The sequence below is a fragment of the Rutidosis leptorrhynchoides genome, chromosome 1 (assembly GCF_046630445.1).
Source record: "Rutidosis leptorrhynchoides isolate AG116_Rl617_1_P2 chromosome 1, CSIRO_AGI_Rlap_v1, whole genome shotgun sequence".
Lineage (NCBI taxonomy): Eukaryota > Viridiplantae > Streptophyta > Magnoliopsida > Asterales > Asteraceae > Rutidosis > Rutidosis leptorrhynchoides.
Genome location: NC_092333.1, coordinates 183,847,409 through 183,919,497, shown reverse-complemented (window position 1 = coordinate 183,919,497; position 72,089 = coordinate 183,847,409). Strand labels below are relative to the sequence as shown.

At 33.6% G+C, this 72,089-nt stretch overlaps 2 long non-coding RNA genes across 2 annotated transcripts; both read left to right on the top strand.

Moving 5' to 3' along the window:
• The first annotated feature begins 24,644 nt into the window (after window positions 1–24,644).
• LOC139867469 (uncharacterized) lies at window positions 24,645–27,121 on the top strand. The gene is made up of 3 exons (XR_011765848.1): window positions 24,645–24,889; window positions 26,357–26,413; window positions 26,945–27,121. It is a non-coding gene; the product is annotated as an uncharacterized lncRNA (long non-coding RNA).
• A 3,444-nt stretch (window positions 27,122–30,565) lies between these two features.
• LOC139867461 (uncharacterized) lies at window positions 30,566–33,014 on the top strand. The gene is made up of 3 exons (XR_011765843.1): window positions 30,566–30,810; window positions 32,250–32,306; window positions 32,838–33,014. It is a non-coding gene; the product is annotated as an uncharacterized lncRNA (long non-coding RNA).
• Window positions 33,015–72,089: the final 39,075 nt, after the last annotated feature.

The window sequence follows — 72,089 nt, the reverse complement described above, 5'->3', positions numbered from 1 at the left end:
AATATTTTGACAACACAACGAGACTTTGATTTATAGAAGGAAATGACCACAACACTCAATTATATAAGATACATTTGTCATAAAGTAATTTTTCAATAACTAAAACTAAATTTTTATAATGGTACGAGTCATTAAACGTAAAAGGCTAGTTTTCTAAACGTACGAAAATGCGCTCGAAAAACCGAAAGTGGTACATGAGTCGTGAGATCACGACCGTGTCATTTTTGTAAAAATTATATTTTTACCATGAACGTAAATATAATATAATATTTAATTAATTCTAAAGTTTAAATATTATATATATTAAATAATATATATAAAAAAAACTACGTACCATTTGCAATATAAGGAAAAAGATGTGTCGGCAGTCTCTAATTTATGGATATGAGCTGGAATCATTTGAGGTGTGGACCCAAAAAAAAAAAGTCGGTAAAGAAATAAGTGGAAATCAGCTGGCATAGTAGGTGGAGACAAGTGTTTAAATTGAACGAATTATGTCTTGTGGATTACTTCTTTCATTATGCATTTCGTAACACATACACACACATATCACTTAGCTTTCATAATTATATTTATATTATTATTATTATTATTAGTATTAGTATTATTATTATTAGTATTATTCACATAAAATACTACGACAGAGTCATGAGCGGGATATTTCAAAAATAATTTTTTTTTCGAGTAGGATAGGACTAAGGAAAATATGGGTTATAGCTATGGAGGTGTTGGGTATTGTTCGGGGGTTATGCTCGTGAGGTCAAAGTAGTGTTTATCATCTCCGTTGCGTTTACGTGCCTTTCCTGCAATATTGAATCTCAATATTGATACGTGAGTACTTGTAAATTATTTTTTACTTATTGATAGTGTATCCCTGACTAGTGCTCGAGAAAATAGGATTATGCATGCTTGTATTTTTGATATTGTCTTTAGATAGGATAGACTGAATCTTGAAGTTAGTTACACCTGTGGTTAAGATAAGGTATAAGATATGCATGTCCTTGGAAAGCTAACGAAAAATTAAGAACTTTTCCTTTAGATACCGAATGGTTTCGATGAACGGATTAAAAGTTATAATCAATTGAATTTTTATATTGTTATTAAAAATGATTATTATTATCGTCGTTAATATCATTGTTCTAATTTTTATATAATTGCTATTATTATTATTATTATTATTATTATTATTATTATTATTATTATTATTATTATTATTATTATTATTATTATTATTATTATTATTATTATTATTATTATTATTATTATTATTATTATTATTATTATTATTATTATTATTATTATTATTATTATTATTATCATTAAAATGAACGCGGTATAAAAGACGATTTAAGAACTATTAACAAATTGATTAGGAGATAATGAGTATGAGTATGATGATGAAATTTAAAGTTATTGATTTAAATAAAATTATCGTTTTTCATTCATTATTATTATTAAAAGTATTATTATATTAAAATATTATCTTTACAAAAATTATTATTTTTAATAGGAATATTAACGTTAATATAAAATTTAATTATTAATAAGAATTATCATATTGTTATAATACCATTTTCGTAAATATAAATATTGTTATTAGTAGAATAATAATTATTATTTATACAAAATAATACAACTTCTACTTATTATTATTACCAATGCTATTTTATCAAATAAATACGTGATACAAATTATATAATTACCTCAGTAGAATCTATCGCAATATTTTTATTATATTAAATGAACTTTATAAATTTTATTACTTAAGACATATAAAAGTATATTTTAATATAAAATTTTATTTATTAACAAATGAATTATATTATTTACTCTATTAAATCTTTTAAAAATATTTTAAAAAATATAAAACGACGATATTTAAATTATATAATAATCATTTATAAATTTTTGAAATCATTTTGAGTCAAACTAATTTTTGTCGACCTTTGCATATTAGACTCGAGCATTAGGATTGTGGTACACTATGACTTAACTTAATTTATTAGACAAATATTGACCAACATATAAATATATATAATTAATTTAGGTTCGTGAATCTAAGGCCAACCTTACACTGTTCAATGATGTTATATGTATTTTTACTACAAAATACTGTATGGTGAGTTTCATTATTCCCTTTTAAAATGCTTTTGCAATATATATTTTTGGGACTGAGAATACATGCGCTGTCTTTATAACTGTTTTACGAAATAGACACAAGTAATTGAAACTACATTATATGGTTGAATTATCGAAATCGAATATGCCCTTTTTATTAAGTCTGGTAATCTAAGAATTAGGGAACAGACACCCTAATTGACGCGAATCCTAAAGATAGATCTATCGGGCCCAACAAGCCCCATCCAAAGTACCGGATGCTTTAGTACTTCGAAATTTATATCATGTCCGAAGGAGGATCCCAGAATGATAGGGAAATTCTTATATACAAATTGTGAATGTCGGTTACCAGGTGTTCAATCCATATGAATGATTTTTGCCTCTATGTATGGGACGTATATTTATGAGAAATGAAAATAAAATCTTGTGGTCTATTAAAACTATGGAAATGATTGTTATGATAAACTAATGAACTCACCAACCTTTTGGTTGACACTTGAAAGCATGTTTATTCTCAGGTTTGAAAGAAATCTTTCGCTGTGCTTTAGCTCATTTTAAGGACATTACTTGGAGTCATTCATGACATATTTCAAAAGATGTTGCATTCGAGTCGTTGAAGTTCTTTAGAGATTGATATTAAGTAAATGACAGATTAAGTCAATTATAGTTTGAATATTAGGAGATGGTATGCATCCCTGTCAACTTTTGATGAAATGAAAGTTTGTCTTTTAAAAATGAATGCAAAGTTTGTAAAATGTATCATTTAGAGGTCAAGTACCTCGCGATGTAATCAACTATTATGAATCGTTTATAATCGATATGGACTTTGTCCGGATGGATTAGGACGGGTCTTTACAGTACGTGTTGCTTGCTCGAACATCGAAGGAAACTGGACATTGTCTAAAGTGACAAGGTGTGTACGTATCTTTTCAACCCTAAATAAAGTTTGTGTTGATGTTTCAAAGCCTTACCATTGGAAAGAAAATCTTATTACATTTCCAACGATATTTGATTCATCGAAAATGGAGCTACGGTAAAAAAGTTATGGCCAAAACAAGTTACTGAAAACTGACCTGAAGGTTAGAGCGGTGCTCCACCTTATGGAGCGGCGCTCCGATCGCGTCTGATGCAATTTTCAGCATTTTTAAAGTGTTAAATGAGGGGTACTTTGGTCCTTTCACTTGTGGCACTTAGAGCAGTTTTAGATCTACTTTTGGATCATTTTGACATCCACACATCTCTCTCATCTTATCTTAGAGAGAGAGGGAGATTCTAGAGAGAGATTTGGAGCTTTGATGAAGATGAAGCTTGAATCGATAAAAGGTGCGAGTGATAAAGTTGTTCCTTTCGTTCTCGGCTACGTTTTAATTGTTATGGTAAATTCTAAATCCGAATTTCATTGTTTGATTTGAGATTCAATGTTAGGGTTTGAGTTTGATTTGTTGTAAAACCCATTTAGTTGATGAAGAGGGTTTATGGAAACTTGCTATTTTGATATTTGGCTGGTTTTGGGTTGGTTAATGATTTAACCATGTTTAAGACTTGTAAATGGTGTATAATCACTAGTATTAGTGATTATTGATGTTTGGAGACCATTAGGGTTCTTGTAATTGACTAATTTTGACTAGAGTCAAAATTAGGATTTGTTGATGATTATGACTCAATTGTTGATTTAATAAGGTTTATAAACTTAAAATGGATTAAGTTGAAGCATAGAACTGAGTTAAATATGTTTTGGTGTCAAAACTTGCTAATGGCGTGATATTGACTTCTTATGGGTCAAATTAGGGTTTAATTGTCATTTTGGGCAAGATAGGTGTTTAACACCTATGGTTGGGTTTGATTGGCATATTAGGACCATTCTCACTTGTGTTAGTGATTATTGGTTAGTTTGGGCACGGTTTGTGCTTGGAAGTGCATTTGGGTCGAAATTGCAATAGTTGTTAATTTGGGTTGATTTGTATATCCACCCTAATTGTGTTACTTGTTATGTGATAAATGGAATAGGTACATTCCATTGGCAATTGAGGATTATTCGGTGGCATTCGTCAAGGCAACAAGGTGAGTGTTAATATCCTATATGCATATGTATGTGTAGGATGGGTGCGGGTCGGGTGAAGTGGTTCTCGGTTATAGAGCTCACTTCACATATAGGTGGATTTGATGGACTTGGGTACATGTCCAATTGGCACGGTTGTACGTTTTGGTTGACCACCTTTGGCGAGGTGCACACTTCGTGTGTACATTATCACATGGGCTTGTGAGTGGAATAATTATATACGTATGTATATGAGTTATTTATTTGTGGGGTATGGGTTAAAGTTCGATGTTTACGATACCATACCCTAGAGTATATTGTGGTGTTGATGAGGGCTTAAAGTTCGATGTTGACGATACCTCATGTATGGAATTTAAGTTCGATGTTGACGATGCCATACGACTATTGTAGTGACGTTGATGAGGGTTTAAAGTTCGTTGTTAACGATACCTCATATGTGGGTTTTAAGTTCGATGTTGACGATACCACATTAATTCATTCGATGAGGGTTTTAAGTTCGATGTTGACGATACCTCATACGTGGGTTTTAAGTTCGATGTTGACGATACCACGTTAATTGGGACGAATGGGATTTAAGTTCGATGTTGACGATACCATTCGTAGAGCTATCCTTGAGATCTTGAATACTTTTGGATGTTGTGAACTTCGATGTTTGTCGTATTATTGTGATATATATATATATATATATATATATATATATATATATATATATATATATATATATATATATATATTGTTGTATTGTTGTGATGTAGCTAACCCTCTGGGTGTAGCTTAATGGCGTTGTCCACATCGTCGTTGGTGAACTTACCTTATTGTTGACATTGTTAGCTTATTGTTTAGTGATCGTACGGTATGCTTAGACTAGCTTGCCTTTATGCTTGGATGCTCCGGTATGCCGTATTTGATTATTTGTGTGGCATATCCATTTTATGCATATATATATGTATGTAGTATATTTTCACTCACTAAGCGTTAGCTTACCCTCTCGTATTTCGTATGCTCCGGTATGTTACTACAACGGCGTATATTCAGTTTTACGGTGTTTTTCGTGTTTTCCGGTTTTAAATCATTAAGTTAGCATATCATATAGATATAGAACATGTGTTTAGTTGATTTTAAAAGTCAAATTAGAAGGATTAACTTTTGTTTGCGAACAAGTTTAGAATTAACTAAACTATGTTCTAGTGATTTCAAGTTTAAACCTTCGAATAAGGTAGTTTTATATATATGAATTGAATGATGTTATGAACATCATTACTACCTCAGGTTTTGTGGATAAACCTACTGGAAATGAGAAAAATAGATCTAGCTTCAAAGGATCCTTGGATGGCTTGAAAGTTCTTGAAGCAGAATCATGACACGAAAACAAGTTCAAGTAAGATTTCCACTCGAAATAAGATTGTTACAGTTATAGAAATTGAATCAAAGTTTGAATATGAGTATTACCTTGTATTAGAAAGATATCTTACTATAAATAAGAAAGATTTCTTGAAGTTGGATGATCACTTTACAAGATTGGAAGTAAGCTTGCAAACTTGGAAGTATTCTTGATTTTATGAAACTAGAACTTATAGAATTTATGAAGAACACTTAGAACTTGAAGATAGAAATTGAGAGAGATCACTTAGATGAAGAAATTGAAGAATGAAAGTGTTTGTAGGTATTTTTGGTCGTTGGTATATGGATTAGATATAGAGGATGTGTAATTTTGTTTTCATGTAAATAAGTCATGAATGATTACTCATATTTTTGTAATTTTATGAGATATTTCATGCTAGTTGCCAAATGATGGTTCCTACATATGTTAAGTGACTCACATAGGCTGCTAAGAGCTGATCATTGGAGTGTATATACCAATAGTACATACATCTAAAAATTGTGTATTGTACGAGTACGAATACGGGTGCATACGAGTAGAATTGTTGATGAAACTGAATGAGGATGTAATTGTAAGAATTTTTGTTAAGTAGAAGTATTTTGATAAGTGTCTTGAAGTCTTTCAAAAGTGTATGAATACATATTAAAACACTACATGTATATACATTTTAACTGAGTCGTTAAGTCATCGTTAGTCGTTACATGTAAATGTTGATTTGAAACCTTTAAGTTAACGATCTTGTTAAATGTTGTTAACCCAATGTTTATTATATATAATGAGATGTTAAATTATTATATTATCATGATATTATGATATATTAATATATCTTAATATGATATATATACATTTAAATGTCGTTACAACGATAATCGTTACATATATGTCTCGTTTCGAAATCCTTAAGTTAGTAGTCTTGTTTTTACATATGTAGTTCAGTGTTAATATACATAATGACTTGTTTACTTATCATTTATCATGATTAAACATAGTGTAACAATATCTTAATATGATTCATATGTAATTAGTAAGACGTTGTTATAACTATAATCGTTATATATATCGTTTCGAGTTTCTTAATTCAATAAACAAAATTTTATGTATATAAATCATTGTTAAAATACCTAATAAGATAATTACTTATCATAATATCATTTTAACTATATATATAATCATATATATGTCATCATATAGTTTTTACAAGTTTTAACGTTCGTGAATCACCGGTCAACTTGGGTGGTCAATTGTCTATATGAAACCTATTTCAATTAATCAAGTCTTAACAAGTTTGATTGCTTAACATGTTGGAAACACTTAATCATGTAAATATCAATTTCATTTAATATATATAAACATGGAAAAGTTCGGGTCACTACAGTACCTACCCGTTAAATAAATTTCGTCCCGAAATTTTAAGCAGTTGGAGGTGTTGACGTATCTTCTGGAAATAAGTGCGGGTATTTCTTCTTCATCTAATCTTCTCGTTCCCAGGTGAACTCGGGTCCTCTACGAGCATTCCATCAAACCTTAACAATTGGTATCTTGTTTTGTTTAAGTCTTTTAACCTCACGATCCATTATTTCAACGGGTTCTTCGATGAAATGAAGTTTTTTGTTGATTTGGATTTCGTCTAATGAAATAGTGAGATCTTCTTTAGCAAAACATTTCTTCAAATTCGAGACGTGGAAAGTGTTATGTACAGCCGCGGGTTGTTGAGGTAACTCAAGTCGGTAAGCTACTGGTCCGACACGATCAATAATCTTGAATGGTCCAATATACCTTGGATTTAATTTCCCTCGTTTACCAAATCGAACAATGCCTTTCCAAGGTGCAACCTTAAGCATGACCATTTCTCCGATTTCAAATTCTATATCTTTTCTTTTAATGTCGGCGTAGCTCTTTTGTCGACTTTGGGCGGTTTTCAACCGTTGTTGAATTTGGATGATCTTCTCGGTAGTTTCTTGTATTATTTCCGAACCCGTAATCTGTCTATCCCCCACATCACTCCAACAAATCAGAGACCTGCATTTTCTACCATAAAGTGCTTCAAACGGCGCCATCTCAATGCTTGAATGGTAGCTGTTGTTGTAGAAAAATTCTGCTAACGGTAGATGTCGATCTCAACTGTTTCTGAAATCAATAACACATGCTCGTAGCATGTCTTTAAGCGTTTGTATCGTCTTTTCACTCTGCCCATCAGTTTGTGGATGATAGGCAGTACTCATGTCTAGACGAGTTCCTAATGCTTGCTGTAATGTCTGCCAGAATCTTGAAATAAATCTGCCATCCCTATCAGAGATAATAGAGATTGGTATTCCATGTCTGGAGACGATTTCCTTCAAATACAGTCGTGCTAACTTCTCCATCTTGTCATCTTCTCTTATTGGCAGGAAGTGTGCTGATTTGGTGAGACGATCAACTATTACCCAAATAGTATCAAAACCACTTGCAGTCCTTGGCAATTTAGTGATGAAATCCATGGTAATGTTTTCCCATTTCTATTCCGGGATTTCGGGTTGTTGAAGTAGACCTGATGGTTTCTGATGCTCCGCTTTGAACTTAGAACACGTCAAAAATTCCCCTACGTATTTAGCAACATCAACTTTCATACCTGGCCACCAAAAATGTTTTTTGAGATCCTTGTACATCTTCCCCGTTCCAGGATGTATTGAGTATCTGGTTTTATGAGATTCTCTAAGTACCATTTCTCTCATATCTCCAAATTTTGGTACCCAAATTCTTTCAGCCCTATACCGGGTTCCATCTTCCCGAATATTAAGATGCTTCTCCGATCCTTTGGGTATTTCATCCTTTAAATTTCTCTCTTTTAAAACTCCTTGTTGCGCCTCCTTTATTTGAGTAGTAAGGTTAGTGTGAATCATTATATTCATAGCTTTTACTCGAATGGGTTCTCTGTCCTTTCTGCTCAAGGCGTCGGCTACCACATTTGCCTTCTCCGGGTGGTAACGAATCTCAAAGTCGTAATCATTCAACAATTCAATCCACCTACGCTACCTCATATTCAGTTGTTTCTGCTTAAATATGTGTTGAATACTTTTGTGGTCGGTATATATAATACTTTTGACCCCATATAAGTAGTGCCTCCAAGTCTTTAATGCAAAAACAACCGCGCCTAATTCCAAATCATGCGTCGTATAATTCTGTTCGTGAATCTTCAATTGTCTAGACGCATAAGCAATTACTTTCGTTCGTTGTGTTAATACACAACCGAGACCTTGCTTTGAGGCGTCACAATATATCACAAAATCATCATTCCCTTCAGGTAATGACAATATAGGTGCCGTAGTTAACTTTTTCTTTAACAATTGAAACGCTTTCCCTTGTTCATCTTTCCATTCAAATTTCTTCCCTTTATGCGTTAATACAGTCAAGGGTTTTGCTTTCTGGAAAAGTCTTGGATGAACCTTCTGTAGTAACCAGCTAGTCCTAAAAACTGGCGTATGCGTTTCGGAGTTTTCGGGGTTTCCCACTTTTCAACGGTTTCAATCTTTGCTGGATCCACCTGAATACCTTCTTTGTTCACTATGTGACCGAGGAATTGAACTTCTTCCAACCAAAATAGACACTTTGAAAACTTAGCGTACAGTTTTTCTTTTCTCAGCAACTCTAGCACTTTTCTCAAATGTTCTTCGTGCTCTTGATCATTCTTCGAGTAAATAAGTATGTCATCGATGAAAACAATGACAAACTTGTCAAGATATGGCCCACACACTCGGTTCATGAGGTCCATGAACACAGCTGGTGCATTAGTCAATCCAAACGGCATAACCATAAACTTGTAATGACCGTAACGCGTCCTAAAAGCAGTCTTTGGAATATCATCCTCCTTCACCCGCATTTGATGATATCCAGAACGTAAATCGATCTTCGAATAAATAGACGAGCCTTGTAGTTGATCAAATAAGTCGTCGATTCTCGGTAGTGGGTAGCGGTTCTTGATGGTAAGTTTATTCAACTCTCGGTAGTCGATACAAAACCTGAATGTACCATCTTTCTTCGTGACAAACAAAACAGGAGCTCCCCATGGTGATGTGCTTGGTCGAATGAAACCATGTTGTAGAAGTTCCTGTAACTGACTTTGTAATTCTTTCATTTCGCTGGGTGCGAGTCTGTATGGAGCACGAGCTATTGGTGCAACTCCTGGTACAAGGTCTATTTGAAATTCAACGGATCGATGTGGGGGTAATCCCGGTAATTCTTTCGAAAATACATCGGGAAATTCTTTTGCGACGGGAACATCACTGATGTTCTTTTCTTCTGGTTTAACTTCCTCGATGTGTGCTAGAATGACGTAACAACCTTTTCTTATTAGTTTTTGCACCTTCAAACTACTAATAAGATTTAATTTTGCGTTGTTCTTTTCTCCGTACACCATTAAAGTTTTCCTTTTTCACGCATAATGCGAATCGCATTTTTGTAACAAACGACCTCTGCTCTCACCTTTTTTAACCAGTCCATGTCAATTATTACATCAAAACTCCCTAACTCAACTGGTATTAAATCAATTTTAAACGTTTCATCCCCCAGTTTAATTTCTCTCTCCCGACATATATTATCTGCTGAAATTAATTTACCGTTTGCTAATTCGAGTAAAAATTTACTATCCAAAGGCGTCAATGGGCAACTTAATTTAGCACAAAATTCTCTACTCATATAGATTCTATCCGCACCCGAATCAAATAAAACATAAGCAGATTTATCGTCAATAAGAAACGTACCAGTAACAAGCTCCGGGTCTTCCCGTGCTTCTGCCATATTAATATTGAAAACTCTTCCATGGCCCTGCCCATTAGTATTCCCTTGATTCGGGTAATTTCTAATAATGTGGCCCGGTTTTCCACATTTATAACAAACAGCGTTGGTATTACTTGCTCCGACACTATTCGTTTCGGCATTACTTGTTCCGACATTATTTATTCCTTTAGTTCTGTTAAACTTTGGTCCGTAGACCTCACACTTTATCGCGCTATGACCATTTCTTTTACACCTGTTGCAAAATGTCGTGCAAAACCCCTGATGATTTTCTTCACACCTATGACATGGCTGTTTTTGGTTTTTGTTGCAGTTGTTGTTATTGAGGTTGTTGTTGGGATTGTTATTGTTGTTGAAATGGTTGTTGTAGTTGTTGTTGTTGTTGTTGGGATGTTTGTTGTAGTTATTGTTAGGATTGCGGTTAATGTTGCTATTATTGTTGCGGTTGTTGGGATAGTTGTTGCGATTGTGGTTGTAATTTTTGTTGTTGTTGTACTGGTGACTCTTGTCACCGTTTTCCTCCCACTTCCTCTTGAGTTGTTTCATTTTGGCTTCTTCGGCTGCCTGCTCTTTAATTCTTCCCTCAATCTGACTTATGAGTTTATGAGCCATTCGACTTGCCTTCTGTATAGAAGCGGACTCGTGTGAACTCACATCTTCTTGAATCCTTACTGGTAACCCTTTTACAAACGCGTCGATCTTCTCTTCTTCATCTTCGAATGCTCCCGGACACAATAGGCACAACTCTGTGAATTTTCGTTCATATGAGGTAACGTCGAACCCTTGTGTTCGTAACTCTCTAAGTCCTGCCTTGAGTTTATTGACTTCGTTTCTAGGACGGTACTGCTCGTTCATCAATTGCTTGAATGCCGACCACGGTAGTGCGTAAGCAGCATTTTGCCCTACCTGTTCAAGATAGGTGTTCCACCACGTTAACGCAGTACCTGTGAAGGTTTGCGTAGCGTACTTAACTTTGTCCTCTTCAGTACACTTACTTATGGCAAACACCGATTCGACTTTCTCGGTCTACTGTTTCAATACAATTGGTCCTTCGGTTCCATCAAATTCCAAAGGTTTGCAGGTAGTGAATTCTTTGTAGGAGCATCCTACACGATTTCTTGCGCCGTTAGCTGCATTGCTAGATTCAGAGTTATTGTTGGTATGTAGCGCAGCCTGTACTGCGGCTATGTTTGCAGCAAGAAAGGTACGAAATTCCTCTTCGCTCATATTCATGGTGTGTCGAGTAGTCGGTGCCATTTCCTTCAAAATAGCCAACTGAATCGAGTTAATCATACAGAATATTAAGAGTAGTCAATAGTATTTCGTAGCATAATATGAACTCATTTATAAAAGCTTTTTCTTCATATTAGCGTTTTATAAGTTTAAATTCGGGTACTACCTATCCGTTAAGTTCATACTTAGTAGCTAATATACAATTCAACTACTACAATTCCATATGAAAATCTGATTATAGTAATATATCACATATAAATATTCTTCAAACTTACAACATCGCTATATTACATATAACATGAAATATAGTACACTTTGATACATGACAGTTTTGAAGATAAATCAAGTTAATACGCAAGTTGTTCAGCAAAGGAAATAAAGACATGTAATTCATAAGTCCAGAAATAAGTCATGCATTCTGGTTTTACTAAGACGAGTTCCCATCCTTGGTCTTGTGGAAAATAACCGTTATGACCATTGGCTAGGAAGCATGTTGTAATGTCGTCAAAAGGACGAGGGTTTCGTAATGTCCAACAGCCCCGTAATAATCTAAAAACCTTGTTTCTCACCCCAACTACTGAATCCGTCACTTGTGGGAAGGTTTTATTTAAAAGTTGCAATCCAATGTTCTTTTTCTCACTTTGGTAAGAAGCGAACATCCCTAACCCGTAAGCATAACATGCTTCTTTATGTTGCATGTTAGAAGCTCTTTCTAATTCACGAAATTCTATGTTGGGATATGTTGATTCAAAATAGGTTCTTAACCCGTAGCGTAAAATTTCATTTGAGTTCCCCGCATTTAACGCTTTAAAGAAAACACGGCGTAACTTACGGTCTCCCCAATGTGATATACCCCACCTATCAAAGGAAAGCCTTTTATAAACTAAGGCATTTCTGGAAAGTCTTTCAAATGTTTGACAAGTTAATTTCACCATAACTAAATGTGCTGATGAATTCTGACCGACTCTAGACAAGATTTCCTCAATCATATCCTCTGGTAAGTCTTCTAAAATATTCGGTTGTCTACCCTTAACGTCCATTTTATTTTTATACTGTAAAATAGACAAGGATTAGATTCGTAAAAGATAATTAACAAACAATACAAGCAATTTTTACATAGAACATAAAAGTACAAGCACACTACAATACATATAATACACAACATGATTACAACCTTCTAATCTGAATCACTGCTTTCTTCTTCTTTGGACTTGGTTCGTTTTCCTAATTTTCTAGGAATATATGGTGTTCCTCTAATACGAGCCATCGTTTTCCATAATGGTTTAGAAAAACCTGGTGGTTTAGAGGTTCCCGGGTCATTGTTACATTTTAGGAAATACGGATGTTGTCGATACATATAAAGTTCATCGGGGTTGGAATCGGGTTTCTCTATTTTTTTACCTTTTCCCTTGTTATTTTCTTTCTCTTTATTAAATTAGGTCGAGGTAATTTCTATAACATCATCGGAATCCTCATCGGGATCCGATTCATCGGAAAATTGGTAATCTTCCCAATATTTTGCTTCCTCGGCGGAAACACCATTGACCATTATTAACTTTGGTCCGTTGGTTGAGGATTTTCTTTTATTTAATCGATTTACTATAGGTATCAATATTTCTTCCTCCGGAACCTCTTCTTCTTCTACTTCCTCCTCTTCCGATTCATCCTCTTCTGGTTCCTCTTCTTCCGGTTCCTCCTCTTCCGGTTCCTCCTCTTCCGGTTCCTCTTCGGGAATTTGTGAATCTTCCCAAAATATATTCGACTCTTCATTATTATTAGGTGAATCAATGGGATTTGTACTAGAGGTAGACATCTATCACACAATATCAAACACGTTAAGAGATTAATATATCACATAATATTTACATGTTAATAATATATAGTTTCCAACAAAAAAAATGTTAAGCAATCATTTTTGAAGAAAAACACGGTCGAAGTCCAGACTCACTAATGCATCCTAACAAACTCGGTAAGACACACTAATGCAATTTTCTGGTTCTCTAAGACCAACGCTCTGATACCAACTGAAATGTCCCGTTCATATTGATTATAAACGTTCCATATTAATTGATTTTGTCGCGAGGTTTTGACCTCTATATGAGACGTTTTTCAAAGACTGCATTCATTTTTAAAACAATCATAACCTTTATTTTATCTATAAAGGTTTAAAAAGCATTACGTAGATTATCAAATAATGATAATCTAAAATATACCGTTTACACATGACCATTACATAATGGTTTACAATAAGAATATATTACATCAAAAATAAGTTTCTTGAATGCTTTTTTTACATAATATCATACAAGCATGGACTCCAAATCTTGTCCTTATTTTAGTATGCAACAGCGGAATCTCTTAATATTCACCTGAGAATAAACATACATAAAACGTCAACAAAAATGTTGGTGAGTTATAGGTTTAACCTATATATTATCAAATCATAATAATAGACTACAAGATTTCATATTTCAATATACATCCCATACATAGAGATAAAAATCATTCATATGGTGAACACCTGGTAACCGACATTAACAAGATGCATATAAGAATATCCCCTATCATTTCGGGAAATCCTTCGGACATGATAAAATCGAATTCGAAGTACTAAAGCATCCGATACTTTGGATGGGATTCGTTAGGCCCAATAGATCTATCTTTAGGATTCGCGTCAATTAGTAGATCGGTTTACTAATTCTTAGGCTACCAAGCAAAAGGGGCATATTCGGCTTCGATCATTCACCCATATAATGTAGTTTCATTTACTTGTGTCTATTTCGTAAAACATTTATAAAACTGCATGTATTCTCATCCCAAAATATTAGATTTTAAAAGTGGGACTATAACTCACTTTCACAGATTTTTACTTCGTCGGGAAGTAAAACTTGGCCACTGGTCGATTCACGAACCTATAACAAATATGTACATATATATAAAAGTATGTTCAAAATATATTTACAACATTTTTAATATGTTTTACTGTTTTAAGTTTATTAAGTCAGCTGTCCTTGTTAGTAACCTACATCTAGTTATCCATAATTAGATGTACAGAAATAAATCGATATATATTATCTTGAATCAATCCACAACCCAGTGTATACACGTCTCAGGCTAGATCACAACTCAAACTATATATATTTTTGGAATCAACCTCAACCCTGTATAGCTAACTCCAACATTACTGGATATAGAGTGTCTATGGTTGTTCCAAATAATATATATAGATGGGTCGATATGATACGTCAAAACATTTGCATACGTGTCTATGGTATCCCAAGATTACATAATATATTAGAATACATGTATAATACAATATAAGTTAGCTAGGATATGATTAATATAGATTTGTTACCAATTTTCACGTAGCTACAACAAGCAAAAATAACCAATCTTGTTTTACCCATAACTTCTTCGTTTTAAATCCGTTTTGAGTGAATCCAATTGCTATGGTTTCATATTGAACTTAAGTTTATGAATCTATACAGAAAAGTATAAGTTTATAGTCAGAATTATAGGTTACATTCGTTTTTGTAAAGGTAGTCATTTCAGTCGAAAGAACGACGTCTAGATGACCATTTTGGAAAACATACTTCCACTTTGAGTTTAACCATGATTTTTGGATATAGTTTCATGTTCATAAGAAAATTTTTTTTCCCAGAAGAACAACTTTTAAATTAAAATTTATCATAGTTTTTAATTAACTAACCCAAAACAGCCCGCTGTGTTACTACAACGGCGTATATTTGGTTTTACGGTGTTTTTCATGTTTTCCGATTTTAAATCATTAAGTTAGCATATCATATAGATATATAACATGTGTTTAGTTGATTTTAAAAGTCAAGTTAGAAGGATTAACTTTTGTTTGCGAACAAGTTTAGAATTAACTAAACTATGTTCTAGTGATTTCAAGTTTAAACCTTCGAATAAGGTAGTTTTATATATATGAATCGAATGATGTTATGAACATCATTACTACCTCAAGTTTTGTGGATAAACCTACTGGAAATGAAAAAAATAGATCTAGCTTCAAAGGATCCTTGGATGGCTTGAAAGTTCTTGAAGCAGAATCATGACACGAAAACAAGTTCAAGTAAGATTTCCACTCGAAATAAGATTGTTATAGTTATAGAAATTGAATCAAATTTTGAATATGAGTATTACCTTGTATTAGAAAGATATATTACTGCAAATAAGAAATATTTCTTGAAGTTGGATGATCACTTTACAAGATTGGAAGTAAGCTAGCAAACTTGGAAGTATTCTTGATTTTATGAAACTAGAACTTATAGAATTTATGAAGAACACTTAGAACTTGAAGATAGAACTTGAGAGAGATCACTTAGATGAATAAAATTGAAGAATGAAAGTGTTTATAGGTGTTTTTGATCGTTGGTATATGGATTAGATATAAAGGATGTGTAATTTTGTTTTCATGTAAATAAGTCATGAATGATTACTCATATTTTTGTAATTTTATGAGATATTTCATGCTAGTTTCCAAATGATGGTTCCCACATGTGTTAGGTGAATCAAATGGGCTGCTAAGAGCTGATCATTAGAGTGTATATACCAATAGTACATACATCTAAAAGTTGTGTATTGTACGAGTACGAATACGGGTGCATACGAGTAGAATTGTTGATGAAACTGAACGAGGATGTAATTGGAAGCATTTTTGTTAAGTAGAAGTATTTTGATAAGTGTCTTGAAGTCTTTCGAAAGTGTATGAATACATATTAAAACATTATATGTATATACATTTTAACTGAGTCGTTAAGTCATCGTTAGTCGTTACATGTAAATGTTGATTTGAAACCTTTAAGTTAACGATCTTGCTAAATGTTGTTAACCCAATGTTTATTATATCTAATGAGATGTTAAATTATTATATTATCATGATATTATGATGTATTAATATATCTTAATATGATATATATACATTTAAATGTCGTTACAAAGATAATCGTTACATATATGTCTCGTTTCGAAATCCTTAAGTTAGTAGTCTTGTTTTTACATATGTAGTTCATTGTTAATATACATAATGACATGTTTACTTATAATTTATCATGATTAAACATAGTGTAACAATATCTTAATATGATTCAGATGTAATTAGTAAGACGTTGTTATAACGATAATCGTTATATATATCGTTTCGAGTTTCTTAATTCAATAAACACAATTTTATGTATATAACTCATTGTTAAAATACCTAATGAGATACTTACTTATCATAATATCATGTTAAATATATATATATATATATATATATATAATCATATATATGTCATCATATAGTTTTTACAAGTTTTAACGTTCGTGAATCACCGGTCAACTTGGGTGGTCAATTGTCTATATGAAACCTATTTCAATTAATCAAGTCTTAACAAGTTTGATTGCTTAACATGTTGGAAACACTTAATCATGTAAATATCAATTTCATTTAATATATATAAACATGGAAAAGTTTGGGTCACTTCATGAGGTGGCTCGGGTAAGCGTGGGAGCTAGTGGCTCGCGTAGTTGCTTTAGAAGGCTTGCTTTTGGATTAATTAGGATTGGGTAGCATATCCCCAATTGCCATGCTCGGCTTTTATTTTGTGTTTAAAAATTGTGGGGTCGAAACTTGTATTTTATAATTAAAGGGTAAATTGGGTCAATGTGGGCCACGCCTCGTAAAACTTATTTTATGAATAGAACGTGTTAGTTTTTCATATATGAATATGTTATGAAAAGCGTTTTGTCTAAATACGTCGGAAAGTGGTCGAACATTTTTGCTTAGTTGGATTTTTGGGACAGGCCGAAATGGAGCGCCGCTCCAGGCCAAAATGGCACGCCGCGCCACTACGCTGTACAAATTTTTTTTTTAATTGATATTTCCGCGTGATTGTTTGTATATCGGGTTGGGTTGTTACATGATCAGTGGATGATTCTTCAACAGTAGAAGATTCTTAATCCCCCTAGCTCTACCACCTGTGTTGGGTCTTCAACACTTGGATTACCCAGCAGCACACTTCGTGTTAGGTCTTCCTCCTCAATATCACTAGTTGAGTCTTCTTTAGATGAATCTTTTGCTTCTGCCTCAAATTCTTTCTCCCAATAAGTTGGTGGAACATAGGCCATGTGATACTTCTTGGGAGGTAGTTCTTCATTAGATTCAGGCAAAAACTCAGTATCTTCATCTTCTTCACCACTTGAAGAAAATAAGGGCTCAGATCGAATAGGTTGATGATCCTTAGGTTGAGTTTTAGCCCTTTGTTTATCAATGGAATTTGGTTCAAGTGGTGATGCTGATTCTTAGGTGTTCTAGGGAGGAGTTAAAAGATGTTGCTCCCCCTCAGTAGTAGACTGTGTCTCTACTTAAACATTTGCATTACCACAAGAGGTCTGATCAGCCTCTACTGGTTGTAGGGATGGAATCGCGTCGAATTTGGGTCGGGTTTAGGTAATCCCAGACCCTAACCCGATTAGAAAAACCTGTCCCAAACCCGGACCCATCAGGTCCCCATTTAGTTACTAATTAGCGGGTAAACGGGTTTCTTCACAGATATTCAGGTTCCCATTTACTTACGAACTATTGGATACATTGGTTATTCTACGGGTATTCGAGTCTTTTTTTCAAATAAATGGATTGGGTAACTGGGTATAAGGGCCGGTAATCAGGTATACGAGCCAGGTATTCAGGTATACGGGCCGGGTAATTGGTTTTGTGTCTAAAACCATACCCAGACCCGGACCTGCAAAAAAATTATAAACTATCCCCATACCCAACCTTAGACCCATTTACCCACCTCGAACCTGGCCCAAAAATATCAGGTTTCCCCATCGGGTATGGGTTTCCCCATCAGGTACGAGTTTTTTTCCCATCCCTAACTGGTTGTTGTTGCTGTTGTTGTTGTTCTTGATTACAAGCAGAGGTCATACTAGCCTCAACTGGTTGTTGTTGCTGCTCTTGTTGTTGATCACCAGCAGAGGTCTAATTAGCCTCTACTGGTTGTTGTTACTGTTGTTGTGGTTATACTTTAAAGCAGAGGTCTGATTAGCCTCTACTGGTTGCTGAGTTGGTTTCTGATGTGACTGCTATTGTGTTGCTGACCCAGTGGCTCCAATAGGCATGCCAGAAGTAATCCATTGATGAAAGATAGCACTCTTACTGCTTGAGGTTGATTGGAGTGAAGATAAGATTGAACCTCTTGAGCAGTGAGTCCCTTAATTCAATCATCCCTGGCGGCATAGAGCTTTGCCTTCTTCTTCTTAAATCTGATCTAGAAGTTAGCTTCTCTCTTCTTATGTTGTTTAATATGCTTCTTGAGCTGAGCTATTTGTTCATTTTTCTCCTTCTGATCAGCAGAGAGGTTTACCCTTTGAAGAATCTTTTGCTGTATTTTTCTGCAATACTCAATAAATTTGGCATTGAAAGCATCATTCAAGGCTTGGTGCTTCTTCTGATGCCTCTCATTAGATCTTTGCATTTTTATTTCAATACTTTGAGAAACAACATGTATTTTAGCCTTAGCATGAGCTTTTGTCTCAGCAGCAGTGGATTTCTTTCCCTCACCAGCAACATTAATATCATCGTCATCTCATTTTCTCTACTTTGGGGCCTTCTCATTTTCATGCCCCCCTCAATTGTTTTTCTTTTCTTATCATTCTTCTTCTTCTCCCCCTTTTGGCATCATCAGAGTTTAAAGTGGATGGAGCAATGATTTCACGATCACTATCACTGTCACTACGGGACAGAGCATGGTGATTCCATTCAACATCAGCCTTGGAGAGATGAGCTCCAGGGTCAGCACCAAGTTACCTGTTGCACAGATTGGCCATTCGAACTTCATTCCCGGAGGTAATCATAACCATCTTCTCCACATCATTCTATTTGCATCTTGAAGTTCAACCATCCGGTGCAAGTTTTCAGCCAATTTAAGATAATCAGCAGTTGGTACCCTGGAGTCTAGTTGCCTTTGAAGATCTTAAATTCTATCTTCAAGAATTCTATTCTCCTCATTCAAGTAGTGATTATGTTGTCTCTCAGTATTCAGATCAACTTCAAGTTGGGAGAGATGATGTAACACCGCCAATTTTTTTAATAAACAATGGGGAAACATTATTATACATTAACGCATATTTAGTTACAATACAGTTATTACAACCCAACGGGTGTTACGTTATTATAAAACCAATCTTAACATATACATATTACATCATAAAACATCAGAGTAGACTCGTCAAACATATCAGGCGACATCAAGCTCCTCCCAAAAACCCTAACATACAAGTCTACCTGCAGGGGAAGAAGTGAGGGGTTAACACAAGGCTAAGTGAATGGCACAGTCCTAATAGGTAAAATCACATAGCATCAAGCTAGCCAAAATGCACAGCAGATCATGATAACAAGAGGATCGGCGGCCTGTCTGAACTTCAATCGATCAGGCTGGAATATTCTGTAACAACCTTGCTTTTTCCGTTAAGCTTCGTTAACTGCCCATTAGGTTATTTAACGGAACTCACTTGATTTTTGTGTATTTAATTTAATTAAATGCATACTTGGTTCTTTGAGGACTACTATAATTAATATAAGAATATATTAATCAGAAAACTTATTTCGTGTATTGAATTACTGAGAAAACGATACGTTTTTAAGAACTGCAACATATGTCTTTCGGGACTACGAAACGTTCGATTTTTAATAAAATAACTATTTTTAAAATTATCAACTTTGGTAAAAACTTATTTAATTTATTATTTAATGAATTTAACTTGGTGGGATGCGTTTTAATGACCTGTTAACGTTTCGGGAATTCAGTTTCGGTTAACGGCAACTAGAAACGAACCACACTTAGTGAGCAAGCAATCCAAAACATAATATAATTCACTTTCAATAATTATTTTATGTAATTATTATGTTTTAAAATACTTTTAATTTATTAGAATTTTTATAGATTAAAAACACGAGAAATTAACGTTTATCGATTCGGTTTGCGTTTTCGGCTAACGACACTTAATGAGTTCATTTAGGAAACTTGACTAAAAACTTTTGTAAGCCCAAGGACCACTTTTTGGGCCCTTTCTCCAAAATTCCATACCCCTGATAACTCATAAATTATATAGTTTTTTAATAACATTTTGAGGAGTTATCTTAATATTTTTGAGTCATTTTAATGCTAAAACATGCTAAAATGGGTAAAAATGGGAAAAATGTATTTCTAATGATTTTATCAAATTTATGTATTAAACATGATCAAAAATAAAGAAAATTGCAAATCGGCTAAATGAAGCTGCCAGCATGGGTTCAAGGAAGCCGCCGGCTTGGAGCTGAATACACCAGAATGTTCCAGAATCGATGTAAAATTGAAAGAACTTGTTAATCAAGAAAAAGGAAAAGGAAGCCGCCGGATTCATCCTGAAGCCGCCGGCCTGGTTGACACGGTTTCTCAACTTATCGACCAAGTTCAAGTAAAAATCGAAACAAAATCAAGATAAAATCAGAAAGATCTGGCGTATCTTTGAAGCTGCCGGCCTGGCCTGAAGCCGCCGGCTTGAGTATGACGGTTAAAAGATTGAGCTTGCGAATTAAGTTTAACTTGCACAAGGAGTCACCGACTCAAGGCAAGCCGCCGGCTTCCCACTGAAGCCGTCGGTTTGGCAACCAAACTTAAATAGTATAAATAAAGGCCTCTGGTCTCAGTTTTCATATGTATTAGTTTTCAGAATTCAATAATTCTGGTTAGGTCATTTTTTTAGGGTTTTTCTCTAAACCCTTAGGTTAGATTTAGTCTTTGTAATCAAGATTCAAGTTTTAATTCAAGTTATTTTACATCTACTTTCTTTTTAAGGTATGATTCTATCCTTATTTTATTATTTTACTTATTTTATTTACTGTATTCTTTTATGTTCATCTTCTGATATGAACTAAACGTTCATAGTGGTTACGTGGACGAAGATTGAACTTCATCTGAGAATCAGATGAAGCCGCCGACCTCACCCTCAAGCTGCCGACTTGATGGGAAGGAAGCCGCCGGCTTCAGTTCTTCATCCGTATAGTTTATGGTTCTTTCCCAGATCTGTATGGTCGAGTTTCTATGATGATATTTGGACTGTTTCGAATCTGTTTTGCTTAAATATACCTGTTTGTCATGCTTAATGATTAGATAACATGATTTTAGTGTTGATTAGTACTTGATCCAAAGATCTATTATCTGATGCATGCTACTTGTTTAGATCTAGTCCATCAAACTTGTTAAATTGAATTGCATGCAACTAAGTTAAAGAGAATAATAGTGATAGACTTGTTTAGTTGCAATTACACTTATATAATAGAGTTTGATATTGTAAGGCTTAGTCGAAGATCCTTTTTTTGGATGTGTTTAATTAATGATTGCATGAAAACTAAGTAGTAATTGACTTTCAGCTAGTAACTTGAGTTGATCTACTTGATGTTTAGTAGCTTATACAATTTGTCAGTCTATTTGCATGTTAATCCGCATCATAAGATTGATATGTATCATGTAATTGAATTGAATGCTAAGAATTGAGATATTAGTCATGCACATCACATGTCTAGTATATGCTTTGTCCTGATTATTAAATGATATGCAATACTTGTCTTAAACTGCTTAGGGATAATAATTGGTCTATGATTGTTATCTTGATTTGTCTTAATATAAGTTATGAAACTTGCCTAATATGATTCTCGTATGAGTTATCCGTTCAAGTAGCTGCTTTCGTTTATAATTTTTTAATTTGAATCTTTACTTTCTTGCTTTATTTTATTATTTTGTTTATCTTAAATCATCTCTTTCCTAAGAGATAAGAATCTATCCAACAAAAGATATAAAAAATATCCTTAATTCTTTAATAAGAACTAAGCTATAAACAACTCTTATCCGTATCTACGCTCTCTTGGGACGATAACCTAAAATACTACCTCTGATCTGGTTTTGTTGCTCGTTAGGGTGTTAAAAGTGTACTAATAAAGGTTTTATAATTTTAAAAGTTTGAAAGGCAAATTAAGCACTGCACACTTTTGCACACCAACTTTTTGGCGCCACTGTCAGGGAGTGTAGCGCGGTAAATACAGAAATTGGATATACTTTGGTTATTTATATTTCTTGAAAATGAGTGATGACTGTCTTCCTTTAGGGGAGGGTTGATGGGGTTCCAATTTAAAGGCTCATGCTCAAACCTAGATGCTGACGGGTCACTTAAGTATTGAAAGATTCAATAGGCCTGGTATGTTTGATTATTCATTGTTGATATTGCTTTAAACATACATATATTTCGACGCAATATCATTTATATTTCATCAGCTTTTACCGAAACGAAGACATTCAAATGCATAATTCACGAGAAAAATGACAAAAGTAAACACGAGCTTGAAGTTTGATAAAACAACGATAAAACGACAGATTTAAACCAAATATATATCAAGATAATGTTTACCCGAATGCAAGTTCAAGATGATTGAAGAGAAGAGTTCAAATGAAAAGTTTCAAGTCGATATACGTCAACACGGGATCAACAAAGAACAAACAAAAAATAAAAATAAGAAAACTGTCGGGTACACTTACGCCGATCGTGTGGTTTTCCACGAGAAACGCGTAGTAATTTGTTCCTACGCGAAACGTGTGGATGTCTACGTGAAACGCGTAATCTCCTGTCCAGATTCAGATCTGAAATGAACATGGGACGGTTGCTTTTGAGTATATTACTATTACTTTTTCAGGCTTTACAGATGAATGGTAGTCCTTTTGACCTACTACTTGAATCTCAACTCTTATAATACGGAGTACTAGAACACATACAGAGAGACACAGTAGGAGTACGAGAAAGACACATTTCACACATACAATTTACCACAGTACACAAATTTAAGTCAGTACACATCAATATTATTTTCTAGTATCTTTTGTACTCTGTATTAATTTCAGTTTCAAGATTCAATTTTTAGGATAGTTTCAGTTTTAAGGGTGTATTGTTCGTGATTAAGGGTATTATTGTACGAGTACAAGGGGTGTTGTTATTGTAATTTTCTACCGTTTAAAGTAAATGAGAGTGAAGATTTTCGTAAGTGTATCCTATTAAAATTATCGCTATCAATTTTTATCATTATTATTATGTTTGTATATTTGTATTTTCATGTTTACCCTAGTATAATGAGTAGTTAATTTCCCTAGTGTTTGCTTAGATGTAGAGCCCCTAGTAAAATGAATTGTTAATCATTTGTAAGAATTAAAATGTAACTTTAGTATTTTTAACATTGAGCCTAATTAAAAGAACCATTATTATGTATTTGGATATTTAACCCCTGTCACTTAATTTGTTAGATTAAAATAACTAAAGTTATTTTTATTTATATAAATTAAGCTTCAACATTAAAAGTGATCTAGACGAACTTATGACTAATTTACTAACACTAAATTAGAAGTAAGGTTCGGTGGTTTGGGTAATATCACTAGTCATATAATAGTGAAATTGTAAAAAGGGAAACCGTTATGATTTGGGTTTTGGCGAAAGTCAAAACTGGGTTGGGTCTCAATTTAAATACTTAAAGACTAGTAACTATCTAAATAGAATCCGATGAAAATTAGATTTAATTTAGTTAGTCATAACTTTATATTTATTCAAAAGAAAAATATAAAGTTTATTACTAAAACATTTTAAATAGGGCTTAAACTCAAAAACAATCCATGGATCTAGAGGTGACACATTTAAGTAAACACCCCCATTTATAAATATTGTAAAATAATAATTATTGTAACATCCTGATGTCGGGCCTAGGTAAAAATTACGTATTTTGCCCTTTTTGTCCGTTTAGTGTTTTAAATAGCATTTTAATGAATTAATAAATTGTTGGGTGTTTTTAATTTATTATTAGTTCAGCGTGTGTGTTTTATGACAAGGGTCACAGATATATTTTATTTATTAAATTTGGACTTCGTTTGAGCCCCGACCGTGGAGTTTTGCGTTTCTGAAAACAGGTAAATACCCGTGTTTTATCGGGTATGGGATTTAATACCCCTTTTAATGTTAAAAACCGCACCCCTTGTATTCTTCTTACCATTTGTGGTTTTCCCTTTCTTTCTTCTTTCATTCACGACACCAACACACACACACACATGTATAAACCCTATCTTTAATTTTAATGATGAAGATGAAATAAATTGCAAAGCTTGAAAATGGTGGCTTTTCCTTCCCTCCCTCTCTTTTCCTGTCGCGATTAAACCCACCATCACCAACATAAATCTAGTTTTTATTTATGAAGATGGTGATGAAAATTACAAGCTCCATTCATGGTTTCTTTCTTCCTTTAGCATCTAGCAAAGGTTTGTCTTTAATTTTGTGCATTTATCCTTGTTTTCTAGGATTTTGCTAGTTTGTAAAAAAAGATGCAATTGGTGCTTGATTTATTGATTTTGGTTATGGTTGTTAGTAATTGGTTGTACACTTGTATTTGGCTTAAAATTTAAAGAAATAGCAAAAATGGGGGGTGCACCATAGTGAAACAGCAGCCGTAGCTGCTGTTACTGTTTCTGTTCCGGCGGCTGACCGCCGCTGCCGGCTGCAGCTGGCAGCCAGCGGTGGTGGTTGGCGGCCGGGGGGCGGTGGTTTGCGTTTTTTTTTTTGGTGCATGAGGTGTTTTGGTTACTGGTTTGGACCCCGATCCATTCATATTAATTTAGGAGTGCTTGTTTTTATCGTGACCCATTTGTTAGTCTATAAATTTGGTTATAAGTGGTAAAAGCGGACTTTTGTGGATTACTAATTTTACTCGTGACCCGGTCAAACGGTGTTAGGCATTTCGTATAAATATATATGTATGAATATATATGTGTATGTATATAATACCGATCGCCCGTATTGACCGTTGACCCATTTGATTGACTTATATGATTATATAAGTTTATGTATATGTTTAAGTGTGCTTATAAGGTTTTGGTTACTCATTTAGCTCGTGACCCATTTGTTGGTTTTGACTTGGGTTTTAATAGGTTTATGTGTACAATTTGTGTTAAATCATGTTCATAAGTGTGTCATTTAACTTGTTAGATGTTAGTTAAATATTGTATATATGTTGTGTATCATTGTGAATATATTTATTGTCTAAAACGCTGCTCGAAACATAAATTTTGGGGTCGAAACCCAGCTGGACAGCAGAGTTTGCTGCTGCTGTTTTCAGCTGCTGTTGCAGCTTAATAGCTGCTGTCCGCCGTTGTTTTGCTGCTGTTCGCCCGCGTGGCGCGCAGTGGCTTGGCGTGGTGCGCAGCTCGGTTGTTCGTATCTTGGTTTTATGGTTTGTGTATGTTGTTTGACCACCCGTGTGGCTCATGACCCGCTCGTTTGGACATGTTTAGGGTATATAGAAGTGTATATATGTAAGAGTGTATATATATGTATATATAAGTATGTATACGTATATATAAGTGTGCATATATGTGTTGATTAACCGTTTTGCTTGCGACCCGTTCGAATGGGTTTAGGCGTTTTGTATATGAATATATATATATATATATATATATATATATATATATATATATATATATATATATATATATATATATATATATAGTGTGTGTGTGTGTGTGTGTGTGTGTGTGTGTGTGTGTATAAATATATATTGTGTACATATGTGTGTGGGGGTAGTGTGTGTGTGTGTGTGTGTGTGTGTGTGTGTGTGTATATATATATATATATATATATATATATATATATATATATATATATATATATAGAACGAGATATAGTTAGTAAATATGGTGCGGTTTACTAACTTGTTCAGTGTTTATTCTCAGGTGATACAAACGAGGAGAAGACTCGGTGACATTAGACTACCGAGTTGCCGGCGATCGGTGAGTGGGACTATCTCCGGTTATAGTATAGAGTAGCAAGCGATGCTACTGTTAGTTTATACTGTTGATAGCCTAGTGCCATGCATAGTTAGCGTTGTATGCCTATGTACACTAGATAGTTTGCCATGATGTTGTGTGTGATCTCTGTGCACTATTTTGTGAGCACCAGTGAGGCCAGGCTAGCTGGGGATTCCACTGAGGCTAGGCTAGGTGGGGTCCGCACGAGGTCAACCGAGGCCAGGCTAGGTTGGGTCCAAGTCCTACGGATGTTCAGTATAGCATAGAAGGACGCACGTATTGCGTCTGGACGGTTATGCAGGTAATCCGGTAGGAGGGACTATCGGTAGACTGTAGCCCGATCAGCTACGAGTCGTGTGCCCGTACAAGCCGCCGATCCTTGTGTTGCTATTAGTTGTTTGCTGACGCATGTAGCAATAGATGACCTGGCATGTTTGATACTATATGCTTAGCTGTTAGATAGTTTCATTCACTTAGCAGTTGTGCTAATCCCCCACATTTCCACCCTTGCAGGTTCAGTACGATTGCTTGTTAGATACCAGGGTGAAGATGGAATGCGGGATGATATGTTTGACAAGTCGTAACTCTGATGTCGTGTCTTTTGTTACTGGTGTCTTTGCTTAACGTAACACATGGTTTTTATATATGTAACAGACTTTTAATATTTGATATGATATTAAGGTAATGTAATACCGGTGTCGTTTGTATTACGCGTCATATTATATAAACAGGACTTCCGCTGTGACTTAAAAAAAAAAAAACAGGTGGTTACAATTGTGGTATCAGAGCGTGGATTTGGCATCGTGTTCACGGAAGTGACATGTTCCCAAATCATGTGTCGAGTCAAACATATCTTGGGAGATGGGTTAAGTGAATAAGATAGGTATAACGGTGTTAGTTGTTAGTTGCTAACCAGTGTTATACTAAGCTTTGGTGTGAGATGTTGTGCAGTACAGGTATGGCTGATAGTGACGGTGACGCTGTGACCCCCAACGCCCCTGGAACAGTCAGAGCTTCAGAGTACGTATGTGTATTAGGTAAAGAATCTCATAAACAGATGTCAGGGTTGTAAGGAATGATGTCTTGGTTGTAAGGTCAGTTACCAAGGGATTTCGGTTAGGTAATATAAGTTAAATATGAGTTAGAATAGTAAGTGCAGGTGGACCCAAGTATTGTACCTTTGGATCAGACGGTTAGATAGTGTTAGGCGGGTGTTCAGTTTCGCTTAGGTGAAACTGCAGAGGGTAAAAAAAAATATATAAAATATAAAATAATAAAATAATAATAATAATAAATAAATAAATAATAAAATAGTAATAATAATACAGAAGAAGGGGTTCAGTTGGACAGTTGGTTGGTAGTTGACCCCTTAGGTATTGCGGGTCAAAAATCATTCAGTAATTAAGGAACTCTTATGGATTTAACCCAATAGAAGGACCAAGGCAGGAAGGTACGGGTTCTATGTGAGGAGTAGGGTGTGATGGTGCCCTACTTCGCGATACGATTCTTTTAACGGTGAAGTAGGTGAGTTGTGGTAAGATAGATTAGAAAGTTCAGTTATTATCCTTCAGAGGCGGTTTTGGACGGATGGGTCAGTGTATGGTACACGGAGCATGTCGGTGTTTCAACAGATCAGATGTAGAGTTCTGGGGCGGGGTCTGGGACACAAATTTCATCAGCCGGGTAACCTTCTGCTCTTGTGGTCGGACAAGAGAGAAGAAACCCCACAGTGGATACAGTTGGAGCATACCAGATGGTGGCAGAGGCTGGTGATACATATAACGACTCGACTAACGGTATGTGTTTATTACACTTTTGCGATTTTATTATTACAGTTGATAATTAGTAGTTGCGTATAGTAAGTCGTCAATGTGAAAATCTATGCTAGACAAATGTTGTTTAATGTAGTGGAAACTATATAGATGGCCTTAGACTAGTTTCCTGCTTAGTAGTGAATAGTGACTTAATTTTTGTAATAGGTTGCCATCCTAGTTGAAACAGGTTATTTGTAATGCGTGCAACCTGTTGATGTGACATGTTAATATTGTTGTAATAGTGCCTTGCTTTAGGTATTGGATAGCTATCCTGAATGTGATTGGCATGTTAGTTCAGATTTAGTTTATGCTGCTATGCAAGATCCGTTAGTGGGAACTAAGACTTGTAGGAAGTCTTTTTCTTTATCATTGACTGTTAACTGACGGGATACACGTAGTGCCCGCATGGACTGTTTTAGGATCATAGTTCCCTTATGTCTTGACCAGAGACGTGAGCCTTAGTTAGTGGCCTTTTGAGACATAGTCTGTATGGTTAATAGACAGTGACAGAACCATTAGATGTAACTGGACCAGTAGCATCCTTGTATGACTGGACTTATCATGTAAAACCCGTAGGGTTGTCCTAAGGAACTTTCTTCCTTCCTTGACCTGTTGTGACCTTGTGCGTGGTCTTTAGAATGTAAGTGCATGCTGTTTCCTTGTATTGGTCTATTGGGTAGGTAGAGACGGACTTCGGCTGGACTGAGGATTGAGTTTTGGATGTGAATTGAAGACTTAGAGACTCTGAGTTGCGATAGTATCACTTAAGGATGAATCAATATAAGTTGATAATACCATGTTCAGGGGGTATTGTGACAGTAGAAGACTTAGAGAGAAGTGTTTGAAAGTACTAGTGTGTTGCGAAAGAAGGATTAGTTGAGTACATTTGAACAGTGAAAATGTGCCAGGATAGTTGTAATCGGATAACAAATTTAGAAACCCCGAGTTTAGAATATATTTATTATTAGTGGATTATAACTGTCAGTGATCAAAGTAAATAGACTGCGATCGATTGACGGACTCGATTAGGGTCTTGTTCCGAAATACCCGAATTGAAGATATGATTTGGTATGATGTATTACGCCTGGCCAACGAAATACATCATGGTAAATCATACCGTAGTTTCGGGATTCGGAGGAGGTGTAGTGATTAATAGTCTATTTTGAATTTCAGAGGATTTTGACCAAGGGTTGACTTTAATGATTTGGTACCGACGAAGATAATGTACCTAGATTTTTGTAAGTTATTGACTTAATAGGTTGGGATTGAGGATTCTGATGGAATCTTAACCTAGTCATGACCTTTGAGGAGTAACTTTAACGATGTCGGACAGAAGAATTAAGGTTATTTTAGGAAATTAACCAGTAGATAATTACTTCCGGTATGGAATGATGGTTATTCTATACTCAGGATTCGTGATTTAAGTGATTAGATTTGACTTGGAACTGTGTTGGTAAGTGGGTCACGATGGATGAGTGGACCAGATATGCAAACTAGTCGTTGAATAATTGGGTGAATATTGACTCAGATAAGCGAATTTCAATAAATCTATTGAATATTAGGATTGAAACACGTATTAAATTACGGAGTTTGGATAATTAAGTATGATCCGAGTTGACTTAGCAAAATTGTAGTGATGAAATTAGCTAACTTTGGGTGTTCTAAGGTAAATGATAGTCATTAATCAGTGTTTCGAATGAGTTGATTTGGGAAATTCGATGAACATGACGCGGGATAACCCCAAATCATGAGTGATAGATACAATGTAGAGAGTCGTTAGTGATGGCTCGAGAGGTTAGTATGTAGAACCTAGGCTTGGGTAAGTTAATTTTAAACCCACGAGATAAGGACAAAGCTTTGTAAGGCATACGACCGTAAGAAATACTTCGACTTAAGTCTAGTTGTGACCTGTTGAGGTGGTTATAGTACCCATGACCTTTGTTGACTTTGACGGACCGGATTCCGAGGACGGAATCTCTTTAAGGGGGGTAGATTTGTAACATCCTGATGTCGGGCCTAGGTAAAAATTACGTATTTTGCCCTTTTTGTCCGTTTAGTGTTTTAAATAGCATTTTAATGAATTAATAAATTGTTGGGTGTTTTTAATTTATTATTAGTTCAGCGTGTGTGTTTTATGACAAGGGTCACAGATATATTTTATTTATTAAATTTGGACTTCGTTTGAGCCCCGACCGTGGAGTTTTGCGTTTCTGAAAACAGGTAAATACCCGTGTTTTATCGGGTATGGGATTTAATACCCCTTTTAATGTTAAAAACCGCACCCCTTGTATTCTTCTTACCATTTGTGGTTTTCCCTTTCTTTCTTCTTTCATTCACGACACCAACACACACACACACATGTATAAACCCTATCTTTAATTTTAATGATGAAGATGAAATAAATTGCAAAGCTTGAAAATGGTGGCTTTTCCTTCCCTCCCTCTCTTTTCCTGTCGCGATTAAACCCACCATCACCAACATAAATCTAGTTTTTATTTATGAAGATGGTGATGAAAATTACAAGCTCCATTCATGGTTTCTTTCTTCCTTTAGCATCTAGCAAAGGTTTGTCTTTAATTTTGTGCATTTATCCTTGTTTTCTAGGATTTTGCTAGTTTGTAAAAAAAGATGCAATTGGTGCTTGATTTATTGATTTTGGTTATGGTTGTTAGTAATTGGTTGTACACTTGTATTTGGCTTAAAATTTAAAGAAATAGCAAAAATGGGGGGTGCACCATAGTGAAACAGCAGCCGTAGCTGCTGTTACTGTTTCTGTTCCGGCGGCTGACCGCCGCTGCCGGCTGCAGCTGGCAGCCAGCGGTGGTGGTTGGCGGCCGGGGGGCGGTGGTTTGCGTTTTTTTTTTTGGTGCATGAGGTGTTTTGGTTACTGGTTTGGACCCCGATCCATTCATATTAATTTAGGAGTGCTTGTTTTTATCGTGACCCATTTGTTAGTCTATAAATTTGGTTATAAGTGGTAAAAGCGGACTTTTGTGGATTACTAATTTTACTCGTGACCCGGTCAAACGGTGTTAGGCATTTCGTATAAATATATATGTATGAATATATATGTGTATGTATATAATACCGATCGCCCGTATTGACCGTTGACCCATTTGATTGACTTATATGATTATATAAGTTTATGTATATGTTTAAGTGTGCTTATAAGGTTTTGGTTACTCATTTAGCTCGTGACCCATTTGTTGGTTTTGACTTGGGTTTTAATAGGTTTATGTGTACAATTTGTGTTAAATCATGTTCATAAGTGTGTCATTTAACTTGTTAGATGTTAGTTAAATATTGTATATATGTTGTGTATCATTGTGAATATATTTATTGTCTAAAACGCTGCTCGAAACATAAATTTTGGGGTCGAAACCCAGCTGGACAGCAGAGTTTGCTGCTGCTGTTTTCAGCTGCTGTTGCAGCTTAATAGCTGCTGTCCGCCGTTGTTTTGCTGCTGTTCGCCCGCGTGGCGCGCAGTGGCTTGGCGTGGTGCGCAGCTCGGTTGTTCGTATCTTGGTTTTATGGTTTGTGTATGTTGTTTGACCACCCGTGTGGCTCATGACCCGCTCGTTTGGACATGTTTAGGGTATATAGAAGTGTATATATGTAAGAGTGTATATATATGTATATATAAGTATGTATACGTATATATAAGTGTGCATATATGTGTTGATTAACCGTTTTGCTTGCGACCCGTTCGAATGGGTTTAGGCGTTTTGTATATGAATATATATATATATATATATATATATATATATATATATATATATATATATATATATATATATAGTGTGTGTGTGTGTGTGTGTGTGTGTGTGTGTGTATAAATATATATTGTGTACATATGTGTGTGGGGGTAGTGTGTGTGTGTGTGTGTGTGTGTGTGTGTGTGTGTGTATATATATATATATATATATATATATATATATATATAGAACGAGATATAGTTAGTAAATATGGTGCGGTTTACTAACTTGTTCAGTGTTTATTCTCAGGTGATACAAACGAGGAGAAGACTCGGTGACATTAGACTACCGAGTTGCCGGCGATCGGTGAGTGGGACTATCTCCGGTTATAGTATAGAGTAGCAAGCGATGCTACTGTTAGTTTATACTGTTGATAGCCTAGTGCCATGCATAGTTAGCGTTGTATGCCTATGTACACTAGATAGTTTGCCATGATGTTGTGTGTGATCTCTGTGCACTATTTTGTGAGCACCAGTGAGGCCAGGCTAGCTGGGGATTCCACTGAGGCTAGGCTAGGTGGGGTCCGCACGAGGTCAACCGAGGCCAGGCTAGGTTGGGTCCAAGTCCTACGGATGTTCAGTATAGCATAGAAGGACGCACGTATTGCGTCTGGACGGTTATGCAGGTAATCCGGTAGGAGGGACTATCGGTAGACTGTAGCCCGATCAGCTACGAGTCGTGTGCCCGTACAAGCCGCCGATCCTTGTGTTGCTATTAGTTGTTTGCTGACGCATGTAGCAATAGATGACCTGGCATGTTTGATACTATATGCTTAGCTGTTAGATAGTTTCATTCACTTAGCAGTTGTGCTAATCCCCCACATTTCCACCCTTGCAGGTTCAGTACGATTGCTTGTTAGATACCAGGGTGAAGATGGAATGCGGGATGATATGTTTGACAAGTCGTAACTCTGATGTCGTGTCTTTTGTTACTGGTGTCTTTGCTTAACGTAACACATGGTTTTTATATATGTAACAGACTTTTAATATTTGATATGATATTAAGGTAATGTAATACCGGTGTCGTTTGTATTACGCGTCATATTATATAAACAGGACTTCCGCTGTGACTTAAAAAAAAAAAAACAGGTGGTTACAATTATTATTATTATTATTATTATTATTATTATTATTATTATTATTATTATTATTATTATTATTATTATTATTATTATTATTATTATTTACGTATTATTATTATACACTAAAATTAAAAATATTTATCTAATTACTCAAATCTGTACCAGCACTGTTTGTCACATCGATTATATCATACGCGGATCGTGTATACATCACACGATACGAGTACGTTTTAAAACATATGTGGAACGCGTACATCATTACGTGAAACGCGTAAGTATTAATACGAGTACTGTAGCAATTAGGTTAAAATCTAGGGTTTTAAATATTTTATTATTATATTTAAGTTATTAATTTATAATTAGTATTAATTATTATAATTTATAATTATTAATTACTTTATAATTAGTTAATTATTATAATTCCTATTAATTTATATTAATTTAATTAAAACATGTTATTTAGTTAATTTAAATAAATTTATATTATAATTGCTCAAAACAAAATTCTAATCAATTAGTTTTATTAAAAGTTATTATTTTATTAATTATCATTTAGTAATAAACTTATTTTTATCACAAATAATATAGATTCATTTAGTTCATTTCTTTAATGATTATAAATCCTATAATCTTGCAATTTTAATTAATAAGTAGTTCAATTAAATTAGGATTAAGTTATATTTTATTATTATTATGTAGTATTATAAATTCCTAATCCATAACCCCCTTTAAATAAGTTTAACTTCAAAGACTATTAAAAATCATTTAACACTGTCTCCCTGTGGAACGAACCAGATTTTACAACAAACTAAACTACGCAAATAGGACTAGTTACCTATATGTGTGAAATCAACCTGAATTCATTAAAACACCATATATACAATAAATCAATTCGTGTAACAAAATAACTCAAATCCGTTCATAAATAAAGGTACTGTTTCAACGCATCAACTTTTTGGCGCCGCTGTCGGGGAGCAGTTTTATTTAAAAGATTTTAATAGACTTTAGGTTATTCGATCCTTTTATAGGAATTCATTCCTAGAAAAGCTTTTGGTGTTATGATTTCATAATAGAAATTAATGCATGAATTTATGTTCCTCCAACACTAAATTAACTCCTCCATATCCTGAACCCGAAAGAGAAATTCACGAACGTTTAAGAGCTCAAGAAGTAGAATCTCTTGCTGAGGATTTAGAATCACTTTCATTAGATTCTAACTCTGAACCAGATATTCAACCAATCATAGAGCCAGTTATTAAGGAAGAAGAAGAGATGGCTGTTACAAATCAAACGATGGAAGCACTAATGAAGGCGACAAGAACAGGTCAAGGCCACGCAATTATCCAACCTACGATGACTGACAGCTTTGAAATAAAAGGTCAATTCCTTCACATGGTGACTAATACATGCCAATTCGGTGGAGATCCAAATGAGGATGCTAACGAGCATCTTTGTAAGTTTGTAAGCATTTGCAAGCTATTCAAAATTAAGGATGTCTCCGATGAAGTCGCATTTTTGAAAATCTTTCCATAGTCCCTAAAAGACGATGCAAGAGATTGGTTAGACTCTTTACCAGAAGGTTATATCGAAGATTGGAATGATATGATGGACAAGTTTTTGTCAGAATTCTTCCCTGCTTCAAAAGCAGCAAAATTACAAAGTGATATAAATCACTTCAAGCAAAAGTTTAATGAGACCCTTTTGGAAGCTTGGACCCAATTCAACAAAATGCTTAGGGTATGTCCTCAACACGGGTTGAATATGTAGAGACCCATCCTAATCCATCTGGATGAAGTCCATATCGATTACAAACGATTCACAACAGTTGATTACATCGCGAGGTAATTGACCTCTATATGATAAATTTTACAAACATTGCATTCGTTTTTAAAAGACAAACTTTCGTTACATCGACAGTTGACAGGCATGTAAAGCATTTCATAATATATCCAAATATAATTGACTTAATAATAATCTTGATGAACTCAACGACTCGAATGCAACATCTTTTGAAATATGTCATGAATGACTCCAAGTAATATCTCTAATATGAGCAAATGCACAGCGGAAGATTTCTTTCGTACCTGAGAATAAACATGATTTAAAGTGTCAACCAAAAGGTTGGTGAGTTCATTAGTTTATCATAAAGAATCATTTCATAATTTTAATAGACCACAAGATTTCATACTTCCATTTCTCATAATCATACGTCCCATGCATAGAGACAAAAATATCATTCATGTGGATTGAACACCTGGTAACCGACATTCACAATATGCATATAAGAATATCCCCATCATTCCGGGATCCTCCTTCGGACATGATATAAATTTCGAAGTACTAAAGCATCCGGTACTTTGGATGGGGCTTGTTGGGCCCGATAGATCTATCTTTAGAGTTCGCGTCAATTAGGGTGTCTGTTCCCTAATTCTTAGATTACCAGACTTAATAAAAAGGGGCATATTCGATTTCGATAATTCAACCATATAATGTAGTTTCGATTACTTGTGTCTATTTCGTAAAACATTTATAAAAGTTGCGCATGTATTCTCAGCCCAAAAATATATATTGCAAAAGCAATTAAAAAGGGAGCAAATGAAACTCACGCATATAATTATTGTAAAATAGTTAATAAAACATTTGCATGTATTCTCAGCCCCAAAAATGTAAAGAGTAAAATGGATCAAATGAAACTCACACATATAAATATTGTAAAATAGTTAATAAATCATTTGCATGTATTCTCAGCCCAAAAATGTATATAAAAAGGGAATAATGAAACTCACACATATAAATATTGTAAAATAGTTAATAAAGTATTTGCATGTATTCTCAGCCCAAAAATGTATATAAAAAGGGAATAATGAAACTCACTATAATATATTTTGTAGTAAAAATACATATGACGACATTGAACAATGCAGGGTTGGCCTCGGATTCACGAACCTATATCAAGTATTAACACATTATAGTATAAATCAATTAAGTTTATATATTTGTTATGTATTAATTATTCTCATAATATATTATGATACTTATTTGATATTTAATTAATGTTATATCAATAATATTAGTTGAAACATAATTTTTATGTAATATTAGTGTATTTTATGTTATAATATATTTACATATATATCTTTTGTTTTGCAAAATTAATAATCGTAGAAATACCTGACTAAGGGTAATAATAATAATACTAATAGTATGATACTAGTATAATAATACTAATAGTATGATACTAGTAATAATAATGATAATAATGATTATCATACTTATATGGTGATAATAATATTTATATAATACTAATAATAACAATCATAATAACAATACTATTAAATGATCATAAATTCTTATTTTAGTAATAATAATAGTAATAATTATATTACTACTAATAATAACAATAATAATAATAATATTAATTTTAGAAATGAGAACTACCTTCAAAGAGCTTTTCTAAAAAAAACTGCCCCAAACAGGGCTCGAACTCGAGACCTCTCGCCCACCCGCAAACACCCTTAACCATTCTGCCATCCATGTTTTTCTGACTTATAAGGCAACCCAAACATATATATCTAGTATTTCTTTCATCTTAGTTCATCATCTTCTTCACCAAGTTTAAAATCAAACGGGGGCAAAAACTCAACAACAATCGATTGGGTTTTCATTTATGACTTGTAAACAACATGAAACAAAAAAAAAATGTGTTCATGATATAAAAAAAATGAGAAAAAAAACACACAAAATCCTACTGCTTTGCTGGTAGCTAGGAAAAAAAAAATTTGTTTTCAATTTTGAGTTCGTTCTGGACAATCTTTACAACATGAAACATGTTTCAAATCATTCCTAAAATCTATCAAAATCATCAATTTAACTTAAAACATCAAAACAAGCTCTAATTTCTCCAAGAACAAAACAGTTGACTTTTGACAATTTAACTTTGACTCGCAAATTCGAATTCGTTATTAAGAATTGGAACTTGAGATTCTGCAGGAAGTTTAAGTAAATGATTCCTAACAACTCTGCATTTTTAGTTTTTGAAATTTGTTTCGAATTTACGTTAGTGTATATTACTGTGAAGAACTCAAGAACTCAAAAATTGATTTTTAGATTAAGAGTGTTATAGGTTATGATTACAACATGAATTGTGTTGCAAATCATTCCTATAAACTTTATGAATCATCAAATTAACTGGAGATATCAAAACAAACTCGAATTTGATTCAAGAACACTTAGTTGACTTTGAAAACCAAAACTTTGACTCTCAAATTAGAAATTGATAGAAAGAATTGAAGATTGAAAACTTACAGATAGTTTAGATAGATGATTCCTAACAAGACTGCATTATTACATTTTGGAAATTCATTCGAAATCAAAATATGGTGAAAAAGATGAATGTACAGAGTGTCGAGCTTATTTTTAGTTTTCTATCTTTCTCAAATGCATATATCTATATAAGGAATAAATTTTATTCTGTAATGTACCTTGAAATTGACAGATAACAAATTGTAGACAAGAAACAAAAATTGATAAAAGTTGAGAGTGATCTGCAACTGATTTTGGAAACTGTCTGTATACTATCCATTTTTTATATATCATTAATATTAATATTAATAATTAATAAATATAAATATAAATATATATATTAATAATAATAACTCTTTTAATATTATTAATATAAATAATAATAGTATTATAAATAACAAGAATGATGATATTTATTAATCATAATGTTTATAATAATAATACTAATATTAATAATAACATTAATGATAATAATAATACTAATAATACTAATATTAATATTAGTATTGAAAATAACAATAATATTACTAATACAACTAATTCTTAACTTGTAATTACATTTAATATACTAACCTTGCATATTATTAATTATGTAATACTTATTTTATATAATAACACATTTGAAAATTTAATATATATATATATATATATATATATATATATATATATATATATATATATATATATATATATATATATATATATATATATATATATATATATATATATATATATATATATATATATATATATATATATATATATATATATATATATATTTACACACAATCGTTCGTGAATCATCGGACATAGTCGAAGGGTAAATGTTATCCATGTAAACAGTTCAAAAATTCTGATACTCACATTACAGACTTTGCTTATCGTGTCGAAATCATATAAAGATTAAGTTTAAATTTAGTCGAAAATTTCCGGGTCATCACAGAATACATTCCAAAAAGTCCAAATATTCTATAAAGGAGTAAATGTAGCTACCCGTAAAGATATCGATGTTGTAGCTGGAGGTTCGATCATGAAGAAAACACCAGAAGACGCTCACACAATCATTGTCGATATAGCAGCACATTCCCATAATTGGCATCAAGAGATAGAATTCTCTAGATCATCAACCGTTGCTAATATCGAAAGCAATGATGAAATTGCTTCTTTAAAAGTTCAAATGGCAAATCAAGCAAGACAAATTGAGAAAGTAACCAAGGAAATGCATGCTATTAGGGTAGGATGTGAAATGTGCCAAGGCCCCCATCTTACTAGAGATTGTGATAAAACAACGATGGAAGAGCAAGCAAATTTCCTAGGTTACTTGCGAAAAGGTGAAATGAATTTCAACGATTTTCCAGCGATATAATCAAATAACCGAAAATATCCTCCAATTAACAACTATCAAATAAGAGGACCTTCAGGTTTAAATAATAATAACTATCAAGGAGGAAATCCGGTTTACCAAAATAACCGAAATTTCCAAAATCAAAATCAAAATCAAAGAAATCCACCACCAGGTTACAATAACCTAAACAACCGAAATCAACCTCAACGAATTTATCAAAATAATTTCCAACACAATCAACCACAACCACAAGCACTTATGCAACCACAACCCAAAAAGAAATCCGGTTTAAAAGATCTCTTAAGAGATTTTATGGTTAAGCACGAGCAAACTGCAGAAATTCAAACTCAACAAATTCGAAATCAACAAGCTACGATTCAGAATTTAGAAAGAGATGTTGGAAGGATATCACAGTTACTATCAGAGAGGCCACCAGGCGCTCTCCCCTCAAATACTCAAGTGAATCCCAACAACAATCAAACAAGGAATGAGCATGTAAATGCTATAACTACTAGAAGTGGTTTAATTGTTAACCCAGAAACTAGTAAGACCTCAGAAGTTCCTTTATCTTCTTCTAGTTTACAAGAACCTTTTGATATAGATGAGCATGTTGAGAAAGAATAAGAGAAAAATGATCCACCTGAGATCATATCAAAGAAAAGTGAAGAAACACCTATAAAGGTGCACAAGGCACCTATTCCATACCCGAAGGCATTAAATAAAGACAAACTCGCGAGCCAATATCAGAGATTTGCAGATATGATCAAGAAAATTAGCATTAACATGCCACTCGCGGAAGTTCTTAGGGGTATGCCAAATTATGGAAGGTTTATCAAGGATCTCATAGCCGATAAAGGTAAATATGAAGAAGTTTTAACCACATTCCTCAATGAGGAATGCTCAGCAATTTTGCAAAAGCAAAAGATGCCACCGAAACTCGGAGATCCTGGTAGTTTCATTATTCCGTGTCTGATGGGAGATTCAGTAATGTACGATACATTAGCTGACTTAGGCGCAAGTATCAATCTTATGCCACACTCCTTGTACTTAAAACTAAACCTAGGAGATCTAAAACCAACTAGGATGTGTATACGCCTAGCAGATAGAACTTTTAACTATCCTATTGGTATTGCCGAAAACCTACCGGTTAAAGTCAATCATTTAATCTTTCCTGCCGACTTCGCTGTCCTTGAAATGGAAGAAGATAGTAAGGTTCCCCTAATTCTAGGGCGACCATTTCTAAATACCGCTGACGCAATTGTGCGTGTTAAAGATAAAAAGCTTAGTCTATGTGTAGGGGAAGATAGAGTTACCCTAAACATAGACAAAGCTATGAAACAACCTATCTCCTCCAATGATGAATGTTATAAGTTAGATATTATGGATTGTTGTGTTGAAAAAGAATTGAAAGAATTACTAAATATAGACACCTCGAACTTCACTCAAATGAGTGAAGGTGATGAATTCGATGTAGAACTTGAACTTGACGAATTGTTGAAAGTAGTCATCGATGAAGATTGCTGTGAGGAAGTAGTCACAAATGAGATGGGGTACATCATATAGGCAACTAGTCCTATTCGCGTAGTTTAGTTTGTTGGTAAATCCGGTTCGTTCCACAGGGAGACAGTGTTAAATGATTTTTAATAGTCTTTGAAGTTAAACTTATTTAAAGGGGGTTATTGATTAGGAATTTATAATACTACATAATAATAATAAAATATAACTTAATCCTAATTTAATTTAACTACTTATTAATTAAAATTACAAGATTATATGATTTATAATCATTAAAGAAATGAACTAAATGAATCTATATTATTTGTGATAAAAATAAGTTTATTACTAAATGATAATTAATAAAATAATAACTTTTAATAAAACTAATTGATTAGAATTTTGTTTTGAGCAATTATAATATAAATTTATTTAAATTAACTAAATAACATGTTTTAATTAAATTAATATAAATTAATAGGAATTTTAATAATTAACTAATTATAAACTAATTACTAATTATAAATTATGATAATTAATACTAATTATAAATTAATAACTTAAATATAATAATAAAATGATTTATTGTATATATGGTATTGTATAAGCAGTACCAAAAAGTTGATGCGTTGAAACAGTACCTTTATTTATGAACGGATTTGAGTTATTTTGTTACACGAATTGATTTATTGTATATATGATGTTTTAATGAATTCAGGTTGATTTCACACATATAGGCAACTAGTCCTATTCGCGTAGTTTAGTTTGTTGGTAAATCCGGTTCGTTCCACTGGGAGACAGTGTTAAATGATTTTTAATAGTCTTTGAAGTTAAACTTATTTAAAGGGGGTTATGGGTTAGGAATTTATAATACTACATAATAATAATAATAAAATATAACTTAATCCTAATTTAATTGAACTACTTATTAATTAAAATTACAAGATTATATGATTTATAATCATTAAAAAAATGAACTAAATGAATCTATATTATTTGTGATAAAAATAAGTTTATTACTAAATGATAATTAATAAAATAATAACTTTTAATAAAACTAATTGATTAGAATTTTTTTTTGAGCAATTATAATATAAATTTATTTAAATTAACTAAATAACATGTTTTAATTAAATTAATATAAATTAATAGGAATTATAATAATTAACTAATTATAAACTAATTACTAATTATAAATTATAATAATAATTAATACTAATTATAAATTAATAACTTAAATATAATAATAAAATATTTAAAACCCTAGATTTTAACCTAATTGCTACAGTACTCGTATTAATACTTACGCGTTTCGCGTAATGATGTACGCGTTCCACAAATGTTTTAAAACGTACGTCTATCATGTGATGTATACACGATCCGCGTATGATATAATCGATGTGACAAACAGTGCTGGTACAGATTTGAGTAATTAGATAAATATTTTTAATTTTAGTGTATAATAATAATAATACGTAAATAATAATAATAATAATTATTATTATTTTACAATATTTATAAATGGGGGTGTTTACTTAAATGTGTCACCTCTAGATCCATGGATTGTTTTTGAGTTTAAGCCCTATTTAAAATGTTTTAGTAATAAACTTTATATTTTCTTTCGAATAAATATAAAGTTATGACTAACTAAATTAAATCAAATTTTCATCGGATTCTATTTAGATAGTTACTAGTCTTTAAGTATTTAAATTGAGACCCAACCCAGTTTTGACTTTCGCCAAAACCCAAATCATAACGGTTTCCCTTTTTACAATTTCACTATTATATGACTAGTGATATTACCCAAACCACCGAACCTTACTTCTAATTTAGTGTTAGTAAATTAGTCATAAGTTCGTCTAGATCACTTTTAATGTTGAAGCTTAATTTATATAAATAAAAATAACTTTCGTTATTTTAATCTAACAAATTAAGTGACAGGGGTTAAATATTCAAATACATAATAATGGTTCTTTTAATTAGGCTCAATGTTAAAAATACTAAAGTTACATTTTAATTCTTACAAATGATAACAATCCATTTCACTAGGGGCTCTACATCTAAGCAAACACTAGGGAAATTAACTACTCATTATACAAGGGTAAACATGAAAATATAAATATACAAACATAATAATAATGATAAAAATTGATAACGATAATTTTAATAGGATACACTTACGAAAATCTTCACTCTCATTTACTTTAAACGGTAGAAAATTACAATAACAACACCCCTTGTACTCATACAATAATACCCTTAATCACGAACAATACACCCTTAAAACTGAAACTATCCTAAAAATTGAATCTTGAAACTAAAATTAATACATAGTACAAAAGATACTAGAAAATAATATTGATGTGTACTGACTTAAATTTGTGTACTGTGTTAAATTGTATGTGTGAAATGTGTCTTTCTCGTACTCCTACTGTGTCTCTCTGTATGTGTTCTAGTACTCCGTATTATAAGAGTTGAGATTCAAGTAGTAGGTCAAAAGGACTACCATTCATCTGTAAAGCCTGAAAAAGTAATAGTAATATACTCAAAAGCAACCGTCCCATGTTCATTTCAGATCTAAATCTGGACAGGATATTACGCGTTTCATGTAGACATCCATACGTTTCGCGTAGGAACAAATTACTACGCATTTCGCGTGGAAAACCACACGATCCGCGTAAGTGTACCCGACAGTTTTCTTATTTTTATTATTTCGTTTGTTCTTTGTTGATCCCGTGTTGACGTATATCGACTTGGAACTTTTCATTTGAACTCTTCTCTTCGATCATCTTGAACTTGCATTCGGGTAAACATTATCTTGATATATATTTGGTTTAAATCCGTCGTTTTATCGTTGTTTTATCAAACTTCAAGCTCGTGTTTACTTTTGTCATTTTTCTCGTGAATTATGCATTTGAATGTCTTAGTTTCGGTAAAAGCTGATGAAATATAAATGATATTACGTCGAAATATATGTATGTTTAAAGCAATATCAAAATACCCCACACTTGAGCGTTGCTTGTCCTCAAGCAATTACATCTTCTAAATAGAATCGGAACATTACATATTTTTCCATATCGAACATTAAATCACACAACACACACTACACGAAATGAAACACACGCTATATGAAATAAGTTGGAAACACTACACAATATTTATTGGATCACACGCACACCACACGAAATGAAATTCTGAAAACAGAAACAAAGTAGAAACTCGTGATTAAGGTTTAAAATTTTGGATCCTTAGGGAAAATTGGACCTTGTGAAAACGTTTTATGATTTTATAAAATGGCATGCTAGTTTTTTACACTAGACACGTTTTCCGGTTTTAACCTCAAATTCCGGTTGAGTGTAACTGAAAACCGAAGTCTCAGTCGGCGATTAGCAAGCTATCCGCCCCCATAATTGAAGTATCATGGAACTTGAAACCGAATGTCCTAAAATTTTTTTTACACAATATAATTCATAAAATAGCATAAGTTTTAGAATAAAATTATATCGTGTCCAAATATCATCGGTGAACCATGAGTTTGCACACCTCAATTTGTTATGGCATAAGTATGTTGACCGCGGTCAAACATAGATGCGGTTGATATTTACGGAGATCATCCATCTGGGGATTAGATTCATTAGTCTTAAAAGCTAATTTGCAATGTGCCCCCCTGATAATGCTAAAAACGAACATATATTTCATAGCATTATTCCTCAAGAAAGACAAGCTTTTAGTTGCAATTGTTCTATTTACAAGTGATATTCGTTTGTATAATAAAAGGTGAAGACAAAAGACAGATTCGACGAATTTTAGACGCAAACGACCAAAAAGCTCAAAAGTACAAAAGACAATCAAAAAGGTTCCAATTATTGATAAGAAACGTCTCGAAATTACAAAAGTACAAGATTCAAAACGCAAAGTACAAGATATTAAATTGTACGCGAGGACGTTCGAAAATCCGGAACCGGGACCAGAGTCAACTCTTAACGCTCGACGCAACGGACTAAAAATTACAAGTTAACTATGTATATAAATATAATATAATATATAATTAATTATATTAATTATATATATATATTATATTTATAAATAAAAAACCGTCGGCAGAGAAAAACTCCAAGGACTGAGCTGTAAAAGTAACCTCCGCGACTCGCGGAGTTTGAAGAGGTTTTCACCGCGAGTCGCGGAGCCCCAAAATTGAAAACTCCTATAAAGCCAACCGAATTCTGATCAAAATTATCATCTTTTTCTTCCTCATTCATACGTAAAATTTATATTTATATTTATAATTTATATTTTAATTTTAATTATAATTCTAATAATAAGGGTATGTTAGCGAATATTGTAAGGGTGTAAGTCGAAATTCTGTCCGTATAACGCTACGCTATTTTTAATCATTGTAAGTTATGTGCAACCTTTTTATATTAATGTCTCGTAGCTAAGTTATTATTATGCTTATTTAAAACGAAGTAATCATGATGTTGGGCTAATTACTAAAATTGGGTAATTGAGCTTTGTACCATAATTGGGGTTTGGACAAAAGAACGACACTTGTGGAAATTAGACTATGGGCTATTAATGGGCTTTATATTTGTTTAACTAAATGATAGTTTGTTAATGTTAATATAAAGATTTACAATTGGGCGTCCCTATAAATTACCATATACACTCGATCGGACACGATGGGCGGGGTATTTATACGTACGAATAATCGTTCATTTAACCGGACACGGGAATGGATTAATAGCCACTAGAATAATTAAAACAGGGGTGAAATTACATTCAAGGGTAATTGGTGTAATTGTTAACAAAGTAGTAAAACCTTGGTTTACACGCAGTCGATAACCTGGTGTATTCATTAAACAAAGTATTAAAATCTTGTTACAATTCGAATCCCCAATTAGTTGGAATATTTAACTTCGGGTATAAGAATAATTTGATGAGGACACTCGCACTTTATATTTATGACTGATGGACTGTTATGGACAAAAACCAGACGGACATATTAAATAATCCAGGACAAAGGACAATTAACCCATGGGCATAAAACTAAAATCAACACGTCAAACATCATGATTACGGAAGTTTAAATAAGCATAATTCTTTTATTTCATATTTAATTTCCTTTATTTTATATTTAATTGCACTTCTAATTATCGCACTTTTATTTATTGTTATTTAATCGCACTTTTAATTATCGTACTTTTTAATTATCGTAAGTTTATTTTATCGCACTTTTATTATTCGCAATTTCATTATCGTTATTTACTTTACGCTTTAATTTAAGTCTTGTATTTATTTTATATTTTACATTAGGTTTTAACTGCGACTAAAGTCTTAAAATCGACAAACCGGTCATTAAACGGTAAAAACCCCCCTTTATAATAATAATATTACTTATATATATGTTTGTATTTTTATAAAAGTAAACTAATATAGCGTTGAGCTTTGTTTAAAGATTTCCCTGTGGAACGAACCGGACTTACTAAAAACTACACTACTGTACGATTAGGTACACTGCCTATAAGTGTTGTAGCAAGGTTTAAGTATATCCATTCTATAAATAAATAAATATCTTGTGTAAAATTGTATCGTATTTAATAGTGTTTTCTGCTAAAATTAATAACTATTTTATATACACCTCGCATAACATCAAGTATTTTTGGCGCCGCTGCCGGGGACTATCTTAAAAGCCGGAAGCGCAACGCTAATATAAAAAAAAAAAAGATTTTTGTTTACTTTTATTAAAATTCGTTTTGTAAAAATACGTTTTAATTATTCAAAAATATAAAAACAAAAAACAAAAAACAAAAATATAAGTATTTTTAAGATTTTGTTAAATATTTAAGTTTTATAAGTTTCTTTATCTTTATTTTAATTTATAAAAATATAACTTTTATTAAATATCTTTTATATATAAAAAAAAAACAGAAAACAGAAAAGAAAAAAAAAATTAAAGAAAAAACGCGTCGAATATTTAAATCTGTCAACTGAATTTCTGAACCCCGCGAGTCGCGGGGTTTGAAGCCTTGAATACCGCAAGTCGTGGAGCTTCTCTGACACGCGAACAGAAACCCTAATCCTGCATTAATTACGATTATTAATTAATTATAATTATTATTTAACCCTAATTATGTATTATTATTATAATTAGTTTTATTTTTACTTTTACTTTTTATTTAATTTATGTATTTAGTATAAATTAGTTTAATTAAATTGTAAAATTAATAGTTTTATAAAATAAATAATATAAAAATAATATTTTTATAAAAATTGTACTTTTTACAACTTTTTATATATTTTTATATTTTGTCCCTTTTTAATCGTTGTAGCATAACTTTTGTATTTTTAGCTCATATTTAATTTTAAACTTAGTTTTTTCTATAGTTATTTTTACTCCTAGATTTTTAGGCTTTGCCGTAGAATTCCTTAAGTGCTTTTTCTTTAGACTAAGATTTAGGTGCTTTAAAATTTTGCGACGCCATTTTAAGTTTTAGTTTCTTTTTAAGTTATTTCCATTTGGGATTTAGTTTTTCCTTGTAAGCTTTAATAATTTTAGACCTTTTACTATGTATCAATTATCATTCCAATTAGTAATTTCAATTTGCTATTATAATTTTAAGTTAGTTGTAGTAATAAGGTTAGGTTAGTCAAGTATTTTTTAGTTTTTATAAGTTTCTTTTATTTTTCCGTCACCTTTTATTTTTCAACCATTTTTTCTTTTTCAACCTTTTTCGACGAACTCTTTTTCTCTCTTATTTCTCGCTATTCTAGTTTTAGGACATAGATTTTTATTCTACTTCTTATCTAAATTTCTTAAAATTACGAAAATTTATTTTGAGTGGTTAAATTGATAGACATCAAAATTTTCTGGTTCGTAGTAATAGTTGGATTTGTACGTGGACCGGGTTATTGGAGCCAAACAGTACTCAATTATATTGAGACCAAACGAATCCTGCCCCTCTGCTGCATCTTTTGGCTATTCGAAACGTGGGCAAAATCAGAAAAGTCTATTGATTGGATAACTTATTATAATTTTTCTTTCCTTTTAAAAACTAATAGGATATTCAGTGAATGCACCGAGCAAGACGTTCATCACCTTTTGTACGTTCACCACCTGTAACTAGATCAAGACATTTAGCAAATATAACCGCCGTTGATTTTTCTTTAGAATCGTCATCCAGTCAACCAAGTACTTCAGTTCAAATTTCCGATAATCCATTTTTTGAACCCAACCTCACAATTGAGAATCCAGAGAATATTCAGGAACGGTTCGTAGATCCTGAACCATTAAACTTTCCTCCGGAACCACCAATCATTCAAACAGAGATTGTTGAGGAACGAACCATTAAATCAGAATCATCTAGTGATACCGATTCAACAAATTCAATTATGGAGAATCTGGAACCTTTAAGTATGGAAGACCGAATGAGAGCTAAACGCACTGGCCAAGGTCACGCAATTACTCATCCAGACATTAATGCGCCAGATTATGAAATCAAAGGACAAATTCTACACATGGTGACTAATCAATGCCAATTTAGTGGTGCGCCGAAGGAAGATCCAAATGAACATCTACGTACCTTTAATAGGATCTGCACACTATTTAAAATCCGAGAAGTGGAGGATGAACAGATATATCTCATGTTATTTCCCTGGACTTTAAAGGGAGAAGCCAAAGATTGGTTGGAATCGTTACCTGAAGGGGCGATTGATACATGGGATGTTTTAGTTGACAAATTTCTTAAACAATTCTTTCCTGCATCTAAAGCCATAAGACTTCAAGCAGAAATTGTTACGTTCACACAGAAACCAAATGAAACTCTATATGAGGCGTGGACAAGATATGGAAAGTTATTAAGAGGATGTCCGCAACATGGTTTAGACACCTGTCAAATAGTACAAATATTCTACCAAGGATGCGACATCACTACAAGGAAAGATATAGATATAGCAGCTGGTGGTTCTATTATGAAGAAAACCAAAACTGATGCTTACAAAATTATTGATAATACTGCTTCCCACTCACATGAGTGGCACCAAGAAAAAGATATCATTAGATCATCTAAAGCAGCTAGAGCCGATTCTAGCCATGACTTAGATTCCATTTCCGCAAAGATAGATGCTGTAGAGAGACGAATGGAAAAGATGACTAAGGATATTCACTCAATACGAATTAGTTGTGAGCAGTGTGGAGGACCACATTTGACAAAAGATTGTCTCAGTATTGAATTAACAATGGAACAAAGAGAGAATATTTCATACATAAACCAAAGGTCTGGAAATAATTATCAGAATAATTATCAACCGCCAAGACCGATTTACAATCCAAACCAGAATTATAACCGAAATATTCCATACAACAACCAACAAGGTCCTAGCAATCAACAAGTATCCAATAATACTTACAATCAGCAAAGACCTAATTTTCAAAACAAACCACCACAACAAACCGATGATAAAAAGCCGAATTTAGAAGATATGATGACGAAGCTAGTTGAAACTCAAACGCAGTTTTTCACATCTCAAAAACAAACCAATGAACAAAATGCTCAAGCATTTAGAAATCAACAAGCTTCTATTCAAAATCTGGAACAAGAAGTAAGTAACCTAGCAAGATTAATAGGTGAAAGAAAACCGGGAAGTCTACCTAGTGATACAAATGCTAACCCCCGGAATGAAACAGCTAAAGCTATTACCACAAGAAGTGGTAGAACACTTAAACTACCTGAAATACCTGTAACTTCTGATGAAACCATTCCTACTCCACAAGAACCACAACCTGATCAAGATAAGGAAAAAGAACCGGTAGTTGAAAAGGTTAATGAAGATAACACAGTTAAGGATAAACCTTATGTTAAACCATACCAACCACCACTTCCTTACCCGAGTAAAATGAAGAAAGAAAAACTTGAAGCCGAGCAATCCAAATTCTTGGATATGTTTAAACAGATAAATGTAAATCTTCCTTTCATTGATGTGATTTCAGGAATGCCTAGATATGCTAAATTCTTGAAAGATCTAATCTTAAATAGAAAGAAAATGGAAGAACTCTCGGCTGTTACTATGAATGCTAATTGTTCAGCAGTGCTGTTGAATAAGATACCAGAAAAATTATCTGATCCAGGAAGTTTCACAATTCCATGTTTTCTGGGTAGTCTTAGTTCAATAGAAGCATTGGCAGACTTAGGTGCTAGTATAAATCTAATGCCGTATTCACTATACGCTAAACTAGACCTTGGAGAATTGAAACCAACCAGAATAAGCATACAACTAGCCGATAGATCAATAAAATATCCTAGAGGGATAATGGAGAACATGCTAGTTAAAGTTGGTACTTTAGTATTTCCAGTAGATTTTGTTGTTTTGGACATGGAAGAAGATTCTCAAGTTCCTCTCATATTAGGAAGACCATTCTTAAACACGGCTAAAGCAATGATAGACGTGTTCGGTAAGAAACTGACCCTAAGTATAGAGGATGAGAGTGTTACCTTTTCAGTTGATAGAGCAATGCAACAACCACAATCTGCAGATGATACATGTTATTATATTCAAACTATAGATGCACATGCAGAATTATTAGAAGAATTTCCAGAATTACAAGGAACAGGAGAATGTTCTTTAGGAGAAGGTAATGAACCAATTGATGAAGCTGAAATGTTAGCTACACTTATAGCTAATGGATATGAACCAACAACAGAAGAAATTCAAATGCTAAAAGAAGAAGACAGATATCGATATAAATCATCGATAGAAGAACATCCGAAATTAGAGTTAAAGCCACTTCCAAACCATTTGGAATACGCTTATTTACATGGTGAATCTGAATTACCTGTAATAATATCGTCTTCTCTTACTGAAAATGAGAAATCACAACTCATTTCTGTGTTGAAAGCTCATAAACCAGCCATTGCATGGAAGATTCATGATATTAAAGGAATAAGTCCTTCGTATTGCACACATAAAATCCTTATGGAAGAAGGTCATAAAACGTATGTGCAACGCCAACGAAGACTAAATCCTAATATGCAAGATGTAGTTAAGAAAGAGATTATTAAACTGCTAGATGCAGGTTTAATTTATCCAATCTCTGATAGTCCATGGGTAAGCCCAGTTCAATGCGTGCCTAAGAAGGGTGGCATGACTGTCATTACAAATGAGAAAAATGAGCTTATTCCTACTAGGACTGTAACAGGATGGCGTGTATGTATTGATTATAGAAAATTAAATGACGCCACCAGAAAAGATCACTTTCCCTTACCTTTCATAGATCAAATGTTGGAAAGATTAGCCGGAAATAGTTACTATTGTTTTCTAGATGGATTTTCCGGATATTTTCAAATTCCAATAGCACCCGAGGACCAAGAGAAAACCACATTCACGTGCCCTTATGGTACTTTTGCTTACAAAAGAATGCCATTTGGACTTTGCAACGCCCCTGCAACCTTTCAAAGGTGTATGATGGCGATTTTTAATGACATGATAGAAGAATGCATGGAAGTATTCATGGATGACTTTTCAGTCTTCGGTGATACATTTAAATCATGTATAGTTAATCTGGAACGAATGCTAATTAGATGCGAAAAATCAAATCTAGTACTTAATTGGGAGAAATGCCATTTCATGGTTAAAGAAGGCATCGTTCTTGGACATAAAATTTCAAAAGAAGGAATTGAAGTGGACAGAGCTAAAGTAGATATAATTGCTAAACTTCCACATCCCACCAATGTTAGAGGAGTTAGGAGTTTTCTAGGGCATGCCGGTTTTTACCGACGTTTCATAAAAGATTTTTCTAAAATTGCCACTCCTATGAATAAACTCCTAGAAAAGGATGCTCCATTCATCTTTTCAGATGAGTGTATCAAATCTTTTAATATTCTTAAAGAAAAACTCACTAATGCGCCGATCATGATAACGCCAAATTGGAATCTACCATTTGAACTAATGTGCGATGCAAGTGATTTTGCAATGGGAGCCGTTTTAGGACAAAGGATTGAAAAACGATTTCAACCTATATATTATGCTAGTAAGACATTACAAGGAGCACAAACGAACTATACAACTACTGAAAAAGAACTCCTTGCTATTGTCTTTGCTTTTGACAAATTTCGATCATATCTCGTTCTAGCAAAAACGGTGGTCTATACCGACCATTCTGCTCTTAGATACCTATTTTCAAAACAAGATGCTAAACCAAGATTAATCCGTTGGATCTTACTCTTACAAGAGTTTGATATTGAAATCCGAGATAAAAGAGGAGCAGAAAATCTCGCAACTGATCATCTTTCTCGTCTTGAAAATCCCGAATTAGAAGTTCTAAATGAATCAGCCATACAAGACAACTTTCCTGATGAATATCTATTGAAGATAGATTATAAAGAAATCCCATGGTTTGCAGACTATGCAAACTACTTAGTTTGTGGATTCCTTGAAAAAGGATTGTCGTACCAAAGACGAAAGAAATTCTTCAGTGATATAAAACACTATTTTTGGGAAGATCCACATCTGTTTAAAAGTTGTCCCGATGGAATAATACGCCGATGTGTATTTGGAGATGAAGCTAGTAAAATATTAAACCATTGTCACACAGGACCAACAGGAGGGCATTATTGGCCTCAACTAACAGCAAGAAAAGTTTATGAAGCTGGATTCTATTAGCCTACAATTTACAAAGACGCACACCTTCTTTGCAAATCCTGTGATGCTTGTCAAAGGGCCGGAAAAATAAGTCAACGTGATGAAATGCCACAAAATGTCATCCAAGTATGTGAAGTATTTGACATTTGGGGTATTGACTTTATGGGTCCATTTCCAAAATCTCATAATAATCTATATATACTCGTAGCCATTGATTATGTATCTAAATGGGCGGAAGCACAAGCTCTCCTAACTAACGATGCACGAGTTGTAGTCAACTTTTTAAAACGTCTTTTTGCAAGGTTTGGAACACCGAAAGCTTTAATAAGTGATCGGGGTACTCATTTCTGTAATAATCAACTTGAGAAAGTTCTTAAAAGATATGGAGTAACTCATAAAATCTCCACCGCATATCATCCACAAACAAGTGGACAAGTTGAAAATACAAACTGAGCTTTAAAACGTATTCTAGAGAAAACCGTAGGATCAAATCCGAAGGAATGGTCCATTAAATTGGAGGATGCACTCTGGGCTTTTAGAACAGCCTACAAAACTCCAATTGGAACCACACCTTTTAGACTTGTTTATGGAAAAGCATGTCATCTTCCAGTAGAAATTGAACACAAAGCATTTTGGGCTTTGAAAACATGTAATCTTGATTTACATGAAGCCGGACGTCTACGATTAAGTCAACTAAATGAATTAGAAGAATTAAGACATGAAGCATACGAAAATTCGTTAATCTATAAAGAAAGAACGAAGAAATGGCATGATAAAAGAATCAGAAGTTCAAAAGAATTTAAAGAAGGAGACAGAGTTCTTCTTTTCAATTCACGATTCAAGCTATTTCCTGGAAAATTGAAATCAAGATGGTCTGGGCCATTCATAGTCAAAAGAGTTTTCCCATACGGAACGATAGAATTGATAAATTCAAATGGGATTGAATTTAAAGTTAATGGTCACAGAGTTAAACATTACATACATGGTCCGATGGAAGTCGACAACGAAGTTAATAACAATTTCGACACCACAGCTAACTAAGTGTGGGGAGAATCAAGTCTTTAAAGGATAATATGTATTTCTGTTAGAGTTAGATTGTCTGTTTTCGTGTAGTTCTCGAAAATGGAACACGTATGGTCTTTCCCTAGCAGACCCTAAAGAACTAGTCTTCTCCCCCCATTCTGAATTTTTATTTTTTTTAGGTTTTTACAAAATGAAGACTGCCTGTGAACTAAACCATGGTCTAATGCTACACGCTTTGATCACTAAACGTAATAATGACATACTACCGAGTGAAATAGTATCAGTAATCAGAGAAAGAATGGACGGAGTTAGAAAAGAATCCAGATGCGAAGATAATAAGTTACAATTTGGTAAAGGAAAATCAAAATCCGCAGCGAAAAGAAGAGCACGACACCTAGAAATATGTCACAAATGCGGAAAATGGTCACATGGAGGTAAATGTTCAAATAATCAAACCTATTCAAATACCGAATTTGTTACTTTATGCAGAGACGGACCGTTCATATGTTTAGAAGAAAAGACACTGAATGCTCGAGGTTACGCCTATGTAGCCATGGAAAACCAATTAAACCGACTATCTTATGAATGGGATAGATCATATAACTAAGAAATCTATTTCACAGGTATGTCTGTACAGTTTTTATTTTTATTTTTATTTTTAACCTTTTGATAATAAACGCTAATTTGTTCGCTAAAAAGTATTAAATTGGTATTAAATAAAATTAGGTTTGGCGACCGAAATTATTGATATCATTCAAAAAATTTATTACATCACTGCGAAATTTAACGTTTATTCTTAAGGTATAAATATCTTTAAACAATCAACCCAAAATATTTCAAAAATTCGTCATGAGTTAAATTAGGTTTTGGAACCGAAATTACTTTACCGAAAAGAGGGGCGCATATTTTTGATTATATTTGATTGATTAAAGTGGGATAAAAAGACAAAAAGATTTTTAATTTTATTTTTACCATGTTTTTAATCTTAATATTTAAATCTTAAATTAATATTGTAAACTTTGTAAAAACAATATATTTAAAATTGTAAATATTTGAAAAATTAATATAAGTTTGATATGAATTTATAAATTTTTAAATTAAGTTTGGTGTGAATTTTTAATTTTTAAAATATAAATTTTTAATTTTATGCATTTCAAATTTTAAGTTTGGTGTGAATTTTTAATATTAATTTTGAATTTTATATTTAAGTTGTGTGAATTTAAAAACAAAAATTTACTTTATCTCATTAAGTTAAGAATATGATTTTTAAAATTCGTCGTAAGTTGAAGACTAGGTCTTTGAACCGAAATTGCTTTACCCGAGGGAGGGACGAGAACTTTTATTATCATTATTTTTAATCTTATTGATTTAAAGTATGCCAAAAACATTAAAAAACCCAAAAATTTTAGCTTTTAAAACAATCGCTACAAAAAGACAAATTTTAAAATTTTGTCGAGGGACGGACTAGGACATCGATCCGAAACGACCTCGTCCTAAATAACAAGGGAAACAAAATTTTAAAATTAAGTACTTAATTGTTTCAAAAGTTAATGATTATAAAAAAAAAAAAAAAAAAAAAGAGCAAACTCCGCGACTTGCGGAGTTTGGAGCCTAAATCTCCGCGACTCGCGGAGGGATCAAAACCCAGAAAAAAAATAATAAACACCCGAACTGATCAGTCCACAACCACAAAAACACACTGCGAAAAATAACAGCGAAAATACTCCGAAAAACCACCCAAAAACACCCCAAAAATCCCAATTTTTAACCGTTAATCACCAAATCTTTTGCTAAAATCATGTTGAGAAGGATGCTATCTAAGAATTACTCAAGAAAAACGGTAAATTTCTACACCTAAACACCATTTAATCCGAAATTTGGTGTTCTTGAGCTATTTTTTCCCCAATTTGATTTTGATGCTTTTTAGTGTAATTAGGCTTAAATTGTTTATGTATTATGCTTGTATAACCTAGATTGATGCTGTTTAACATGATTAGAAGCCTTAAACTTCAAATTTTGAATAATCTAGGGTTTGTGTTCTTGAGCAATTTGGGGCTTTTTGATATAAACAGGTTATGGCTGATTTTTGTCATGAATTGTTGCTAAATTAAGTAGTGTAACATGTCTAGGTAGTTAAATGATCCAAACTTTGAGCCTAAACATGATTTTGAGAATTAAAGTGGACTTTTTCAAGTCTAAAATTCATGAACTTGATTTTTGAAAGATAATGCCATTTGAGACTTGTTTATTTGCTAGTAATGATTATTTTGACATGTTATTTGAGTTGAATGCTTATGAACTTGGCGAAAATTTTTGTATATGCTTATTTGAAAAAGTGTAGATTTGATGAAAATATGAAAATGAGCTTAAGTTTGATATAGATTGATAATGTCATTGTAATTGATGATTTTGCTGACACTAATGCATATTTGGATGCACAAAATTTGTGTTTGATGTGTTTTGCAGAATGAAAGGGGTGAATCTTCATCCCAAGCCCGCAATGCTCCTGCTGAGAATTTGGAACAACAGGAGGTGGATAACTACTACAAGCAGGATGTACCTCATCCAGTCATGACCTTTTCCGATATGCACTTGGAAGAGTTGCACCCGAACCTGAGATTTGACAGACTTTGGATAGATTATCCAAAATATCAAAGGGGTTTGCATACTCTTCATTCTAAGGTTGTTGAGGTACCAAGGGTCATAGAATGGGGACCCTTAGAAGCTGTAGAATTGGCCGGGCCAATTAGGGAATTACTTGTACAGAGGTATGGTAATTCTTCTTTTAATGACTGGATATGTTTATTCACCATACGTAGACCTGTATATAAAGTATGGTGTGAAGAATTGTTATGTAGTATAGAGTTGAATGATCGGGTAGCTAGTTTAACCGATCGTTCTTTTATTAGATTTTTGTTAGGCGGTTCGATGCGCCACATGTCTTTACTGGGCATGGCTCAGGCTTTACGTATATATACGCCTGAGGAGTTAGCGTCTGCCGATTGTAGAGGATTGATACTAAACGGTAGAAAGATAGATGAAAATTTTGATACACACGGTGTGTGGAGTCAAATGACAAGCCATCACCGTTTCAAAGGGGGAAATTACTCTTATTTGGATATAGATAGAGCCGAATTAAGAGTGATACATAGGTTTTTAGCTAATTCGATTACACAAAGGGGTAAGAACAAAGAAAAAGTAAATGAACAGGATTTGTTTTACCATATGTGTATTCGAGACCCACAAAGCGCTGTAAGTATACCATATTGTGTGGGTTATTATTTATCAGCTATGGTTCGGGGGATGCGACCACATAGCATAATAGGAGGTGGAATTTTTATTACTTTGATTATTGAATATCTCGGTGTGGATATAAGTCGGGGGGGATTATTAGTAGAAGAACCAGAACCCCGCGATACTATAGGTTTAAATGTATACCATGGTGCGAAAGTTTTGAAGAGGCGAAATAACGCCGCAGTACGATACCATGGTAGACATCCACAGGTGGAGAGAAACCAGCAGCAAGGTAATGTAGGAGGGGGGAATGAGATGCAAGAAATGCATAGGTTTATAGCTTCTCAGGAATACGAAAATGCTAGACAGAGAGCATTTGAAGATTGGCAAGTTCATCAGAACCAGATCATAGCTCATTGCCAACATATAGGTAGAAACTATATTCCTACACCGAAACCCGTCTTCCCTCCTTGGTCTATAGAGATGCAGCCACCATATCCTACGTATGACCCTGCCGAAGCATTCTATAGCACTTATGGTTATGCCTGGAACCCCTATTGGTACCAATATCATCCTTAGTTTTCTTATTATTTTTTATTATTTTGTAATTTGTAATTATTGATACGTTTAATACTTTTGTTAATATTGTAATCATTTTTATAATTATCTAACTTTTATTCTTAGATTTTAATAATTTTTGAATGTGGGGTAATATACCAAACTTCAAAAATATGTATATATGTTTGCAGTTTATCTTATGTACACAACAGGGTAAAACAACGCATTTTCAAAGACTGGCATTAAGTTCAGCAAAAGCAACTAATTTTGACGACAAGATGCAAAATATATGTGAAATAACAACAAGACGGAATGAACAAATGATGTGCACCATTTATCATTCAGCAAACAAACGCCAATATATTTGGAAACTTTGGTAAAATTTAATCATTTTCACACAAATCACCCTCAATAATTTAAATTGTTACTGATTTCTTGCAAATGAGGGCATTGCAAGATCTTAAGTGTGGGAAGGGGTTAAATTCTTTCGGATTTTAAAATTTTTATATTAAACACTTGGTTACCATTAAAAATACTAGTAAAGCAGTAGTTGTATTAGAATCTAGTGCTCTCTGATAAAAAAGAACAGCCCTAGCCTTATATACTGACTACCCAATTCTAGTAAAATTTTTCAAAATTTTCAATTAAATGAATTCAAAATCATGTTTATACATATTTATGAACGATAAAACTAGGTTTTAACACCGAAATTATTGTTACCTCGGAAAGGACATAAATTAAGAAACAAACTAAAATGTTAAAATTCATTTAAAATGGAATAGAGGACGATAAAAAGGAAAATAAAAGCCAAGTGTGGGAAAATTTACCAAGTTATTTTAAACATATGTCACATATATCTGTAACAAATAACTGAAAATACTTTTGCTTTGGACTAAACTAAACTGTTTTACCCGATGAAAGAAAAGAAGAGATGGATCTACACGATGAATCAATTCCATCATTAAAAGGAAGTAAAGTCTTCCGAAAAAGACACGCGCTTCTTGATTTAGGTCATGAAGTTGTCGTCCAGACCAGCTGTAGGTTGACGAAAAATCTAGAAAAGTCATCACTAAAATCAGCAGGAAATCCACGGACCTCAGCATTAAACAGGGTCGCCAAGTGGTCAGATTTATCCTAACCATGAGAAGGATTTATCTCGTACAATGGGGGGGGCACCATGCAAATTAGCTGGATAAGACTAATGAATCAGATCCCCAGAAAGGATAATCTCCTTAAAGATTAAAAATCAGCTTTTAAGACTGATATTACTCAATCCTAGAGATTGACCTTAAAGATTGAGAATTACAAACTCATGGAATTCGATGATATCTAAACTCGAGCTTAAATGAGAAAATATTTTGATCAAAATTATAAACCGATTTGTTTTTTGAAAACCCTATTTTCAATGCGTTCATTACCATTGAACGTAAAATCCTAGGAATTCACCTGGAATTCATTAGGTCACCTGAACTAAATCGGCTGTCAACCGTAAGAACGGTGGTTGCATAGCATGGTCAAAGACAGGACCTTGTGCCATACCGAAAAATTATAAGGGTGAGCTTTACTATTGCTCCTACCAAGGATAGTAATTGCGTCCGACACGTTATAGACCATAATCAAAAGCATGTCACGGGACATTGCCTTAACCGTTGCTTGTTCAACGCTTTCCTTTACAACCGGACGGTAGTTTTCCGAAAGGTAATATACGGAACAAGTAAACTGGACGTGTTGCTTTCCTAATACAAGGTTAGCAAGTGGGTGACACAAAACCGCAAGTTTTGAGCTAAAATTTTCAAATCTAAAACCCACCAAACCCACAAAAATATTTTGCAAACACCGGTAAAGGGTTATTCCGGAAAACTTATCTAGGGTAAAAACTAGATTTCAAAAGATCAAATGTTTTCATAAAGATCCAATTTCCTTAATGGATCTAAATTTTTATAGTCATGTGGGACTGTAAACCATATCGTTACTACCATTGTTTATACCGCCGTATAGAAATCACTGATGTACAAAGTGTGAAGAATAAAGAAGTGATTCTAGTATTTCAAGACAATATTGCTTGAGGACAAGCAACGCTCAAGTGTGGGAATATTTGATAATGCTAAAAACGAACATATATTTCATAGCATTATTCCTCAAGAAAGACAAGCTTTTAGTTGCAATTGTTCTATTTACAAGTGATATTCGTTTGTATAATAAAAGGTGAAGACAAAAGACAGATTCGACGAATTTTAGACGCAAACGACCAAAAAGCTCAAAAGTACAAAAGACAATCAAAAAGGTTCCAATTATTGATAAGAAACGTCTCGAAATTACAAAAGTACAAGATTCAAAACGCAAAGTACAAGATATTAAATTGTACGCGAGGACGTTCGAAAATCCGGAACCGGGACCAGAGTCAACTCTTAACGCTCGACGCAACGGACTAAAAATTACAAGTTAACTATGTATATAAATATAATATAATATATAATTAATTATATTAATTATATATATATTATATTTATAAATAAAAAACCGTCGGCAGAGAAAAACTCCAAGGACTGAGCTGTAAAAGTAACCTCCGCGACTCGCGGAGTTTGAAGAGGTTTTCACCGCGAGTCGCGGAGCCCCAAAATTGAAAACTGCCTATAAAGCCAACCGAATTCTGATCAAAATTATCATCTTTTTCTTCCTCATTCATACGTAAAATTTATATTTATATTTATAATTTATATTTTAATTTTAATTATAATTCTAATAATAAGGGTATGTTAGCGAATATTGTAAGGGTGTAAGTCGAAATTCTGTCCGTGTAACGCTACGCTATTTTTAATCATTGTAAGTTATGTTCAACCTTTTTATATTAATGTCTCGTAGCTAAGTTATTATTATGCTTATTTAAAACGAAGTAATCATGATGTTGGGCTAATTACTAAAATTGGGTAATTGAGCTTTGTACCATAATTGGGGTTTGGACAAAAGAATGACACTTGTGGAAATTAGACTATGGGCTATTAATGGGCTTTATATTTGTTTAACTAAATGATAGTTTGTTAATGTTAATATAAAGATTTACAATTGGGCGTCCCTATAAATTACCATATACACTCGATCGGACACGATGGGCGGGGTATTTATACGTACGAATAATCGTTCATTTAACCGGACACGGGAATGGATTAATAGCCACTAGAATAATTAAAACAGGGGTGAAATTACATTCAAGGGTAATTGGTGTAATTGTTAACAAAGTAGTAAAACCTTGGTTTACACGCAGTCGATAACCTGGTGTATTCATTAAACAAAGTATTAAAACCTTGTTACAATTCGAATCCCCAATTAGTTGGAATATTTAACTTCGGGTATAAGAATAATTTGATGAGGACACTCGCACTTTATATTTATGACTGATGGACTGTTATGGACAAAAACCAGACGGACATATTAAATAATCCAGGACAAAGGACAATTAACCCATGGGCATAAAACTAAAATCAACACGTCAAACATCATGATTACGGAAGTTTAAATAAGCATAATTCTTTTATTTCATATTTAATTTCCTTTATTTTATATTTAATTGCACTTCTAATTATCGCACTTTTATTTATTGTTATTTAATCGCACTTTTAATTATCGTACTTTTTAATTATCGTAAGTTTATTTTATCGCACTTTTATTATTCGCAATTTCATTATCGTTATTTACTTTACGCTTTAATTTAAGTCTTGTATTTATTTTATATTTTACATTAGGTTTTAACTGCGACTAAAGTCTTAAAATCGACAAACCGGTCATTAAACGGTAAAAACCCCCCTTTATAATAATAATATTACTTATATATATGTTTGTATTTTTATAAAAGTAAACTAATATAGCGTTGAGCTTTGTTTAAATATTTCCCTGTGGAACGAACCGGACTTACTAAAAACTACACTACTGTACGATTAGGTACACTGCCTATAAGTGTTGTAGCAAGGTTTAAGTATATCCATTCTATAAATAAATAAATATCTTGTGTAAAATTGTATCGTATTTAATAGTGTTTTCTGCTAAAATTAATAACTATTTTATATACACCTCGCATAACATCACCCCCCATTGTACGAGACAGATCCATCTCATGGTTAGGATAAGTCTGACCACCAAAAACCCTGTTTGATGTTGAGGTGAGGTGGATTTCCAGCCGATGATAGAGATGAATTTTCAAGATTTTTCGTCAACCTACAGCTATTCTGGACTACATCTTCTAACATAAGTTAGCAAGTGTGTCATTTTGGAAGACTTTACTTCCTTAATGAGATTTTCAGGTTTATACATTCCAAAGCAATGATATCTGCAATAAACTTCATAGAAACATGTGATAAATGGTTCTAAAAATATGGGTTTATAAATTCCTTTATACTTGGTTTTCTTTTATATATTTTAATCAAATAAACTTATGTATTTTTAATGTATGGAGACAATAATTTCGGTTTTTGACACCTAATCTTTAATTGCTCGTAATTACCTTAAAAATTGATTAGTTATATTTGTTTAAAAAATTTAAAAATTTTCATAAAAACCACTAAATTATAAGTTCTCGAGAATTTATATACTCCCACCCCACACTTAAGATTATGTAATGCCCTCATTACATAAAATCAGATTAAAATGTATAAATTTGAGAGGACAAAAAGTGTAAAGTGTTTAGAACTTCCTTTGTTAAACAATTGGAGATTGTAAAATGCTTATTGTATGAACATAACCAATTCTTTTTATCACAATAATGCTTTCGTGTTTCGCTATGTCGAATCTCATCATCGTAAGTACCTGTCAACAAATATGTCAATCACAAACGAGATGGGGTTGTACTTTAGTAATACAAAAATTTTACCCCACACTAAAAGTTTTTGTAAATATAAAATATATAAAAGTAAAAGTAAATTAACACACCAAAAAAAATTATTTTACACAAACAAATACAAAATAAATAGTTCTAAACTAAAAAGAAAACTAGAAAAATGACCACGCAGGGCCTCCCTGATCTTCCTGTTCCCGCTGTTGTTGCTGCCGTTGTTCATTTAGGCGTTGTTCCTCGTAAAAATGCCTATAGGCTTCCTGACTTGCGGCTAAGGCAGCGTTGGGGTCATAAGGTGGAGGTAGAGGGTCACCGTGTGCTTTCCGTTGGGGGTATGAAGGAAAGGCTGAAGGTGTGTAAGCCTGTGGGTTAGCTACGTATAAATATGCCTGATGATGCGCCCACTCTAACTGTGCTTCCTGGCCCCTCTGATCGTAGCGGATTTTTTCTAGAATATTACCCTGATCTAATTGGGTTGCCCTTACATCCCCTAACTGTCGAGACAAACTAGTGTATTGGTCTTCTTATCTCCGTCCCCATGTTTCATATGAGTTTCTTATGTCTAAACTCAATGAATTAAACGAATTTTGTAGCATATCGAAATCAGACATATCTGTATTACACGAACTAGCCTGATCTGGCTGTCTGCGTCTCCTCCTAGTTTCCCTCGCGGGTTTCTCATCCTCCTCCATAGGAGCGGGAGCAACAACTTCTTGTCATCTTAAACTAATTACCTCGCCCCTCACGTGTATAGCCTTTGCCGTCCTATATACATCCAATCCTAAAGTTTTAACAGCCTGATCTACCGGTTGGATTGGAGGTTCTGATTCACTCGGGTCGAGTCCGAACCAGTTTCCTAGACACGTGATGTAGTGACCCCCCGACATGTCACTTGTTCCTCTAGCCCCTTTTCCAACATGGGCCAAAAAGTAAGCAACTCCATAGGGTATACTAACAAATGTATCCCTATCTCTGATCGCATCTAAATACCAAAGGTCGATATAATTAATTTTATCAGTATTAACAAATGACCTTTGGTTTATTATGTTCGCTATAAATTTATGAATTATTCTAAAGCGAACATCAGTGATCTTTAGGTATGATTCTTGGCCTGGCTCATATGTATTCCTTCGAGTAAAAGATTGCCAGACTCTCGAAGAATCATAATTTCCTGTATATCTAGCTCTTGTAAAAATATACTCCCTAAAACCGGGAACCAACATCTCCTCAACGGTGTAAATCCCTAATGCGTCAGTCACATTGCTTAGGGACATACTTCTATCTACCCCACCCAGTCGAAATTGTAGAAAATTAGGGTCATTGATAGTTTCTGGGTGTAAACTCATTCTAATGGTAGAATAGAACTCTAAACACCATTCTCTATATACAGGGCTATTTAAACTAAACAACTTCTCAAAATCATTAAAAACCAAAGTCATTCCGAATTCGTTTGTGAAACTTTGGTTTAAAATTCCCCTTATTTGTTCATCTAAGTTGACTGGGTGTCCTAAGGGAGCCCAATCCACAACGTATACTGGAGAGATGTTTCTATTGACCAGAGAAAGTAAGTCCTTAACCTTTTGTAATCGGTTAGGTAAATCATAAGGAAATCTCAGGTTCGGGTGTAGATTCTGAAGTTGTTGTTCCATTTCCGGTGTTAGTTGTTCTTCCCCTTGTTGTTGGTTTACAGCTCTCATTCTAAATAATCCCTGCATAACATTTTAAAACAATAGAATCGTCCCAATTGGGTATGTTAATGTTAGCAAAGAATTCATCCTTGACATACAAGCTTGTTTCAACACCACAGGAATCAATATTTCAACAACAGTTTACTTCTAAAAATTAAAACAAACAACAATAAAACAAAAATTCATAATCATAAATCAAGTTTCAAAAACAAAGTTTAATTCACAAGTGGAAACACGCAATGAGCTAAGCATATATAATCCAATTCAATCATATTGCGTATATTCCAGCTCCTAATCATCATTACAATCCATACTTGATTCATGACAATTACAAAAAATTATCAAATTTAGACGAAAATAAAAATCACAAAATCAATCAATCAAACTTATATTCAAAGGTTCTACTACTATCAAAACATCTAAAAACATCTAATTAGACCCAAAATAAGACAATTCAATAGCAATTCCTCAATTTCCCCAATTTACATAAACCCTAACTTTTCAATAATCAATTAAACATCAAATTTTCATGCTAATCGGGTTTAATATCATACTAACAACATAGCCATAGCAATAATCAATCAAAATTTAACAATAACAAGCTCCAAATTTGGATTAAAACTTAAACAAATAAATAATGAAAAACTTGAAGAACAAGGGGTAAATTGGGCTTAGGACCCTTACCAATCTAGGCATGTTGAAAGATGGATGAATTGGAGGAGATTGATAGTGTTAATTTAGTTTTTGGGTGTGATTTTTGGGATTTTTTTCGTTCTCCTTCGTCCACAGCAGAAGGAAAAAAAAATAAGAGAGTGTGGAGGATAAGCTGCTGGTCGACTGTTATGTATCTGATTTTGACTCTACGCGTTTTGCGTAGTACTACGCATTTCGCGTAGCTTTTAATTCTACGCGTTTCGTGTGGATATTCACACGTTTCGCGTAAGCTTTATTACCTTTTTTTTTTCAACTTTATAAGTACTTAAATTTCAAAATATCAATTTTAAATTTATATTTGTTATAACGGAAATTTCGGTTGGTATACCTAGTCTTTATCCGTTTATAAATTTTTAATTTCAATTTATAATTTAATACTTTAAAAGTTAAAGTTTTAATATTTTACGAAAATAAAAATAAAACAAAACATTCTATTTATTTATTTATTTTTATTATTATTATTATTATTTTTTTCAACTTTATAAATAATTAAAATTTTAAAATATCTTTTATAAATTTATATTCGTTGTTACGAAAATTTCGGTTGTTATACCTAGTCTTTATCCGTTTATAAATTTTAAAATTCAATTTATAAAATTTAATAATTTAAAAGTTAAAGTTTTTAAAATTTTTCAAAAACAACTTAAAAACAAAACACTCTATATTTTTCTTTTTAAAATTTTAAATTAAAAGAAAATTAATATTTTGAAATTAAAAACAAGTACATGAAAAATAAAAATTAAATGAATTAAAATACACTCTATTTTTTTTTCTTTTTAAATTTTTATATATATACTTTTAAACCAACTAATTTATAAACTTAAAACCTTGTTTCCTATCAACTAGGTAGAGATAATCTCAGTTGTTACACCTATCATTAACCACGACAAAGGTTTACAAGTTATATATCTTTACGGTTATTGATAAAAAGTATATTTTTAGTAGTTTTAATCTTTCTTTTGTTTTTGTGGTTTACTATTTAAAAGATATATTATGAATCCAACAATAAATTTCATGCAATTTGAAGAACGACAATTCAGTTGTTACACTTAACATTATCGTTTTCAATGAAAATAGGTTAAACTCAAGGTTTATCAATTTTTAATGGTAGACCCTTTTTTATAAAAACACAACAAACAAATATAAACTAAACATACCAAAACATAAACACACAAAAATGCACAAAAACAAAAATGCACAAAAACACAATTGGCCAGAAAAAGAATTAGATTGTGAAACCACGTCGACTTGCCTCATAGTGGAGTCGTACCATTTCGCCCCCATGGCTTCGTAGGTGTAACCTTATTGGTTTAAGAGGTTTTCCTTTGAACATTTAAAAGGCCCTTCTCGGCATAAGGTTACGTACTCGAAATTAGAGTCCGTCTGGTTCTTTGAGCAATTTCTGTAATGAGCTGGTTTTCCACATTTTACACATTTGCCCAAATGACGCGCTCGACATTTCTTAGCTGATTTTGATTTTCCTTTAGCATTATTTTTCTCGTTAAGTTTTTGCCTTATTTCTTTACTCGCCTGATCGCATCTATTCTTTATATCTAATACCACATCCCTTGGTAAAATTTTATCGCACATCAAAAGGAAATGGTTGTAGACATATTGATTGTGCATTTTGAAAATAAACAATAAATAAAAAACGAAAAGAAAAAATAAAAAGGTAGAATGGAGGGAGAAGACTAGTTCTTTAGTGTCTGCTTGGGAAAGACCGAACAAACCCCACTCTTAAAGATGAAAATAAAGTTCAAGAATGGAGTTGAAAAACCTTAAAGTTACCCTGAATTTAATTGTCCTTAGGGTAGAAGGTGATCTCATCTCTTTCTGTAGTATTGATTCCTTCAAAGTATAATTTGAGTCGATGACCTTTCACCTTGAAAGTTCCACCGTCTTTGCTATATAATTCTGCATATCCAGATGGAAAAACTTGTTTTATTATATATGGCCCAGTCCATCAGGATCTAAGTTTCCCAGGTGAAAACTTAAAACGTGATTGGAATACTAATACTTTATCTCCTTGTTCAAATTCTTTCTTTTCTTTTAACCGTGCATCGTGCCATCTTTTAGTTTTCTCCTTGTATGTTTTAGTGTTTTCATACGCTTGTAGCCTTAATTCATCTAATTCATTCAGTTGTAAGAATCGGTTTTCTCCGACTTCTACGAAGTCGGTATTACATTCTCTCAGAGCCCAGTATGCCTTGTGTTCAACTTCGACAGGTAGATGACACGCCTTACCGTAAATCAATCGGAAAGGTGTAGTACCGATGGGCATTTTGAATGCAGTTCTAAATGCCCAAAGCGCAACATCTAGCTTTCGATGCCAGATTTTTGGATTATTTTTAACCGTTCTTTCTAAAATTCGTTTAAGACCTCTGTTTGTGTTTTCAACTTGGCCACTCGTTTGAGGGTGGTAAGAAGTGGAGAAATGATGATTAACTCCATACTTTTTTAGCACTTTCTCGAGTAGTTGATTTGTAAAATGAGTTCCACGATCACTGATTAATGCTTTTGGAATCCCAAAATGCGAGAAAAGATTTTTAAGAAAGCTGACAACAACTCGAGCATCGTTAGTGGGTAGGGCTTTTGTTTCAGCCCATTTAGAAACGTAATCGACTACCACGAGAATGTATTTGCATTTGTTGGAAGCGAGAAATGGACCCATGAAGTCAATACCCCAAATGTCGAATACTTCGCATACTAGGATGCTTTGTTGTGGCATTTCGTCTCTTTTGGAGATATTTCCAGATCTTTGACAAGCATCACAAGTTTTTACCATATTGTATGCATCTTTAAAAATTGTAGGCCAGTAAAAACCTGAGTCAAAAACCTTTTTGGCTGTATAGCTTGGTCCGAAATGTCCACCAGCCGGTCCTTCATGACAGTGCTCTAGAATTTGTTGCGCTTCTTTGTCGTATACACATCGACGAATAACTTGGTCAGCCCCTATACGAAAGAGGTTAGGGTTTTCCCAGAAGTAAAACTTCAGATCAGCAAAGAATTTCTTCTTTTGCTGATAAGTTTGATTTTTAACAAGAATTCCTGCGGCTAGATAATTAGCATAGCCCGCAAACCATGGAATTTCTTCTTCTATTTCAATTCTCATAAGGAACTCGTCTGGAAAAGTATCGTGAATAACAGATTCGTCGAGTGTTTCTAAGTTAGGATTTTCAAGACGGGATAAGTGATCCGCAGCGAGATTTTCAACTCCTTTTTTATCCTTAATTTCAATGTCGAATTCTTGTAGGAGAAGAATCCAACAAATTAGTCTAGGTTTAGCATCTTGCTTTTTAAATAAGTACTTTAGGGCTGAATGATCGGTGTAAACAATTGTTTTAGACAACACTAAGTAAGATCTAAACTTATCGAAAGCAAAAACTACTGCAAGAAGCTCCTTCTCAGTAGTTGTGTAATTTAACTGAGCTCCTGTAAGTGTTTTACTTGCGTAGTAGATTGGTTTAAATTTGTTATCTTGACGTTGACCTAAAATAGCTCCCATCGCGAAATCACTAGCATCACACATTAGCTCGAAAGGTTTTGACCAGTCGGGTGATACCATAATGGATGCATTCGTAAGTTTATTTTTTAGAATGGAGAAACCTTGTAAGCATTCGTCATTGAAGTCGAATGTACTGTCTTTCTCGAGAAGTTTAGTCATGGGTCGAGCGATTTTGGAAAAATCCTTCATGAATCGTCGATAGAATCCCGCATGACCTAAGAAACTACGAATTCCTTTAACATTAGTTGGAGGAGGAAGCTTTGAGATTACATCGATCTTAGCTTTGTCTACTTCTATTCCATCTCGAGAAATCTTGTGTCCTAAAACAATGCCTTCCTTCACCATGAAGTGGCATTTTTCCCAATTTAAAACAAGATTTGATTCCTCACAATGAATTAACATTCGCTCGAGGTTTGAAAGGCATGAATCGAAGGAGTCTCCAAAAATAGAGAAATCGTCCATAAAGACTTCCATATTTCCTTATATCATGTTGTGAAATATTGCCATCATACACCTTTGAAAGGTGCCTGGCGCGTTGCATAATCCGAACGACATTCGTCGGTATGCGAATGTACCAAATGGACAAGTAAAAGTTGTCTTGTCTTGGTCTTTTGGATCAATGGGAATTTGAAAATAACCAGAGAATCCATCAAGGAAATAATAATACTCTTTTCCCGCTAAACGTTCTAGCATTTGGTCAATATAAGGGAGTGGGAAATGATCTTTACTTATGGCGTCGTTTAAATGACGGTAGTCTATACAGACTCTCCAACCAGTGACTGTTCTTATAGGAACGAGTTCATTTATATCATTAAGAATAACAGTTGTACCCCCTTTCTTGGGTACCACTTGAACAGGACTAACCCATGGGCTATCGGATATAGGGTATATTAACCCAGCATCAAGTAACTTGATAACCTCCTTTTTGACAACTTCTTTCATGTTAGGGTTTAACCTTCGTTGTCTTTGTACCACGGGTTTAAAATCTTCTTCCATTAGAATCTTATGAGTACAATAAGCGGGGTTAATCCCTGGAATATCGGTTGTTTTCCAAGCAATCGCTTTCTTGTGAGTTTTTAGAACGGACATTAACCTACTCTTTTCATCATCTGAGAGTTTTGATGAAATTATAACAGGTAATTGTGATGTACCTTGGAGATAAGCATACTCCAAATGTTCCGAGAGTTCTTTAAGCTCCAAGCTTGGTGGTTCTTCCAAGGAAGATTTTATTCGGAACCTGTTACCATCGGTAATTTCTTCAAAGGGTTCATCTTCCTTGGGAATTTCTTCCTCACAGCAATCTTCATCGATGACTACTTTCAACAATTCGTCAAGTTCAAGTTCTACATCGAATTCATCACCTTCACTCATTTGAGTGAAGTTCGAGGTGTCTATATTTAATAATTCTTGCAATTCTTTTTCAACACAACAATCCACAATGTCTAACTTATAACATTCGTCATCGGAGGAGATAGGTTGTTTCATAGCTTTGTCTATGTTTAGGGTAACTCTATCTTCCCCTACACCTAGACTAAGCTTTTTATCTTTAACACGCACAATTGCGTCAGCGGTATTTAGAAATGGTCGCCCTAGAATTAGGGGAACCTTACTATCTTCTTCCATTTTTAGGACAACGAAGTCGGCAGGAAAGATTAAATGATTGACTTTAACTGGTAGGTTTTCGGCAATACCAATAGGATAGTTAAAAGTTCTATCTGCTAGGCGTATACACATCCTAGTTAGTTTTAGATCTCCTAGGTTTAGTTTTAAGTACAAGGAGTGTGGCATAAGATTGATACTTGCGCCTAAGTCAGCTAATGCATCGTACATTACTGAAACTCCCATCAGACACGGAATAATGGAACTACCAGGATCTCCGAGTTTTGGTGGCATCTTTTGCTTTTGCAAAATTGCTGAGCATTCCTCATTGAGGAATGTGGTTGAAACTTCTTCATATTTACCTTTATCGGCTATGAGATCCTTGATAAACCTTCCATAATTTGGCATACCCCTAAGAACTTCCGCGAGTGGCATGTTAATGCTAATTTGCTTGATCATATCTGCAAATTTCTGATATTGGCTCGCGAGTTTGTCTTTCTTTAATGACTTTGGGTATGGAATAGGTGCCTTGTGCACCTTTACAGGTGTTTCTTCACTTTTCTTCGATATGATCTCTGGTGGATCATTCTTCTCTTGTTCTTTCTCAACATGCTCATATATATCAATAGGTTCTTGTAAACTAGACAAAGATAAAGGAACTTCTGAGGTTTTACTAGTTTCTGGGTTAACAGTTAAACCACTTCTAGTAGTTATAGCATTTACATGCTCATTCCTTGTTTGATTGTTGTTGGGATTCACTTGAGTATTTGAGGGGAGAGCGCCTGGTGGCCTCTCTGATAGTAACTGTGAGATCCTTCCAACATCTCTTTCTAAATTCTAAATCGTAGCTTGTTGATTTCGAATTTGTTGAGTTTGAATTTCTGCAGTTTGCTCGTGCTTAACCATAAAATCTCTTAAGAGATCTTCTAAACCGGATTTCTTTTCAGGTTATGGTTGAATAAGTGCTTGTGGTTATGGTTGATTGTGTTGGAAATTATTTTGATAAATTCGTTGAGGTTGATTTCGGTTGTTTAGGTTATTGTAACCTGGTGGTGGATTTCTTTGATTTTGATTTTGATTTTGGAAATTCCGGTTATTTTGGTAACCTGGATTTCCTCCTTGATAGTTATTATTATTTAAACCTGAAGATCCACCTATTTGGTAGTTGTTAATTTGAGGATATTTCTGGTTATTTGATTCTATTGCTGGAAAATCGTTGAAATTCATTTCACCTTTTCGCAAGTAACCTAAGAAATTCGCTTGCTCTTCCATCGTTGTTTTATCATAATCTCTAGTAAGATGGCGGCCTTGGCACATTTCACATCCTACCCTGATAGCATGCATTTCCTTGGTTACTTTCTCAATTTGCCTTGCTTGATTTGCCATTTGAACTTTTAAAGAAGCAATTTCATCATTGCTTTCGATATTAGCAACGGTTGATGATCTAGAGAATTCTATCTCTTGATGCCAATTATGGGAATGTGCTGCTATATCAGCAATGATTGTGTGAGCGTCTTCTGGTGTTTTCTTCATGATCGAACCTCCCGCTGCAACATCGATATCTTTAAGGGTAGCTACATTTACTCCTTTATAGAATATTTGGACTTTTTGGAATGTATTCAACCCGTGTTGAGGACATACCTTAAGCATTTTGTTGAATCGGGTCCAAGCTTCATAAAGGGTCTCGTTAAACTTTTGCTTGAAGTGATTTATATCACTTTGTAATTTTGCTGCTTTTGAAGCAGGGAAGAATTCTGACAAAAACTTGTCCATCATATCATTCCAATCTTCGATATAACCGTCTGGTAAAGAGTCTAACCAATCTCTTGCATCGTCTTTTAGGGACCATGGAAAGATTTTAAAAAATGCGACTTCATCGGAGACATCCTTAATTTTGAATAGCTTGCAAATGCTTACAAACTTACGAAGATGCTCGTTAGCATCCTCATTTGGAGCTCCACCGAATTGGCATGTATTAGTCACCATGTGAAGGAATTGACCTTTTATTTCAAAGCCGTCAGTCATCGTAGGTTGGATAATTGCATGGCCTTGACCTGTTCTTGTCGCCTTCATTAGTGCTTCCATCGTTTGATTTGTAACAGCCATCTCTTCTTCTTCCTTAATAACTAGCTCTATGATTGGTTGAATATCTAGTTCAGAGTTAGAATCTAATGAAAGTGATTCTAAATCTTCAGCAAGAGATTCTACTTCTTGAGCTCTTAAACGTTCGTGAATTTCTCTTTCGGGTTCAGGATATGGAGGAGTTAATTCAGTGTTGGAGGAACGTAAATTCATGCATTAATTTCTATTATGAAATTATAACACCAAAAGCTTTTCTAGGAATGAATTCCTATAAAAGGATCGAATAACCTAAAGTCTATTAAAATCTTTTAAACAAAACCGCTCCCCGGCAGCGGCGCCAAAAAGTTGATGAAATATAAATGATATTGCGTCGAAATATATGTATGTTTAAAGCAATATCAAAATTATTTCGACGCAGTATCATTTATATTTCATCAGCTTTTACCGAAACAAAGACATTCAAATGCATAATTCACGAGAAAAACGACAAAAGTAAACACGAGCTTGAAGTTTGATTAAACAACGATAAAACGACGGATTTAACCCAAATATATATCAAGATAATGTTTACCCGAATGCAAGTTCAAGATGATCGAAGAGAAGAGTTCAAATGAAAAGTTCCAAGTCGATATACGTCAACACGGGATCAACAAAGAACAAACGAAAAAATAAAAATAAGAAAACTGTCGGGTACACTTACGCGGATCGTGTGGTTTTCCACGCGAAACGCGTAGTAATTTGTTCCTACGCGAAATGTGTGGATGTCTACGTGAAACGCGTAATTTCCTGTCCAGATTCAGATCTGAAATGAACATGGGACGGTTGCTTTTGAGTATATTACTATTACTTTTTCAGGCTTTACAGATGAATGGTAGTCTTTTTGACCTACTACTTGAATCTCAACTCTTATAATACGGAGTACTAGAACACATACAGGGAGACACAGTAGGAGTACGAGAAAGACACATTTCACACATACAATTTAACACAGTACACAAATTTAAG